Genomic DNA, 72,089 nt, shown 5'->3' with positions numbered 1-72,089 from the left:
AAAGCGGGTTAGAAGGGCCTGGGGGTTTGGTAGGGTGACGATAGGGTTGGTGAGGGTCAGGAGGGTGAACATGTTGAGTTCTCCTGTATAGGGGATGCCATTGATGTTAGGGTCTGCCCTAAGGGCAATAGCCATCGGTTTGAGGGAAGAATAAAAACAACCAGGGACAGGGGGCATCCTTGCCTCATTTCCCTGGAGATGGGAAAGGAAGAATAAGGGCAATCAGCATAGTGGACTGAGGCAGAGAGGGCTGAATAGAGGGACACCAACCACAACAGGATTGAGTCTCCAAAACCCCAATGCTGTAGCATGTATCGCAAATAGTCCCACGAGAGGGTATCAAAGGCTTTATATTTGTCAAGTGAAAGGAGAAAACCGGGGATTTCACATTGTTCCAGACATTGTCCCCCAGGCTGACAGCCAGGTATGAAACCAATCTGGTCTCTATGAACCAAGGAGCACAAGTACTTGTTAATGTAGGAGCACAAGAATTTCCCTAAAAGTTTCACATCTTCGTTTTAACAGGGAAATTGGGCAAAATGCCTGGGGTTCATAGGCCTTCTCAATAGTCTTGGGAATCATGGAGATGTGAGCCTGTAATGAGTCTGGGAAGGGCAGCTCACCTTGCTTCATGCAATTAAAGTAGGCCGTCAGGTGAAGAAGCAAGAGGGGAGAAAACTTGCTATAATATAGTCCTGTGAAGCCATCTGGGCCTGGAGCCATCGAAACACAAATGCCCTTGATGGCCTGATAACCTCCAATTTGGTGATGTCAGCACTGTGAGTCATGCAGGCTGCTGAAGAAAGAAGAGGAAGATGAAGATCACAGAAGAAGTCGTCCGTGAGATTAAGAGGGAAGGAGGAAGGTTTACTATAAAGTGAGGCCCCCATTGGCGGAACAGAGGCGGGTAGGTTTATGGCCACAAGATGTGGCATTGAGTTGCTTGGCAAGCATTGCGCCTGGTTTATTTTCACAGAAATAAAATTTGTGCTTCCACTTTGTATTGGCAGAGGCCAGAAGATCTGTAAGTTCCTGGATCCGCTTTTCTATGGTGTTTTTGGGAGGACGCTTATTGTATCCAATGGTCTCGCATGGTAGCCTTATGGGCCTACCATAGAGAGATGGATGATGACACGGAACCTACATTTTACCCAAAGAAAGCTTGGAGGCATGTATGGATTTTGAGGAGGGCATCTTTAGATGTAAGGAGTGAGTAATTTAATCGCCACTGAAAAGTGGGGCAGGTCAGACCTGAGAGGGTGAGCAGAAATACGATAGGTTCATGATCCAGTGAAAAAAAGGGGGACGTTGGAGCAGACTTTATAGGTACTAGAAAAGGAATACAAAATATTATTAGAAAAATAATTTATTAAACATAGATAGAAGACATTGACAATATAACATTAAAAACAAATAGTATTGGCTTCCAATAGAATAAACCACGCGTGGTATGTGTATTGATCCCTGTTAGTGCTTGAATATGGCAGGTAGACATTTGGTTTTGCTTCCTCAGGACCTATGTGCCTGACAACAAGCAAAGGGATTCTGCATAAGAAAGGGGAAATAACCATATTTCAAATATGGACAGTGGGCACAGATATACATATCAAAGCTGAAATGTCTGCTAGACAGACATATATAGGTGATGCATAGAGGAAACCACTCACATAGAAAGCAAAGCTCTCATCCATATGGCACGCCCCACTCCATCCCAGGGTGCCTGGATCGTACCAAGAATCACAAGGATACCCAGAAGGATCAATCAAAAATGTACATAATATAAAAAATATGCATAGTATAGATAATCCGAAAAAACGTTGGGAAAGTAAAAGTAATAAACATTTAGAATAAACAACCCCTGAGATTCAGATCATATAGTTAGACTAGTCCCCAAGGGTATAAGTCATAAAGTCCATCAAGGGGTCTCCTTGAGCCAGCCACCCGGCACAAGCACCATCGACCCCGGAGAGTCTGAGTAGACTAATAAAAAATAAAAAAGGGGAGGGTCAGCTGAAACAGCTATAAAAGTTGCTGAGACTAAAAGGGCAGAGAAAGCCTGGTAGTTGAGCGTTAATTATCAGCCTGAAAATGAGTTACAGCAATTAAATGCAACATGAACATTCAACTTGACATTACATTATAACAGTAATAAACCCTTAACATGCAAATCATATAGTCAGACTAACCCCCAGGTAGCAGGAGGTAGGGGAGGGAAAGCAAGGGGAAAGGAGAGGCAGGGAAGGGGGGAATGGAGCGGAGGTGGAGGGAAGGACAGGGAGGCAATGGGAAGGGAGGGGAGGGAAAGGAAGGGAAAGGAGGGGGAGGGGAGGGAAAGGGGGGAGGGGAGAGAAGGGGTATGACGAGGAAAGGGGGGGAAGGGGTAAGGCGAGATCCATGTCCTGTGCACCCTCAGGACCATGCGGTCAAAGGCGGGGGGAACCCCACAATTCAGACCAAACAGAGGGGTTCTTGTTTCTGTGCATCAGCTTAAGAGATCAGTGCTGTTCACTCCACTTGAAAGTCCAGGGTAAGGATCACGAGGGGGTGTCCTGGTGGTGAATGGCAATGAGGGGCAGGTGCCAAACGTATGGGAGTGAACTAATACGTTTGGAAGTCCTGGAGCAGCACGGTTGAATCTGACAGGATACGAAAAGGAATGCAAGGACTCAGTGGTAGTCGTTCAGCACACTTGATGCTGCAGGAGGTAAGTGGTAGTAGAGGACAATCACAAACATGGGCGGGGAGGGGAGGCAGACATGGAAGCCTGCAACAGCAGGCTGGGTCCAGGCAGGCTGGGGGTAGGGGGGAGGACAAACAACATGACTAAAGTAGAGCCATTAGTGGACTTGTGCAAATAGGAAAAAGTCAAATGTCATTATCATTTGCAGTGGAAGGAGGATGTAAAAGGCAAAGAGTCTGATCCAGCCATCGCTCATGGGGGATGGCAAACAAAAACCGGGAAAGTTCGGGGGACCAAAAAAAAGAGGAAAAGGACAGGACTCATAGTTTTAGAGGTCATCCTGGGTCAGAACGCAGTGAGTTGGCCACAGGTAAAGTGGGAGGGGGGCCCCTTTGCCCTTTAACTGTTTCCCACGTGCGACCTGGGAAGCTTGCAGAAGGTTAAGGGCTGAGGTGTAGGGCTTCATCTGCCTTTTCTTCACGATTGTGGTTTGGGGAAGACCTGCAATGATTTGATAGCGGTGCCTCTGAAATGTAAGTTTGGGTTTGTCCTGGGCCACACGCAGGAGGGTTTCCTTGGTGTGGTAGTAGTGATGATGATGTCCCAGGGTGGTCCCTCAGATTTCTTGGAGCCAAGCGCCCAGTGGATGCGGCCGAATTCCCGCCCATCGATGGGGATAGCCGGGACGAGTTCCTGGAACAGAGCCATAGCAGTTGAGGTTAGGTCTACGACCGTCTCAGGGATGCCACGCAGGCGGAGATTACCCCTGCGAGCCCCGTTCTCAAAATCCTCCAGGCATAATAGGGCCACATCCAGCTCTTTTTTTATGCCAGAAAAGTCCTGTTCATGGTTCTCCAGGACAGTAGTGCCATCATCCATCTTGTCCTCCAGGTTATTGATGCAGGAGTCAAGCTCCCTGATTTCCTTAGTGAGGTGGGTGGCCAGCTTGGTTGTCATCGCCGAGAGTTCTGCCTGCAACATGATCTTGAAGCTGGAGAGGAGATCAGCATCCTGCAATGGCAGCTGCTGGAGCGGAGCTGCTATTGAGTCCTCACTCATCGTGGGAGACTGCTCCAGGTCCTCGGATGTGAGCTGGGAGAAGAGGTCCGGACTTGAGGGGCTTCAAAGATGGCATCGGAGAGAGGCCCCAGCCAGTGTGTGGTCTGCGGTTCTCGTGCTGGATGCTCGTGTGAGCATTGCCCTTCTCCCCACGGGGTGCGCAGCATCTGTGGGAGTCAGCAGGGGTGGTGGGGATCGGGGATGCCCTCTTGTTATGTTTGTTGAGAGGCCAATGTGCCTGGGCGGTGAGGAGCAAGGTTAGGATACAGCCGTCTTCGTTCGCTGCTAACGAGTGCCCCGTAAATTATATATTTTTTTAAAGTAATAAACATATTATACTTACCTGTGCTGTGCAATGGTTATGCACAGAACATATAAAGTATGAATTAAGCTTTGGCGCTAAAACCTTTCCTAACAAACACCCTGGTGTCAAAAAGGTGTGTAGTGATCTAATCAGTGTAATTAATAGATGGCCCTATTTGTTGCCCCAGAAAATAATATAAATAAATAATGTGAATTAATGTGAAATGTGTAGTCTCCTGAGGACCACCATATAAGTGGTGTCTGCCAAATACTATATATATACTTCTTATAAATGCGTGTTGTATAAATAAAATTAAAATACAAAAAAGTGCCTGTTGGCGTGCAACTCAAAAAGTGCACATGTGCTATAACCAAAGAATAGTGAAAATATTACATAAAATTGTAAATGAATAAACCATATATGCTAAGTGAGAAAGATCATATGCGAACCACAAGCCACAATATTAGTGGTCTGTAAACTGTGCTCTATATTATGAGTCCCAAGAGTGACAGTCCAAAATAGTCATAAAAATAACAAGAACAACAAAAAAACAAAAGGAATTCTTTCAATGCCCAAACAAATTTTTTCAAAATCGCATCACTCAGTTGCTGGAAAAAACGCATAAAGTCTTTTCAAATAAAAAGGATAGACCAAAGTGACTAGTGCAGAAAGGTTAGGAACATTCTTCTCCGGTGCGCCACTCAGTGTCAGGAAAATAATTGCGCTCACCAGACAGAGAACCCTAAAAGGGTTAGCCGAGCAGTCACAGTATAAGCCACTGTGCAGCTTTCCTTGGGCTCTGCTCCTGCTGTGCTGGGGGAATGTTCGCCCTTTTACTTCCGCAAATAGTCCGTTTAGCAAGTGCATGAGGGAGGAAACAGAAGTACAACCATAGTGCAACACTGTTTTTTAACGATTTATTTACCTAAAATCCAAATTACTCACAATATCCAATAAAACAATTCGCCTTTGTAATAGCTGCGCCGGCGTTGCTGCCTGTATACCAGTATGAGGTGCACGTCCTAGGCCACGCCCTACGCGTTTCGTCAGAGCGACGTCATCTGGAGCGGCCATGTTGGTGCACCTTTTCGCTCCACTCCACTGCGCTTGCGCGATGGGTCCGCGCCATTTTAACTATGGGAATGCCCTTTATAGTTAAAATGGCGCGGACCCATCGCGCAAGCGCAGTGGAGCGCTGCACCCTACATAAGCGAAAAGGTGCACCAACATGGCCGCTCCAGATGATGTCGCTCTGACGAAACGCGTAGGGCCTGGCCTAGGACGTGCACCTTATACTGGTATACAGGCAGCAATGCCGGCGCAGCTATTACAAAGGGGAATTGTTTTATTGGATATTGTGAGTAATTTGGATTTTAGGTAAATAAATCGTTAAAAAACAGTGTTGCACTATGGTTGTACTTCTGTTTCCTCCCTCATGCACTTGCTAAACGGACTATTTGCGGAAGTAAAAGGGCGAACATTCCCCCAGCACAGCAGGAGCAGAGCCCAAGGAAAGCTGCACAGTGGCTTATACTGTGACTGCTCGGCTAACCCTTTTAGGGTTCTCTGTCTGGTGAGCGCAATTATTTTCCTGACACTGAGTGGCGCACCGCAGAAGAATGTTCCTAACCTTTCTGCACTAGTCACTTTGGTCTATCTTTTTTATTTGAAAAGACTTTATGCGTTTTTTCCAGCAACTGAGTGATGCGATTTTGAAAAAATTTGTTTGGGCATTGAAAGAATTCCTTTTGTTTTTTTGTTGTTCTTGTTATTTTTATGACTATTTTGGACTGTCACTCTTGGGACTCATAATATAGAGCACAGTTTACAGACCACTAATATTGTGGCTTGTGGTTCGCATATGATCTTTCTCACTTAGCATATATGGTTTATTCATTTACAATTTTATGTAATATTTTCACTATTCTTTGGTTATAGCACATGTGCACTTTTTGAGTTGCACGCCAACAGGCACTTTTTTGTATTTTAATTTTATTTATACAACACGCATTTATAAGAAGTATATATATATAGTATTTGGCAGACACCACTTATATGGTGGTCCTCAGGAGACTACACATTTCACATTAATTCACATTATTTATTTATATTATTTTCTGGGGCAACAAATAGGGCCATCTATTAATTACACTGATTAGATCACTACACGCCTTTTTGACACCAGGGTGTTTGTTAGGAAAGGTTTTAGCGCCAAAGCTTAATTCATACTTTATATCTCTGGCCTACTCCTTTTATTTTATTTTAAGTGGTAGCTTCTAAGCACAGGCAGCTTCAACCTCTCGAGTCTACTTTTTATTTCACTTGATTTTCCTTTATTCTTGTAGTGAATAGGTATTGTATAATCTGTCCATAGCGCAATCTTATTTACTTATTTCCATTATGCACAGAACAGCCCAAACCTCCTCCTCTGGCGCTCTCAGCTCCTCCTTTTCCCAGTGCACCCTCATAGAAAGCAGCTGCGGGCTCACTCCCAAGCCAATCTGCATGCATCCATAGATAGACACAGCACGGCTTGGCCTCATACCCATCTCCCTCATCACAGGATTTGATTGACAGCAGCAGAAACCAGTGGCTGCTTCTGGGTCCAGTGAGAAGAGAGAGGAGGGCACCTCTGCCCTCTGCAGAGGGCACCTCTGCAGATGAGCAGAGCACTGGATCGAAATAGGACTAGGTAAGTATTAAGGGGGACATTTTTAACCTCAATACAGGGAATGCATTAATGTAAAAAATGTCCTGCCTTTGCAACCATTTTAATACTATCAGCTGTAAGATTTTACCTGAAGTTCTACAGTGTACCACTAGATGGAAGTATTGCATTACAATTGAATGCATATTGTTTCACACACAGTGTAGCTTTTTAAAATGAACATTTTGTTGCAATTTTTCAATATATTTCACAACATGTTATATTTATAGCTTACCTTATTATTTGCTACATTTAGACCTTATGCACACTGAGCATTTGTTCAGCTCCCCTGCCTTTTCTCCTGGCAGGATAAAAGCTGCTTAAAAACCTAAAGTCGCGTTTTGCGCTCATGTTTAGGTATGTCACAAATTTGAGTGTTTATGGATTCCATTGGTCAGAATATTAATTCATTTTGGCCATTGATATGAATAAATGTTCAAGTAATAAATGAGTCTTGACAGCCACACTCCAACGCCACACCTTTTTTGATGTAAAATGTGATCCATACACCAACAGAGGTACAGGTACAAATAGCTGACGTGTTTCGCACCCTTACCCATACAGGATTGGTGTATGGGTCACATTTTACATCAGTAAAGGTGTTGCATTGGAGTGCAACTGTCCAATCTTCTTCATTCTTCATTGACTATGTATGCCGAGCCAGCATCCTTTATTTATCATGCAAGGATGGTGTGAACGTGGGATCATCACCTGGAGCGGTAACTCCTTTCTTTTCCTGATAAATGAGTCTTATGTTTGGGCACATTGAGATGCGTTTCATGTATTTATGCCTCTGAAGCCTCTGTTAAATGCAGAGAATGGAGCAAGGTGTTGGGACCATGGAAATCCAGCTTACGTAATCAGTGGCTGTCCAGTGGTGGATTCAAAAGACTTCAGACCCAGAATAAGGCTGGGAGAAGATGTCAGAGGCTATGGACAAATGATGAGGCTGAGCACACATGCTGAATCCCATGAAAGGGGCCCAATAGAAGGTAAGGCCACTGCTGTAGCATTGAGGGAGAGCACATATTTTGATTCGCTGGAGGAGGCACAGTAGAAGGCAAGAGCGCAACAATGTGCAGATATACTGTGAAAACTTAAATACATAAATGTCAAAGCCCATTCCCACCCTGCAAATGGTAACATTTCACTTTTAAAGTGATTGTAAAAGAAAAACATTTATTTAAAAAAAAAAATAACCAGCATGTCATACTTATCTGCTTTGTGCAGTGAAAAAAATAACAAACATGTCATACTTATCTGCTTTGTGCAGTGGCTCCTCTTCTTGGGCCATCTGCTGGTGCTCTGGGCCCCTCCCCCCTGCCGAGTGCCCTCATAGCAAACCTCTTGCTGTGGGGGCAATTGTGCGTTCTCGCCCCCAAGCCGGCTCTCTGTGTCCATAAGACACAGAGAGCACAGCTCAGCCCTGCCCCACTGGTTGTGATTGACAGCAGTGGGAGTCAATGGCTCCTGCTGCTGTATCTCAGACAATCAGGAGGGAGAGAAAATCTGTCCCCAGAGGAATGGGAGAAATCGTTCTCCCTCACATTTAAATTAACGCTAGACTCTTACTCGCAGGAACGCAATTACAAGATATTAAAAAGATTGTACCGTTGCCTAGTCCTACTAAACAAGATTAACCCGGCTGTATCCTACCAAGGCCGGAGGTGTGGCAAATTGAGAGGCACACTTTTACACCTGTGGTGGTCCTGTCTGGTAATAACACCATATTGGTCAGCTATATTCAAACGTAGTCATTTAGTCACAGGCATAAAATGGCCAGAGACCCCAGAGATAGCGCTTCTCTCTATGATCCCTGAATCAATTAAATCCACTAAAAAGGGATTATTCGGATTCTAGCTGATGGCACGCAGAGCATTAATTCCAAGACACTGGAAATCACACATATCACCAACTCTACGGGAATGGGTAGCCGAGATGAACCACATTATGCAGATGGAGCAGTTAATTGCCCCAGTAAACAAAAATCAACCTAAGTTTAGGGAACTGTGGACCCCATGGATGGAGTTTCTTGAATCTCCCTTATTCATATCCTACATGAGATAGTTAGTCACTATCTCTTCTTTATTTGCACAAACCATATTTGGTCGAGTCACCATTGTTAGACACCATTATATATACCGGTAATTATTGACGTTTTCCAGATGACAGACTTGCATGGTGGTCCCCTTTGCTGGATGCTCCTCTACTGTTTCTTTTTTCTTCCCCACCCTTTTTTGTTCTCCCTCTCTTTCCTTCTCTTCTTCCCTTTCTTGTTTTTTATTTACCCTGACTTATTTCCCTCTGAAAAAGTTGGCATCGATATAACATTTTTCTTCACTGCATACGGATATTTGTGCAATTTTCTGAATTTTGAGTATGATGAAACTCACAATATAGGTGTCTAGAGTACTGCCATTAGGTGCTGTTATTCTCACAATGTCATTTCCTTTTTCCAGGGGGAGAGACTTGGGAGAGGAGAGAGACTTGGGAGAGGATAGGTTCTCGTGCATCACTGAATCAAGATCGGGCTTAGGTAAGTATTGGGGGCTGAGGGGGGAGCTGCACACTGAAAGTTTTTTATCTTCATGCAAAAAATGCATTTAGGTAAAAAAACTTCAGCCTTTAGAACCACTTTAAGCTCATAGATCTATGACAACTCTTGCAAAGTTATTACTCCAATAACAGTTAGAGGCATCTGACAAACAGGGCAGGAGTCACAATACATTTTCAAATCTTTAAGTACCCCTGGCCAGTAAAACCTTTGCAAAACCTGATCTATGGTTTTATCATATCCTCAATGGCCTCCCAAAATTGGGAATGATCCACGTCAAGCACAGTGCATCTGTGGGGCTGTGGAATGACAAGTTGGTCTCCTCTTATCTCATCCACCAGATATAGCAGATCATACTCCGTGGAAAAATATGGAAACACTCAATTAAGCCCTGGCTCTTGGGACACCCCATTACCCTTACCTGAGCTGTTCCAAAGTTATCCCAGGTTAAGGCAAATCTATCTCTAGATTGGCTTTCACTGCTTTCCTTTCCAACACCTCTAGAGGAAAACTTTACCTTTCTAGGAGTTACTGCTACTATTTCCATCTGGGAATTCGCTTTCAGGAGTATTGGGGTTGATCATGGGCATGGGCAAATTCTCCTCACAAGTCCTGTGAACCTTTCCTCACAAGTCTCAAAAAAGGGGAAATCATGTCCCAATGTAATACCATTAATAGGTATCCCCATGGATATAGACAACTCCCATTAAATGAGTTTGTAGTTTCTGAGTATCAACCAGCCTGACCTGCACAAGTGGCTTGCAGGATCCAACAAGACTGTCACCTTACTCGCACATACCTGTCACTACCTGTCTCATACCTGTGAGAGAGAACCGAGGCTTTGGACGGCCGCATCTCTGGATCATGGGAAAGGTGAATATGTGTTTATTAAAAGTCAGCAACTAAACTTTTTGTAGCTGCAGACATTTGATAAACACAGAAATGGTTGGAACTCCACTTTAATATGTCTATCTTGCTTTCTGTGTTCCTATTTTTCCTGACTGTGCTTGTGACCTCCTGTTAGTTAGGCCAGTCAGGTGTAAAATTTTACAATTTCTTAATGTTGCACTGTGCCCTCAGTTTGACCTGTGAGCTGGAGGTAACCAAGCAGGAAGGGTTAACATTGACCTGTAGGTCAAACCATATAGAAGGGGCTCACTAGAAGAGTGCCTCCTGGAATTACGGAAAAAATGTAGCTTGTTACTCTGCTGGATCACAAAATCCCTTTGGGGGAAAGGGGGGGGGGGCGCGGGGGGTAAATACTGATCATGGACTTATTGCATTTATGGTATTGTGCCAATTCATGGACTCTAGAGACTTGCTCTACCTCTTGTGGATTTATTGCCTAAATAGACTTTTGTCTTATAAGGAATGCTTTATGGACTTACCTCCTGCCTAAGGTATGCACACTTAGTGGGGCGCTTAGAAGAGCTCTGTACAGAGATGTATGGAATGGTCTTGTGAACTATACTGCTATCTGCAACTATCTCAGTTTGTCTTTCTTACTTTGCCTGGTCTGAAGTTTCTTAAAGGGGTGCATACACAACATATCAAACAAATAAGGCTTACACTAACATCTAGGGGATGAAGTTAGAGCAATACAGTACATAGAGTCCTGCATGTAGAATGCTGTCTAGTGTAGGCTATATTGTTGTTAGGAACAGCTGTGTTCGTGTCAATTGCTTAGACCAGCCAACCATCCAGGGAATAGGTGACAGGCAAGGGTGATGGCTACTCTGGTAGTGAAGGGGTGTGATGCTGGGCCCCTTCACTAGCAATCAGCTCCCCACTCACTTTTGTTGCCAGTGGTTTAGACATTAATGGCTGTGTGTTATTTTGAGGGGGCAGCAAATGTACACTGTTATACAAGCTGTACACTCACTATCTTACATTGTAGCAAAGTGTAATTTCTTCAATGTTGTTACATGAAAAGATATAATAAAATATTTACAAAAAAGTAAGGGGTGCACTCACTTTTGTGACATATTGTAGCATCCATCATACACTTTAAGGCCTCATGCTCATTGTGTGTTTAACCCCAGTGCCTGATGCTGTAGTATTTAGGTACAAGCAAAAGGCGCCAACCACACCTAAATGCAATAAACTAATCCAATGGGGTTACATGTCCAGTGTGCATGGTGCCTTGCCTACAAGATCACTTATTTTGAGTCACCATGTTGTACTAGGCACAGGTAACACCCACAGGTAGCACCCTCTGATGCTTCCAATAGATTATCTCTAAGCCACCATGCTATTAACTCCTTTACTTTGTGCATGGTTCTCCAACACATAACAAATCACAGCGGTATTTTAGGGCATGCATTACATAGAACAAATTACATGTTAACAACGTCAGTCTTCTCATATGTTATTCAGAGCTCTGCATAAAAATTGGCTAAAATTAGACTTTACCAAAATCTACCTAAAACATACCTACAATTTGTGGCAAAATATTATACAATGCATCCAATTTTTAAACATAGACCACCTGTTGTTAAAAATGTAATATCCTCATCCATCCACCAGGATTCTCATTGGTAGCCTGCCTGTAATTTGCTAAAAAGCACCACACCATCAAAATTCTCTGGTCTGATGTAACAAAGATTGGACTCTTTGGCCTGAATGGCAAGCGTCATGTTTCGAGGAAACCAGGCACCCCTCATCTCCTGGCCAATACCATCCCTACAGTTAAGCATGGTGGTGGCAGCATCATGTTGTGGGGAGGTTTTTCAGTGGCAGAAACTGGGAGACTAGTCAGGATTGAGGGAAAGATGAATGCAGCAATGTACAGAGACATTCTTGATGAAAACCTACTCCAGAGCGCTCTGGACCTCAGACTCGGGCGAAAGTTCATCTTCCAATAGGACAGCGACCCTAAGCCAAGATAGCAAAGGAGTGGCTATGGGACAACTCAGTGAATGTCCTTGAGTGGCCCAGCCAGAGCCCAGATTTGAACCCGATTGAACATATCTGGAGAGATCTAAAAATGGCTATGCACTGACACTCCCCATCCAACCTGATGGAGCTTGAGAGGTTCTGCAAAGAAGAATGGGAGAAACTGTCCAAAAAATAGGTGTGCCAAGCTTGTAGTATCATACTTAAAAAGACTTGAGGCTGTAATTGGTGTCAAAGGTGCTTCAAAAAGTATTAACAAAGGCTGTGAAAACTCATGTACATGTGTTGTTTTTATTTTTAATAAATTTGCAAAGATTTTAAACAAACTTCTTTCATGTTTTAATTATGGGGTTTGGTTTGTAGAATTTTGTGGAAAATAATGAATTTAATCCATTTTGGAATAAGGCTGTAACATAACAAGATGTGGAAAAAGAGAAGCGCTGTGAATTTTTCTGACGCACAGTGGGAAAACTGCACATACTGTATGTGTAAAAATAGGATATATTGTATAATATTTTGATATAGATAAGATGTAGGTGTGTTTTAGGTAGCTTTTGGTAGAGCTCTGCACATTTTGGACCAATTAAGATTTTTATGTGTAAATCAGGATTGGTGTTAGCTGCTTTAGATTAGATCTGATTAGATCTGCTGTGCTAGAATTGTGGTTTGGTAAAATTAGATGTTACTGTACATTTTCTGTCAGCTTTTTATTTCCATCTGTGTTCCGCTCTAATCTTTTCAAAATACGGACTTCTGTCATGTGGAAAAGAAAAAAAAGCATTTTAATGAACATAAGGAAAAATATTTGGGTTTACTACATCTGCTGGTCAATGCAATGCAATTGTCTGGCTTTTGGATGAAAACTCATCTATCATCGTTTAAACTACCTCTACCTGGTTTACGTGACATTACTAGTTCAGCTCTTTGGGCGTACTACAGACTATGTTCTGTACATCCAAAGAGTGAAAGGTTAAGCACAGGCTGATGGCTGCAGGCCATGGCCATCAGCTTGTGCTCCATTTCTTTAACCCCTAACCCTGCTAGACATCCCCTCCCTGCGTGGTTTCTCACATCAACAGGCTTCAACATGGAGGTTGGGAGGAGAGTGAATACTATCCGGTCTTCAATCTCCTCTGCCCTGAATAAAACTGGAAGTGTCAATAATTTTGTCACTTCCAGTTTCAGAGCCGTCGTTCTCTGACTGTATCAACCAGAGAAGCATGTAACCAAGTACTGTAGATGTCTGCTTGGTTTCATGCTGTGGAGGGGAGGGGAGACATTGGGGTCTATTAGTGTCTCCATAAAGAGTACCTGTCACCTGGCCAATTCTATCACATATAAAATTGCAAAAAAAATGTAAGCATAACCCCCACTGTCCCGCACACACCTGTAAATGCAAACATAGCCCAGGTTGTTCATTTTCGTTTTCTCTTTTTTCTCTTTTTTCCCTTTTCTTTTCCTTCTTTGCTTCCTCTGTGCATGCTGAGCCCTGTAGTTCCACAGCAGTATGCCCTTTCCATCATGGCGGCCGCGTTTGGACGCTCGGCGCTCAGGAAGTGACATTTCCCCTGCCCTCTGCATTTTGCCAGCATCCAAGATTGCGCGGGGCGGCGCGGCCGGCCAGTGCGCATGCGCGGCGGTGACGTCACTCCTCCGGCGACGGCGGTCTATTTAAAAACTGCCTTTTTCATTTTTAAATGCTGCTTGTGTTTTCTACACCACCCGTCATCCTGGTTTCTGCACACAGCCTGCTGCCTTGCAAGACAAGTCCTCCTTGGTCTCTGGTAAGGGTTTTTTCTATCATCTTTATGTTACTTTACCGTTTATTCTATGTCAGCACCTTCTGCCTATACTCTGCATTAGCTCTTACACTGAAAACCTCTGTTCACAGGTGTACTCTATTCTTCCCTATGGAGACCGCTGCCTTAGTAGACCATCCAAGAACTACAAGGTAAGGGGACATATGGATTGGTAAGTAATGAAGAGGAGAAAAGAGAGCACTGCCATTAATACCTTTCATTTTGGTAGCTCTGGCAGGTCATCGGAGTCAAAGGAACAAAGGAACGTTCCCCCTCAAGACACTCTCGCTCTCGGCGTAGGCGGTCAAGGTCTTCCCGTCACCGCAGAGAGGCGTCATTCTCGCACCGAGAGGAGCACCATACCCGTCCTGGGGTTAATACCTGCTGGGTCTGTGGAGTGCAAGCATTACCTAATAAGCTTGTTTGCCAAATCTGTCTGGAGGAAGCAACTCGAGACAAAGAAGCTGACGCAAGAGAAGCTTCCAATATAATAAGAGACTCGGTTAAAGAAACGATTTTGCAGGTGACAGCATATGATCCAATCAGGTCATCTAACTCAGCCTCAACTTCACACACCCCTCAGGATCCAGACGACTCCCCAGAGGAAGAGGAACCCCTGACCCCTACAGTTTTCGACTTTGCATTGATAAACCCATTTGCGAAATCACTTAAGGAGGCGATCGGTTGGGAAGAAGAGAGAGACGTCCCACCTAAGTTACGAAAATATTTCCCTAACCTAAAAAAAAGACCCGGAGGTCTTTCCCTTTATTGAAGAGCTAGAGGAGCTCATAAAAGATGAATGGCAAAAACCAGGAAAAAAAAATCCGGTTTGAATAACAGATTAGCAAAGCTCTATCCCCTAAAAGAGCCAGCAGTGAACCCTCTTATCTCCGCTCCTGTGGTAGACTCCTCACTGATGCGTTTAGCACGCCATGTAACCCTACCAATAGAAGACGCCGTAACATTTAAGGATGTGGTGGATCACAAGATCGACCTCGACCTTAAGAAAGCCTATTCAGCAGCGGGGGGGGGGGGGGGGGCTGTAGGCCAGCAATTGCTCTAGCAGCGGTAGGTAGAGCCATCACCTCCTGGACATCTGGCGTGGAAAAATTTGTACTGGAGGCAGCAGACCAAGACAAGGATATTTCAGCGCTGCAGGAACTCAGCCTAGGGGTGATTTTGTAGCAGAGGCGGCGGTGGACATTATACAATCTTCAGCAAGAGCGATGCTGGCCTCAGTAACTTCCAGGAGAGCGCTCTGGCTGAAACCTTGGGTTGCTGACGCAACTTCCAAATCCAGTTGGTGCAAGATCCCTTTACGACGGCACTAACCTTTTCGGTTCAAAATTAGATTCCGCAATATCAAAGGTCACGGGGGGAAAATCGGGTCTAATACCATCGGACAGAGGATCCAAACAACAGAAAAATCCACCCTTCAGATGACACTTGCCCGAGAGGTACCGGGACGTAAGATCTTAGAGACCCGGGAAAGAATTCAAACAGAATTGGCGAAGCACACAACCCTCTTTTGTGAGAGTCCAAAAATCAAAGACAACCATTCCGGGAGACCAACAAAAATCTTTTTGATGCCACGCATGCCCAGCCCGCAATAGTAGGTGCGAGGCTGAGGCTATTTGCACAAGTATGGATAAACAGAATAAAAGATCCCTGGACGATATCCACCATTCAGCAAGGTCACAAGTGGAAGTTCAAGCAAAAACCACCAAAAAAACACTACAGGCCCACCAAACTACCATTTTCGCGTCTGAAACGGAAGCTTTTAGTCAAATACATCATGGAGTTGCTCCAAAAGCAAGCAATCATGGAATTTCCACAGGAGCAGAGAGGAGAAGGTTTTTACTCTCCCCTTTTCTTGGTGTTAAAGAAAACAGGAGACCTGAGGCCTGTGCTGGATTTAAAAAAGTTGAACCAAATGATTCTAGTAGAATCGTTCAGGATGGAGAGTCTCCAATCAATATTACTAACAGTAGGAGAGAAAGATTGGATGCTCTCGGTCGATTTGTCCGACGCTTATCTACACATTCCAGTGCATCAAACCTTTCAAAAGTACCTGCGCTTTGCGATAGGCAAGCAACACTTTCAATTCAAAAGCCTCCCATTCGGGATATCAACGGCACCCAGGACCTTCACAAAGGTTTTACTTCCAGTTATAGCACTATTGACAGAGAGGGGACTAAGAGTCCTACACTATCTCGACGATATTCTTCTTCTAGCAGACAATCGAGAAACACTTCTACGACATCGGTCAATTCTGATTTCCACACTCCAGCAATTCGGGTGGATAGTGAACTGGAGGAAGAGCCTGGTCCCAGTACAGAAAATGGTCTTCCTGGGAGCCGAATTAGACACCAGATCCAACACAGTAGGGCTTCCCCAGGAAAAACTTTATCCCCTCATCCGCAAAGTAAAAAGGCTCCTGTCAGCAGACCACCTGTCTGCAAGAAAGTGCTTAAGCGTTCTGGGCTCAATGTCATCAACCTTTCTAATGGTTCAGTGGTCCCAATGGAATTCGAGGGTCCTCCAGAATTCGTTCCTAAAACAATGGAATGGGGTATCAATGTCACAACAAATATCGATCACCAGGGCAGTCAAGGAATCTGTACGATGGTGGACTCAAACCAGCAATTTAGCACGCCGTCGTCCTATCGTTCATCCACTCCCAGAAATAGTAACGTCAGACGCCAGTCATCTTGGGTGGGAAGCGTATCATCTAGACCGGGGAGCACAGGGCCGCTGGCCCTTCTGTCCACAAGGGATAGTCTCAAACGTTCTGGAGCTCAGGGCCGCATGGCAAGCACTCCTAACTTTCAGTCCCCTTCTTTCAGGGAAGAGTGTCCTCCTGCGCATGGACAATACAGTGGCTGTGAATTATGTCCACAGGCAAGGGGGCACCAAAAGCAAAGTCCTAATGCAGGAAGTTCGACCTATAATCGAGTGGGCACAAGTCCACCTGACGGATTTGAAGGCAGTATACGTACCCGCGATTCACAACCAACTCGCGGACGACCTAAGTCGAATATTTATATCAAACAACGAGTGGTCTCTCAGTCACAAGGCCTTTACTCTTCTGACACGCAAATGGGGCATTCCCGATATGGATCTGGCAGCAACTCCAGCGAACCGCAAATGTACTCGCTTCTTAGCAAGGACCGCCTATCCAGCAGCAACAGGGATCGACTGTCTCCACCATCCTTGGGAATTTCGCCTAGGTTACATACTCCCTACGGTGCCCCTGATAGCCAGGTTTCTGGCCAGACTGAGGAGTTCGTCTTCCACCGTAATAGCAGTGTTGCCCTTCTGGCCCAGAAGACCATGGTTTCCGACAATCCTGCAATTGAACACAGAGGAGCCTCTCCCACTTCCGCTGTTCCCAGACTTGCTCTCGCAAGGGCAATTCCTACACCCGTCACCAGAGCGATTACACCTGACGGCTTGGAAACTGAAAGGGAAAGGTTGTTAGATCAGGGTTGTTCATTAACCCCCCTGGCGGTGTTCCCGAGTCTGACTCGGGGTGGATTTTTCATACCAAAAGCGGTATCCCCGAGCCAGACTCGGGACAGCGTCGCTGGATCCAGGAGGAGGTTTACTTACCTTCTCCCTCGGATCCAGCGTTGTCTCCCCGCTGTACGAGCGAGCCGTGTCTCGCTCGATGCCTCACATCGCCGATCTCCGTGCCCTGCGAGCGTTGCGACGCACGGGCACGGAGATCGGCGCCAAATTCAAAAAGTGAAACAAACAGTAAACATACAGTATAATGTAATCTTACAGATTACATTGCTGTATGTAAATATTTCACATCCCCGTTGTCCCTAGTGGTCTGCCCAGTGTCCTGCATGCACTTTTATATAATAAAAACTGTTCTTTATGCCTGGAAACTGGAGATTGCCCATAGCAACCAAAACTGTCACTGTACATCAAAAATGATTTTAGACCAGCTAGAAAACAGCGATAATAAATTAGAATCACTCGCAGAATTGAGCGATAGCGATTTGTGGGGAGATCCGTCATCAAATACTGAAAAGTAATGACAGTGACAATTCTGCAACTGAGCAAATTTCAGTGTTTTTGATTTGATTACATTATTGAATAATTTTTATTATTGTTATATTATTATTTGGTACAATTATTTATAATTATTTATTATATTATAATTTATGATTTAATTTTTCAAACTTTATCATACCCGGGATGTCTGCTAGACTCTGGTTTGGACAGATTTAAGAGAGTTATTCCTAAGAATTGCAGGACTACAATATAAAACGCCAAATTTTCATGCAAAATAATGGTACCGCTTTTAGCACCTAAAATCCGAAATAATCGTACCGCCAGGGAGGTTAAGAGTAATATCTACCTTACAACAAGCAAGGAAGAAATCGACAAACAACATATATAATAAGATTTGGGAGAAATTTTCTGCAATAGCCCAACAGCAGTCCTGGAACCCCCTCTCTCCATCAGTCTCTCAGGTGTTAGAATTTCTACAACTAGGCCTAGAGAAAGGATTAAGGTCAAGCACCTTAAAAGTTCACGTCTCTGCCATATCCGCAATGACAGGAATGAAATGGGCTTTAAATCCCCTCATCATTCAGTTTCAGAAGGCATGCCTAAAAATAAGGCCTCCCAGAAAACCATTTTTTTCGACCTGGGACCTGTCAATCGTTCTGGAAGCTTTAACAGAAGAACCTTTCTCGCCGGGGGGATCAATATCCCTATGGGACTTGACACTAAAACTATCATTTCTAGTTGCAATCACATCGGCCAAGAGGGTCTCCGAGCTGCAAGCTCTATTAATCAAAGAACCACACCTAGTTTTTTACCCAGACAGGGTCGTACTCAGACCTTCGGACCAGTTCGTGCCGAAGGTAGCATCTAGCTTCCACTTTAATCCGGAGATCAATCTTCCTGTTTTTCTCAACACAGACGGAAATCCGCATCCTCTGGACGCGAAGTCTGCAATCTCTACCTATCTGGAAGTTACCGCTCTATTCAGAAAGTCAGAAAACCTCCTGGTCATTCCGCATGGCGCCAAAAAAGGTCAAGCGGCTTCTTCAAGGACAATAGCTTCATGGTTGATTAAAATTATCAAGAAAGCATTCTAGTTCAACATCTTCCAATACCGGAAAACCTGAAAGCGCATTCAACGAGGGCGATGGCGGGCCTCATGGGCAGCGTACTGTAGAGTATCACCAGAGACTATATGCAAGGCAGCAACTTGGATGTCAAAAACCACATTCATGTCGCACTACAGAATAGACCCGGCTCAATTAACTACGGTTGAGTTTGGGATTTCAATTATTCAATCAAATTCATCCATACCTTGTACTTGAGTAAATAAAAACTTCTGAAAGGCACCCTCCCATGTAGCGAGTTATTTCCCAGTGTGTGTGCTGCCATGATGCGTCAGAAAAACTGAAAATTGTATACTCACCTTTCCGTAATTTTCCTTTCCTGACGCATCCCATGGCAGCACACAGGATCCCACCCCTCTAAGGTGATAGTTACTGAGAATGCAGCGGTGGACTCCTCTTCAAATCTTATAGCTAACCAGTCCTATCAGGTCGTGGAGGCGGAGTCACAACCCAGTGTGTGTGCTGCCATGGGATGCGTCAGCAAAGGAAAATTACGGAAAGGTGAGTATACAATTTTCCGTTATATTGTTACCTATGAAGGTTTTTGGGTACTGTTGTTTTTTTCTATATCACTGGTGCACACGTGCCATGCAACCTTATCATTTTTTTGTGTTAATAAATTTGTATTATTTTTTAGATTACAAATACAGAGAATATAACATACACAGATGCTCAGGAGCTTAGGCTCCATGTTATAGTACATGGTAAAAGGAAAAGGAAAAATAAACAGAAACAATGTTACACAGCCAGTTTGGATCAGCAAATAATATCAGATCAATAATATCATATCACTAAGACCAAGAGACATTCCAAACACTAAATCTATGCATCCTGAAGAGAACTCCACTCTGTTCAAGGTTGCCAAGCCTTCAAGAAGGCAAGGTATGAGTTGCAACTCAGGACTTTTTCATAAGAGAAATTGGTTCTCACCAAGGAGAGGGCCTTGGATGGATTAGGTGTCAACTGGGGTTTCCAGTGTCAAACTTTTGTAGTTCTGGTCGCCAAGATAATAATGGTGTGATAGGCTTTTGGCCACTTCTCTACTTCTAAATGTAGTAGTGCTAAAGCAGGATTGAAGAGCATTAATATCATCGTAATAACAGAGATGGTGCCAAAAGCTGGTTAAACATTTACATGCCTAGAGCATATGAAACAGAATTCCTACCTGTCCACTATCCCGTCAACACACAGGGGAGTTAATGGAGGAAAATTTATATAAACAAAGTTGTGTGTAGTACAACTGGGGCACTGTTTTCTGAGTCTTTGTAGCCTTATCTTTCATAGTTTACTAAAAACCTGGGTATTATATTGTGAGTGTTTGCACAAAAATAATTTTTATTTATATATTCCTACCCTTTGAAATTTTCTACATTTTGTCATGTTACAACCTAAAACATAAATTTATTTTATTGGGATTTTATGTGATAGACCAACACAAAGTGGCACATAATTGTGAAGTGGAAGAAAAATTATAAATGGTTTTCAAATTTTTTTACAAATAAATTTGCTGAAAAGTGTGGCGTGCATTTTTATTCAATGGAATGGTTTAGATCAAAGCATGTTCATGTGTTAGAATGGCCCAGTCAAAGTCAAGACCTAAATCCAATTGAGAATCTGTTTCAATATCTGAAAATTGCTGAAAATGCTCTCCATCCAATCTGACAGAGCTTGAGCTATTTTGCAACAAAGGTGCAAAGCTGGTAGAAACATCTCCAAAAAGACTTGCAGCTGTAAATTGCAGTGGAAGGTGGTTCTACACTTTTTAGACCTTTTATTTGTAAAAAAAATGGAAAACCATTTATCATTTTCCTTCCACTTCAAAATTCCATGCCAGTTTGTGTTGGTTTATCCCATAAAATCCCAATAAAATACATTTAAGTTTTTAGTTGTAACATAACAAAATGTGGAAAATTTGTGGAAAATAATGAATTTAATCCATGTGTTTTATAAACAGTTGCTCGAATATCGTGCATAATAAAACATTGCAACAACTATCTTTTTATTCTATAGGTCCTCTGCTTTCAGAAAATAAATAATATTCTTTGAGTTTACGAAAATTTTATAGCTCAATATGCAGATTTTTACCTGTGTGCAGAAAAAAAATGTTCTAAAGACAAAGTGACTACAAGAATACGTATTTTGAGGTGCTGCTGCATGTTAGCAAAGCTAATTATTGAAAAAAAGAATTCAGTTCCACAGTCATATACATTGCTCACCTGTGCTGTAGTGTAACACCACACACAAGACATCCCAAATCTGTTTTTTTAAATGTTTATGTATTTTTTGTTCTACCCTCGAAGCCATATAAATGGAGACCCCCCTACTTGTTATTCTGTAGCAAAAGTTTTCTACATCTATAGGGTCTTTCCATAGCATTTGGGTGACTAGCTTGTCTTGCAGCTCTCCAAGGGGTCATAAGTGATCATTAAAATGGCCCTTATTGACTTCAATGTGTTTCAGATTTGGCCAATTTTTGTTTTTTTTACACATTCATTCATCAAAAGATGAACTTTGCCTCTGCAGCATGCACTCCTTTTATACCTTTTAAAGTTCCTGAACAAGGATATATTTGGGTAAACATATGTCTCTAAACATTTTTCTGCTGTCACTCTTCTATATTTCTAACACAGATTTAAAAATAAAGTAGAGCCCCTTTTCGAATTTACATGGAATCAGCAAAAGAAATGAAAGTGATCAGCTTATGTATATATACAATTCTTACTTCTATACAGTATGTACATTGGGCAGCAAGATTTGTTTCTTACAGATACACGCTCTACCAGTCCGTTTCTCTCTCAATGCAAGTTTACAAGATGGGTTTGATCGATTGGAATACATGTTTATGCAGCTATGAATCTCCTCTGGACACTAGAGGGTTTTTAGAAAAATTGATTCAGCCACAAAGTATCAATGTTGCCTTTAGTAAAATAATTTCATCATATTTTTCATTTAAATCTGTTTGAAAAAAAAGTACCCCAAAGAAAATGCCTGCCTTTTTATGTTGCTTTGAAAACTGCTTTTGGTTTTTCTTTATCTTTTATATTTTATTGTTTATTGATTTTTTTTTTATTATTTTTTTTTACAGAAAGGCAGGTTCATGTGCAGCTCTTAAAGTGGACCTTCTGTCATTTTTTCATCTTCCCATCTATTAAATCTTCTGTCCTTGTTGTTTTAACCTTGTATAGTAAAACATTTTTTTTCTGCCATTTTTTTTTTTTCAGGAAAATGACCAGACAAGAAAGTGGTAGTGAGCTGTATAAGGATACAGCTCACTTCCTCTTTGTTGTCTGGTCATTTGCCTAGGCTAATGACTTCCTGTTCAGCTCTCACTCTCACTCTGGTGAGAGTTTGCCAGCAAGGGGAGTGTGAAGGAGGGATGAGTCACAGGAAGGCTGCAGGGCTGGAGGGGGCTGGATGAGGCAGGGGATAGAAGGAGACTGCAGAGATCCATGTGCATTCAACAAGAGAGGAGAAGTGTGCAGGCAAGCAGTGATGTGTTTGTGTGTATATGTCTGTGTATTTGCCTGTCTGTATATGTGTCCAGACATCCCAACCTGCAAAAACTCATTTTAGGGAAGTGGCAAGCTCATTTCGACTGGAATGGTACCAACTGATTGGAGAAAATCCAGTATAGCACCAATATTAAAAAAGGGCCCAAAATACAGCCCTGGGAATTACAGACCAGTTAGCCTAACATCAATAGTATGTAAACTCCTGGAGGGGATGATAAGGGGCTATATACACGATTTTAGTAATGAGAAGGTATTATTAGTATTAATCAGCATGGATTTATGAAGAATCCTTCTTGCCAAACCAATCTATTAACCTTCTATGAGGAGGTGAGTTGCCATCTAGATAAAGGAAGGCCCTTGGATGTGGTGTATCTGAATTTTGAAAAAGCATTTGACACAGTTCCCCATAAATGTTTACTGTACAAAATAAGGTCCGTTGGCATGGATCATAGGGTAAGTACATGGATTGAAAACTGGTCACGCTCTGTGCCGATAACCCCCCCCACCCAATTCATATTAAAATACTTTAAAGATAATTAATAATATAATGCCATAATAAAATAATACTTGAAAAGATAATGTTGTGTCACAATCACCAACAATGCACCCTCACTGTGCCCATTTGTTGCCTCATCGGTGCCAACAATGCAGCCTCACTGTGCCAAACTGTACCCTCACTGTGCCCATCTGCAGCCTCATCAGTGCCCATCAATGCAGCCTCACTGTGCCCATCTGCAGCCTTACTGTGCCAATCTGCAGCCTCACTGTGCCAATCTGCAGCCTCACTGTGCCCATCTGCAGCCTCACTGAGCCATCAATGCAGCCTCACTTTGGCCATCTGCAGCCTCATCAGTGCCAACAATGCAGCCTCACTGTGCCCATTTGCAGCCTTATCAGTGCCAACACTGCAGCCTCATTGTGCCAACAGTGCAGCCTCGTCAGTGCCCATCAATCCAGCCTTACTGAGCCATCAATGCAGCCTCACTGTGCCCATCTGCAGCTTCATTAGTGTCAACAACACAGCCTCACCGTGCCAACAATGCAGCCTCACTTTGCCCATCTGTATCCTCATCAGTGCCCGTCTGCAGCCTCACTGTGCACATATGCAGCCTCACTGTGCCCATCTGCAGCCTCACTGTGCCAGCAATTCAGCCTCACTGTGCCCATCTGTATCCTCATCAGTGCCCATCTGCAGCCTCACTGTGCCCATCTGCAGCCTCACTTTTCCCATCTGCAGCCTCACTGTGCCAACAATGCAGCCTCACTGTGCCCATCTGTATCCTCATCAGTGCCAATCTGCAACCTTGATATTGATAGTATCTTGATTACACACAGCGGGTGTCTCCCGCTGTGTCATGCAGCTGCAGTCTTAACTGTTCAGTGGCTACACTGTAACAAAGCCCTGCCTCCTCATCCATGATAGACAGTCAACTGAACATTGATACAATGCTGGGAAATTGAATCAGTGTTCTGTCTATCATAGATGAGGAGGCAGGGCTTTGTTACAGTGGACGGCCGCCAAACAGTTAACACTGCTGCTGCATGACACAGCAGGAGACATCCGCTGTTTGTGATTACTCCAGGCTGAGTGGCAGTGCATCCATGAGCCCACCGTCAAATGCGGGAATATCTTGCGAGTCGCGGGAGACTTGAGATGGATTTGAACAGGCAGCAGCTTCAGCTGCCCACAGTTAAAATGTCTGCAGCCAGACTTAGACCCCATACACACTATTAGATTTTCTGCAAATTTTTTTCTTCAGATTTACCAAAACTATGTAGTACAAAGGCCTGCCTAATTACATACAAACTGAAACTCTTAAGGTTTGACCTTATATTATATGGTTTTGGTAAATCTAAAGACAAAAATCTGCAGATGATCAAATAGTGTGTATGGGGCTTTAAGCTGGACACACACTATATCATTTTCTGTAGATTTTTTCCTTCAGATTTACCAAAACCATATAATATGAGGTCAAACCTTAATGCTGCGTACACATGAGCGGAATGTCCGACAGAAAAAGTCAGACGGAATCTTTTCATCATATATTCCAATGCTCAAAAATAGCCGACTCACCGCTTGCATCATGCTCTGAAGCAAGTACGAGATGGAAGCTATTGGCTACTGGCTATTGAACTTTCTTTTTCTAATCCCGTCATACGTGTTGTACATCACTGCATTCTTAACGATCGGACTTTGGTGTGATCGTGTGTATGCAAGACAGTTTCAGCGGAACTCTGTCGGAACTCCGTTGGAAAAACCTTCAGTTTTTATTCCGATGGGAAATCCGGTTGTGTGTATGTGGCATAAGAGTTTCAATTTGTATGCAATCAGGCAGGCCCTTGCACTACATGTTTTTTTTGGTAAATCTAAAGGAAATCAGACAACAAAAGTATGTTGTCTGTTTTGTTCCTAATTTTTACTGACAGTCTACCGACTGGAATGGTACCAACTGATTGGAGAAAATCCAGTATAGCACCAATATTAAAAAAGGGCCCAAAATACAGCCCTGGGAATTACAGACCAGTTAGCCTAACATCAATAGTATGTAAACTCCTGGAGGGGATGATAAGGGGCTATATACACGATTTTAGTAATGAGAAGGTATTATTAGTATTAATCAGCATGGATTTATGAAGAATCCTTCTTGCCAAACCAATCTATTAACCTTCTATGAGGAGGTGAGTTGCCATCTAGATAAAGGAAGGCCCTTGGATGTGGTGTATCTGAATTTTGAAAAAGCATTTGACACAGTTCCCCATAAATGTTTACTGTACAAAATAAGGTCCGTTGGCATGGATCATAGGGTAAGTACATGGATTGAAAACTGGCTACAAAGGCAAGTTCAGAGGGTGGTGATAAATGGGGAGTACTTGGAATGGTCAGGGGTGGGTAGATGGGTCCCCCAGGGTTCTGTGCTGGGGCCAATCCTGTTTAATTTGTTCATAAACAACATGGAGAATGGGGTAAACAGTTCAATCTCTGTATTTGCGCACAGTACTAAACTAAGCAGGGCAATAACTTCTCCGCAGGATGTGGAAACCTTGCAAAAAGAGCTGAACAAATTAATGGGGTGGGTAACTACATGGCAAATGAGGTTCAATGTAGAAAAATGTAAAATAATTTGGGTGGCAAAAATATGAATGCAATCTATACACTGAGGGGAGAATCTCTGGGGGAATCTAGGATGGAAAAGGACCTGGGGGTCCTAGTAGATGATAGGACTGCAAGCAACACAGGGTGCCGTGATGTGTCCAGCGTGCTCCTGTTCCTTTAAGGGGGCTTGGGCAGTCTCCAGGCTCACCTGTCCCACATCTATCCATTCCATGCATGTGCTTCCACTGTGGAGACACTTATAAATTTGTAGTGTTAGGACTGTAAGCAACACAGGGTGCCATGACGAGGCCTTGCAGCTTTCACATGCATTTGCAAATGTGTGCTAACTAAACCCCTGCTTTTAACAGACAGTTACACAGGTTAATTTGGTTGGTCAGCAGACTGGTTGGTAAGTTGAGCTATGGAATTGTTTTTTTCTTACATGTATATGCCCTCCATGTGCTTCTTACTGTGAAGGCCAGTTATACAGTGACTACAAGTAGTATTCAACCCCCTGCAGATTTAGCAGGTTTGATAAGAGGCAAATAAGTTAGAGCCTTCAAACTTTAAACAAGAGCAGGATTTATTAACAGATGCATAAATCTTACAAACCAAAAAGTTATGTTGCTCAGTTAAATTTTAATACATTTTAAACATAAAAGTGTGGGTCAATTATTATTCAACCCCTAGGTTTAATATTTTGTGGAATAACCCTTGTTTGCAATTACAGCTAATAATTGTCTTTTATAAGACCTGATCAGGCCGGCACAGGTCTCTGGAGTTATCTTGGCCCACTCCTCCATGCAGATCTTCTCCAAGTTATCTAGGTTCTTTGGGTGTCTCATGTGGACTTTAATCTTGAGCTCCTTCCACAAGTTTTCAATTGGGTTAAGGTCAGGAGACTGACTAGGCCACTGCAACACCTTGATTTTTTCCCTCTTGAACCAGGCCTTGGTTTTCTTGGCTGTGTGCTTTGGGTCGTTGTCTTGTTGGAAGATGAAATGACGACCCATCTTAAGGTCCTTGATGGAGGAGCGGAGGTTCTTGGCCAAAATCTCCAGGTAGGCCGTGCTATCCATCTTCCCACGGATGCGGACCAGATGGCCAGGCCCCTTGGCTGAGAAGAAGCCCCACAGCATGATGCTGCCACCACCATGCTTGACTGTAGGGATGGTATTCTTTGGGTCGTATGCAGTGCCATCCAGTCTCCAAACGTCACGTGTGTGGTTGGCACCAAAGATCTCGATCTTGGTCTCATCAGACCAGAGAACCTTGAACCAGTCTGTCTCAGAGTCCTCCAAGTGATCATGAGCAAACTGTAGACGAGCCTTGACGCTTTGAAAGTAAAGGTACCTTACAGGCTCATCTGGAACGGAGACCATTGCGGTGGAGTACGTTACTTATGGTATTGACTGAAACCAATGTCCCCACTGCCATGAGATCTTCCCGGAGCTCCTTCTTTGTTGTCCTTGGGTTAGCCTTGACTCTTCGGACAAGCCTGGCCTCGGCATGGGAGGAAACTTTCAAAGGCTGTCCAGCCCGTGGAAGGCTAACAGTAGTTCCATAAGCCTTCCACTTCCGGATGATGCTCCCAACAGTGGAGACAGGTAGGCCCAACTCCTTGGAAAGGGTTTTGTACCCCTTGCCAGCCTTGTGACCCTCCACGATCTTGTCTCTGATGGCCTTGGAATGCTCCTTTGTCTTTCCCATGTTGACCATGTATGAGTGCTGTTCACAAGTTTGGGGAGGGTCTTAAATAGTCAGAAAAGGCTGGAAAAACAGATAATTAATCCAAACATGTGAAGCTCATTGTTCTTTGTGCCTGAACTACTTCTTAATACTTTAGGGGAACCAAACAGAATTCTGTTGAATTGAGGGGGTTGAATAATAATTGACCCTCTGAATAAACTTTTCACTATTTAAAAAAAAAATTAAACAAAGAAATAACATTCTTTTTTGCTGCAGTGCATTTCACACTTCCAGGCTGATCTACAGTCCAAATGTCACAATGCCAAGTTAATTCCGAATGTGTAAACCTGCTAAATCTGCAGGGGGTTGAATACTACTTGTAGGCACTGTAGGTGTGGGCAGTGGCCAGTTTTTTGTTACTGTTTGTATATATGGTCCGGGGAAACACTGGGCACCTTCACTGCCATTGTGCTCTTTCTGAGTGTCCAGTGTGCTCCTGTTCCTTTAAGGGGGCTTGGACAGCCTTCAGGCTCACCTGTCCCACATCTATCCATTCCATGCATGTGCTTCCACTATGGAGACACTTATAAATGTGTAGCGTTAGGACTGCAAGCAACACAGAGTGCCGTGACGAGGCCTTGCAGCTTTCACATTTGTTTGCAAATGTGTGCTAACTAAACCCCTGCTTTTAACAGATGGTTAGACAGGTTAATTTGATTGGTCAGCAGACTGGTTGGTGAGTTGAGCTATGGAATTGTTTTTGTCTTACATATATGATAGGCTCAGCAATGGCATGCAATACCAAGCTGCTGCTAACAAAGTAAACAGAATAATTCCAGAGCAGGGGCGGACTGACCCATCGGTCATTCGGTCGCCGCCCGAGGGCCCGGAGCAATTAGGGGCCCGTGGCCGTCCCAACGAGAGGCCCCTTGAAGCGGCTGTAATAATACTGCTAACAGCGCGCTGCTCCCCGTCGGCTCCTCCTTCCCTCCCGTCCGTCGCCGATGCTTGCACTGTACACTACATCACCTAGGACGGACGAGAAGGGAGGAGGGGCCGGCGGGGAGCAGCACGCAGTTAGCGGTATTGATTACAGGCATGACCGGGGTGAGTGAAACTTTTTTTTACTGGAGGGCCGCCATCGGAGGGAGGGGGTGACCAGTACAGATGTGTGGAGCCCGAGCCAGTCTTCAGTGTGCTCTCTCCCCTCTCCACACTAACCCCCTGTATGCTATCCCCCCACAGTGTTGCCCTGTGTGTCCCCCTCCCCAGTGTCCAAATGTGTCCCCATGTGTGTGCCCCCCCTGTGTGTGTCCCAGTGTGTGTGTCCCCTGTGTGTGTCCCCCTGTGTGTCCCCTCCCCAGTTTTCCACTGTGTGTGTCCCCCTGTGTGTCCCCTCCCAAGTGTCCCCCTGGGTGTCCCCTCCCCAGTGTCCCCCTGTGTGTCCCCTCCCCAGTATTCCCCTGTGTGTCCCCCCGTGTACTCTCCCCCCCAGTATTCCCCTGTGTGCTCCCCCGCAGTATTCCCCTGTGTGCTCCCCCGCAGTATTCCCCTGTGTGCTCCCCCCGGTGTTCCCTGTGTGCTTTCCCCCGGTGTTCCCTGTGTGCTTCCCCCCCGGTGTTCCCTGTGTGCTTTCCCCCGGTGTTCCCTGTGGGCTTCCCCCCCGGTGTTCCATGTGTGCTTCCCCCCCGGTGTTCCCTGTGTGCTTCCCCCCCGGTGTTCCCTGTGTGCTTCCCCCCCCGGCGTTCCCCTGTGTGCTTCCCCCCGGAGTTCCCCTGTGTGCTTCCCCCCAGTGTTCCCCTGTGTGCTTCCCCCCCGGTGTTCCCCTGTGTGCTTCCCCCCCCCGGTGTTCCCCTGTGTGCTTCCCCCCGGTGTTCCCCTGTGTGCTTCCCCCCCGGTGTTCCCCTGTGTGCTTTCCCCCGGTGTTCCCCTGTGTGCTTCCCCCCGTTGTTCCCCTGTGTGCTTCCCCCCGGTGTTCCCCTGTGTGCTTCCCCCCGGTGTTCCCCTGTGTGCTTCCCCCCCGGTGTTCCCCTGTGTGCTTCCCCCCGGGGTTCCTCTGTGTGCTCTCCCCCCCAAAGTGTCCCCCCGTGCTCTCCCCCCCAAAGTGTTCCCCCGTGCGCTCCCCACACGGTGTCCCCCCGTGCGCTCCCCCCACGGTGTCCCCCCGTGCGCTCCCCCCACGGTGTCCCCCCGTGCGCTCCCCCCACGGTGTCCCCCCGTGCGCTCCCCCCACGGTGTCCCCCTGTGTGCTCCCCCCAAATGTCCCCCTGTCCAGGTGTGGCTTGGGACGCAGGGGGCCCCATGATCTTCTATTGCCCGGGAGCCCCATCAGTTGTCAGTCCGCCCCTGTTCCAGAGATAAAACGATAATTATCCCGCTCTACAAGACTCGCCCACACCTAGAGTATGCTGTCCAGTACTGGGCACCAGTCCTCAGGAAGGATGTACTAGAAATGGAGCGAGTACAAAGAAGGGCAACAAAGCTAATAAAGGGTCTGGAGGATATTAATTATGAGAAAGTGAAGTAGTGAATCTCTAGTAGTAGCGAATCATGTAAATTGTAAAATAAGGAGGGTGTGTGATCCTTATTTTACCATTTACACGATGAGAGGCTTCTCCTTTTCTCCTTAATATATGTGCTATCGATGTCTCTACTGGCCTTCGCTGTTATTGCCGTTTTTTCCGCGGACCATCACTGGAGCCACCGATCGGTTTGAGGGCTGACCAGATGGTCGTCTCTGGGTATCTGGACGTCCGGGAGTTTTCTTTATGCTTATTTCAGCTGCCGATGAGGTAAGCGCTCTGTGAGCTCATTATTTAAGGAGGATCTTATAAGGAGCACTTTGCAAGAAGCACTTGCAAGAAGCACTTTATTTTATTTATGAACTGCAATTTTTTATCGTTCATCCAGGATTTATATGTCTGGACTTGAATTCTTTTATTTGGATCTTAGTACCTTATTTATTTGGATTAGCTATCATGTGTTATACTTATCACATCAGAAGAAAAGAGGTTTAACCTTAAACTGCATAGAGGGTTCTTTACCGTAAGAGTGGCAAGGATGTGGAATTCCCTTCCACAGGTGGTGGTCTTAGCGGGGGGCATTGATAGTTTCAAGAAACTATTAGATAAGCACCTGAACGACCGCAACATACAGGGATATACAATGTAATATTGGCATATAATCACACACATAGGTTGGACTTGTGTCTTTTTTCGACCTCACCTACTATGTAGCTATGTAACTATGTATGGTTTGTATGGGGTCTTAATGAAGTAAGATTTTTACAGCATATTTGGCAAGTACAGAATCACAGTATATAGAAAATGTGCAAAGCGGTTGCAGGGAAGCTTCAGAATGGCAAAGACAAATTATGTGAGCAGACTGTAGTTCCTCATTAACCACCTCAATACAGGGCACTTTCACCCCCTTCCTCCCCAGGTCATTTTTCAGCTTTCAGCATTGTCGCACTTTGAAGGACAATTGCGCGGTCATGCTACACTGTACCCAAATACAATTAATCATTTTCTTCACACAAACAGAGCTTTCTTTTGGTTGTATTTAATCACCACTGGGTTTTTTATTTTTTACTAAAAAAAGAAAAAAGTTCTAAAATAATAATAATTTAGTTTCTGTCAGTAAATTTTCTAAATTTGTAATTTTTCTCCTTAACTGATGTGCGCTGATGAGGCTACACTCATGGCTACTGATAGGCGGCACTGGTGGGCATTGATAGGCAGCACTGATAGGCGGCACTTATGTGTGGCACTCATGGGCACTAATGGGAGGCACTGATGAGAATTGATCGGCAGCACTGATGAGCAGGCACTGATGGGCAGTAAAAGGCAGCACTTATTGGCAGCAGTAATGGGCACTGATTTGTGCCACTGATGGGCACTGATTTGTGTCACTGATGGGCACTCATGGGCATTGATTGGTGGCACTCATGGGCACTGATTGGTGGCACTTCTGGGGCTTTACTGTAATCAGGGCACTAATGATCAGCGCCCTGATAACATGCCTTGTTCTCTCTTGCAAGGAGATGCTGCTGATCGGCTCTCCTCACCGCACACTCTGTCAGTGTGAGGTGAGGAGAACGGATTGGCGGCACTTCCTGTAAAGACATGTGACCAGCTGTGATTGGATACATGGTTAAAGAGCCGTGTCAGCCTCCACGGGCACGTGGGAGCGGGCGTTCTGGTTCGCCGTCATATGAGATCCACCCAGAAGGAGAGCCGCACCGTCCCTCTGTCATTTGACAGTGGGCGGGAAGCAAGTGGTTAAGATGGGTACACACAGGCCAAAAACCAGCCAGTTCAGCAGTAACATACAGACTTTGTCGGTGTGTCTAACAACATGCTTTTGATGAAGGGACATGCTGGAAAACCAGCATATGATCAGCAATTGCAGCCAATTGCTGCGAGTGGCACGTGGGGGGGGGGGGGGTCATCACTACTGTCAGAATTCAATAGAACAGCAGGGGAGATTGCCGCACCAACATCACTTAAGTTGGTACGGCGACCTGTCAGCTTTTTTCTGTTCAACTTTAAATCAGTGTGTACCCAGCTTTACTCTTTAGTCTATAAATTTGTCTCTTGAGATGTACCTTTTACTGTATATTTTAATATTTTATATATGTTGTCCTAAATTATGTCTTATAGGCAGGGCTTTTTTTCTCAGAAAATAATTGCAGAAACTCAACCACGACCCCTCAAACCCCCCCCCCCCCCCACACACACACACACACACACACACCCCCCTCAAACCGCATCAAATAGTAGGTGTGGTCAAACTTCACTAACAGTGGGAGGGTCTTAAAGGGTATTAAATACTAGAAGTGCATCCAGTGGAACTGTCGGCATCTGCACTGCACCCCGGGCACCTGGATCTCCCTTGTCCCCATCCTGGTGGGAGTCACTCAGGAGATCAGATCTACAGGAGTCATTGGAAGACAAGCTGTCACCTTTAAACACAAAAGCTTTGTTTACAAGTGATAGTGGTAAGCAGGGAGCAGTGGGCCTGAGCCAGAAGTGGTGGAGGTAGTTTCATCAAATTCCAGCTGAAAAAAAGTCCTGCTTATATGTACATGAAGTTAAAACCGTTAATCTTACCTGATATTTCTTCTGAATATTGTATTTTTCTAAATAACCACTTGCAGATTGCAAGTCTGGGGCGCACACACAGCGAGAGTGTGATTTAATCGTTTTTTTATTGGATATGTTATAATGCAGAAAGTAATACATTTTGTTTTTTGTTTCAAAATTGTCGATTTTTTTTTGCTTATAGTGCAAACAATTAAAACCACAGAGGTGGTCAAATACCACCAAAAGAAAGCTCTATTTGTGGTAAAAAAAGGCAAACATTTTATTTGGGTACAGTGTCGCACAACCGCGCAATTGTCAGTTAAAGTAATGCAGTGCTGTATCACAAAAAATGGCCTGGTCATGAAGGGGGGGGGGTAATTCTTCCGGAGGTCAAATTTCTGAACTCTGTTAAAACTCTGTTAAAAAGTGGGAGCCATAAAACACAGATACAAAAACACATTTTATGCTGACACGTAGTCATCATACTCAATTTACATTAATATTAAATATTACGCTTTTAACTTATTTCTTACTTTATGTAATATGTATATGTATAAGCTATGTATTATATAAGTATCATTAAAAACACAGTTGCATGCCAAGTAAAAAGCACATTTATTACATTGCTCAATTAAACTGCAGTTATATGAATCATAGAGTTAGATGCAATCCAATCATTTCCTATTCTTCTATGTTTTATTGAGGGTATATATTCACTTGGCAAGATGAAAAATGTTTATCATGGGAGGACATACTAAAGGAGCAGCAAATCCTCACTTAGGAAAGTAAAGCTCATATGCAAACAAATTTTGAAAAACTGAATATTGACTTGCATGTGATTGGATGATTCAAATGAACATTGTTTTATTTTGCTAATTGAATATTCTGCACTCCTAAAAAAAAAAAAAATTAACTAAAAGAAATACTTGGTTTGTGCTTTATGCATGTACAGTTGCAGTATAAATAAATTATCTATTATCTTCTATTGGCTATCATGACGTATCTTGACTTTATTTACAGTAATCAAAAACATTATAAAAAAAAAACAAAAAAGAACATGTAAAAGGAGAACATGCAGCAATTCACTAGTTAAATAGTAGATTACTAAAAAATCTGTCCGATTCATGCTCCAATATAATACAGCATAAACTCTGTGTGCAACCATCTAGAATAATAATTTGCAGTGTTCAGGCACAGAGCAATGTTGAGAACTCCCAGCTTTCTGTGAGTTGACATTCAAAAAATATGTCACAATGGCTGTTTTTTCAGTGCTGTTTACTCTTCAATGGTAAATTAATTTGAAAGTAAAGACAAAGATATAATAAATATGTATTTACTATTTTAAATAGTTATGAGGTCAAATTATTGGTAAGTCCTGGGGAATAGTAAGGTAAAAGTTTTTCACTCCATCATTGGGTGGACCTATTGCAAGATATGGATCCCGCAGTCAAGTTCATTTTGGTTATTAGCGTTGCATTAAATCTTTAATAAAATTAATAAATGCTCAGTCTGGAAAGCAATTTCTAATTGTATGTGTATACCACAAAATTTAGAAGTGTCTTTGAAAAACAGTCTTTGCTTTTTTTTTCTTTCTTCATAGTGAGGGAGGGGTCACAGACGCCCATGATGGTGCTAGCCTGTCATGTCCTGTGACATCAAATGGGTTGTCTTCAATGTCTGTGTTTCCGCCTTCATATAAAGGAGATCCCAAAGAAGGTGAGGGAACAATCTGATTGTATGGGGTATAATGGGCAGTAGAACTTCTCAGGTACTGAGATCCGGGGCCTCCAGCAATTCCTCCTGCTTGTGATATTGGTGCAATGGTACTGTTACTCACAGACCATAAACTTGGGTATTGACTGCAAAATATAATGCAAACATATTATGTTAATAATTTAGGAATTTGCTAAAATAATCAGTTATCTATAAATCAATTTAACATTCCATATATAGGGTTCTAAGTTTTAGAAGATATAAATGGAGATATAGTCAATAGCCACACATCAGGTTTAAGGTACAGAGATATATAAAATTAACATCAGCACTTGATTGGCTAGCATTGAAACTGCATGTTTCACCTTTTTGTAAAAAAAAGATATACAAAACAAAAATGAGTAGGATGGTCAGGGCAGGGCTGTATTTAGGCATGCTGCACTAGACACACACGAATGATGATGCATTCAGGCCTTCCTAGAGAATGCTGATACATTTAGGTAAATTGCCACCCTTTATGCCAAACAATTATTTTAGTAAAAATGATTCCCCAAATGTGCTATTATATTAGCATGCCCCCTAAATTATGTATAGCTTTTTTTTCAGCTGCACAGTCCCCCAGAGGAAAATATGGGCAAATCATTCCTGAAATTAAAGATATTTCTGATTTCCCTAAACATCCTCTACACCCCTTCCCCTGCAGCCAGTTTTGATGAATTTAGCTACAATGGCCCAGAGGTTGCCAGAAAAGGAAAAGGAAATAAAAAAAAAGTTTAAACTGTTTGTACATTTTTGAGCTTTGGTGCTGCCCATTCTATCCCGATGCTCTAAATCAGGATTAGGCAACCTCGGGTCTCCAGCTGTGGTGAAGCTATAATTCCCTGACAATCACAGGCAGGACTCATAAAGCCAGAGGCACGATAGGATTTGTAGTTTCACCACAGCTGGAGTGCTGAGGTTGCCTATCCCTGCCCTAAATATTGGCCCAAGACATCTATTCTGGTAAATGTTGCCATTGCTCAGAGATATAACAGCAAATCACATTATGTTGTTTTAATCAGACATCCGTTATCAATATTACAGTGCATATGCATACTGTAGGGTTGATTTACTAAAACTGGAAACCAATTAACTTCAAGTTTTGTTTTGTTAAAGCTTAATTTAACAAGCTGAGGTTAGAAGCTGATACCATGCATAGTTGCTCCAGATTTTGCACTCTTCAGTTTTAGTAAATCAACCCCTATGAATCATACACAAGTATAAGTAAATCAGTCATAAGTAAAAAATACATACCAAGAACTGGATGGAATAGCACTTGCGTGATTTATTGATGACATTCCACTGTGTGTTTGCATCTGTAAACCAGGCCAAGGTTCATTTGACTGGAATACGGGAAGGCATGCAGAGGAATTCTCTGTGTAACTTGCTGTAAGAAAATTATAAATTGACATATGATTAGAAAGGAGCTTCTCTGAAGTGTTTTTTTTATTTAGAAAGGGAACATTTAGGTTGGATATTTGTAAAAACTGCTGTGGAAAACATTTGGACACATTCTCTCCATGGCTTCTGCACAGAGTCTCAAAGTGGTAGAGTCTTTGTTAAAAACAAGCCAAACTAGTGAACAGGATAGGTAAAATAACGGCATTGGTATTAAAACATTTTATGAAGCAAAAACTTTTTTTTCAAGTGTATATAGAGTGGGGAGATTGATACCCCTGTAAAGTTCAATTGCTGCGTACCTGCTGGGAAAATGTACCTTTCTATTTGTCCTAATGACCAATGTCAGTGGCACAGAAAATAAAAGGAAACCCACAATTTTAGTCGTTAGCACTGCAACAGAAATAAAAAATCCTCCTACGAGGATGCTGTTTTGGTGAAAGCTATCTAAAAAAAACAATACTGATAGAGGCTTTCTGTTCCCTACTCAAAAAAAATAAGTTTTTGCTTTCTATATTAAAAAAACAAAGAAACTGTGATTCGGAGTCATAGTGCTATTTTTATCTCTCATAAAATAATTTTCCTGGCAGCTGTCAGGATAAGGAGTTCAAAATTGCGTTGAAAAAAAGTGTTATTTAATATAAATCCTTCTCCCTGCCTATGCTTTCCTTTCTTTTCCAAAAAAGTACGTAAAATAGAGGAGAGACTGATCAAATACCCTAACTTTTCTTGGAAAAGTCTTTTTAAAATGTATACAACAAGGGAAAGTTATGACATCAATCTACAGTTCACCCAAATCAGCACTTTTTTCAACCTCTGAGACTGGTCTTGTAATCGGTATATGTCTACAATTCTAATGTATTCTTCATAACTAATGTTCATCAAAATTTAGTTCTAAGACTTAATTTTCTTATTACAGCATTTTAAATTATTAATTTTTTTGGATTACTTACGTGGAGAATGGTTTCTGTGGGCATATGGGTTTGGATAGGGTGAAGCTCTGTGATTTTTTAATGTTGTAAATTTTTCATAGCCATGAGAAGAAGGAAGTGATATAGGTGTCCCAAATGAAGGATGGTGAGTAGCAGGAGAACACAATGAACTGGACCCAGGAATCAGCCAGCTACTTACTAAAAAGGCAAAAAAAAAAAAAAACATAATAATAATTAACATGCGTGTTGGCTTTGACAGATTTTCTTTAAAAGAATATCTTCAATAAATTTTAAAATTGTCTTAACTTCGATTCTAAAAGGTATCAGGTATTGCCTTTGTTTGCCAGATACCCCTCCTTATGTGAGGTAGCAAGCCTTACACGACTAGCAGTTTGGTGGCTAGTTATAGCCTAAGGATGGATAGTGTACTAATGTGTAGGCAGGCAGGTAGAACTTAGGCCCCTACAAATAAAGCCAAATGTAACCATAGAGAAGGGGATTTCTGGCTAACAACGGTAATAGCAAAAAACCTTTCAATGCCCAATTTCTTGCAGGACACTTTCTTTTAAAGTGCAAGTCTACTTTTGTTGAGAAATACTGTGCTCTCAATGTTAATTGTATGCATTGCAAGGATCTTAGAAAATGTGTTGCAGATTTTTACCGCCCACTGTTGAAACTCAAACATTCATTTGAGAGTCTGTGTGCTATAATCACATGACTGGCACTAGTGTTGTGCTACAAAAATAACTACTGGGGTCCGTTGCCATGGTTTTAATTAAGCAGCATTTGAATGATTGGGCAGTTTTAGGCATTTTTTTTTTTAAACAAAAGTGAAGTGTTCTTTAAAAACATAACATTTCTGATATATTTAATTTAAATCTCTAATACTATAGCAAAGTTGTATATAGGGAGAATCCCTCACACTGTTCTGAACCCTTTACAACTATATACAGTTCAGTAATCAAAGTGAACACAGCTCCATTGCATTTAATACATTTATTGAACATTCATTTTGTAACATGAAAATCTTTAGTAAATCAATCCGAATCGGGTTTAAAGTGACTCTGTTACTACAGGGTCCAAATTGTGTAAAGGTATCCCATAAATGGAGATGCTCTATACCTACCTTTACAGTGACCTGTGTCTTAAAAATCCAACACGTAGCAGATCCCTAAGCCTCTGTAGGTTTCACACATCCAGGTGTGTCCTCCTCCCCCTCTGCAGGATATAGTTTCTGTGGCTGGAATGTATACCTTGTAATGACGTAAAAGCCGAAAGGAGGAATCACAGCTTGTGGCAGGGGTATCAGATATTTAACATACCCAGGAAACAGGCAGGTAAGTAAACTGCATTTTTTACAGGGTGGTGTTAGTATAATTTGGACCCAGTAGTGACAGCTAGAAAGATTTGTGTTTCTACCACCAATAATGTACAATAATATTGTCTAAAGGAAACAAGATTCAAATGACCACACAGATGGTAATAGTAATAGCACTCAACAATACCAATGATCTTCATTTGAATATGGATTGCTTTTCCTGTATATCACCTATATCAATGCCACTACTCCACACAAATTATTAGATGTGTTTTTTTTTTTTTATGTACAATTTCTTATGAATGAAATTGTTAAGAAATTCAAAAAAATATTTTCTTCCACATTGTAACCACTTACATTGTGAGAAACCAGTTTGCTGATGATTTTCCACTTCATCCATAAAATCCTTATGGTCACTCCTGTCAAACACAAAATATATTATTGTAGCATGGAGCTGAAACTATGCAAAATAGAATAAACAGAATAAAGAGAAAGGAAAAATGAGCATGAAAATCGGTGACAGTACAGTTGCTGATTTTTATGCCTATTTTTTTTCTCTTTATTTTTGAATTAGGGATTTCTAGATTTTTTTTTAACTTAAGTAAATAAAACACACTTATACTTAGACTGAAAAATAAAAATGTTTTTATATTTTACCTTTCTTTTGCATCAAGGAAGGCTTTCGCAAAAGGATTGTGCTTAATTTTGAGAGCGGTGATCTGAAAAATGTAAAAGAAAACAAACAAGTTCCTTTTAGCAAAATACCCAAAGTCAATATTTTTACATATGTTAGACCATTATATATACAGCACACTGTATATAAGTTATTCACGTACCATACATAGTATATCTTACAACATTTGAAAATGAAAAACACAACTATGAAAATAACAAGAAAAGATTCTAATGCCCTGTACACATGGTCGGGCTTTCCGACGACAAAATCCGTTGGATTTTTTCCGATGGATTTTGGCCTCAACTTGTCTAGCATACACAAGGTCACACAAAGTTGTCGGAAAATCCAATCATTCTGAACGCGGTGACGTAGAATACGTACGACGGGACTATAAACGGGCCAGTAGCCAATAGCTTTCGTCTCGTAATTTATTCTAAGCATGCGTGGCACTTTGTCTGTCGGAAATTGTCTACACATAATCGGAATTTGAACGATTGGATTTTGTTGTCGGAAATTCCGATGGAAAAAGTCTGATGGAACCCACACACGATCAAATTTTCCATCAACATGATCTGATCGCACATTTTCCGTTGATAAGTCCGACTGTGTGAACAGGGCATTAGCATTTATAATTCTGCTACTGTGCCTAAGCAGTCCACATTGCTTTTGTTTATTCATCAAAACATAAAAGTTTTAATTGTTTATGGTATTTTTCAGTACTGCTGTACACTTCATAAAACAATCATTCACTTACAACCTTAGGGTTTTGAAAGAAAGCTAGGAATGAGAAAGAGCTATAATAAATGTTTCTCCTGTCTGGAAAATATTGTTATGGAGAAATTTCTGTTTTGCCTTGTGTACCAAGTGGCCAGCACATACATGTGAATTTTCAAGGGTATGTGAGGATTGGAGGCATAGCTTCTCATAAACTATTACGTCAAAATGAAAACTAGCTGAGTAATGACATACCCGACAGTTTCCCAAAAGTGAAAACATACAATTACAAAAGTGTTTAGAAACTATCAAGTGGGCCATTTATGAAAAATTAATGGAAAGCACTAAGGTTTCTAAAAATCTTAATCCCACTAAAGATACATACAAGTCTTTTCATTCCATGCTGAAGGTGAGGAAACAACACCCTGTTCTTTATTCCCTATTCCTAGAACTCTCTTCATTATCCTCCATCTGATTTTATATTCCTAATGTGTTTGCTCTTTGTTATGTTGTTGTCCCCATGCCCTTTCCTGCATTCTTTTTCTTAGATATCAGCCAGAGGTTATCTTGAAAAATATCAACTTTGTTGATGTCATTTCTGGTCAGGGAACACAGGTATGCCATGGCCAGGTACTTTGACTTGTGACATTACCTGGAGTTTGACAGGGCTGCTGACACTTTTAGCCAATGTGCTACCAGGCCAAAGCTCCATGATGTCCTTGTAATGCATAACATAACTAAGGCAGGCCATACATTATGTAATTTTCCACCACGGGCGGAAGGAAAGAAAATTGCTTGATTCCCCTATCAACACAGCTAGTGTTGATGGGGGAATCCCTCCATAGAGCTATTGTGTTTTGTCGGGCAGTTTTCCCAACCAGCCAAAACACGATTAGTGTTTCTGGCTTATAGCCAGCGACCTTTTGGGAATACCGGACAGGCTGGTTGTACACAAGTCAATCGATGGATCGTCTTGTGTACAACCAGAGTGCCCATCAATGAATCAAAATTCGGCCAGGCTCTGCTCATTATGTATGGCTGGTTTAACAAGATGTCCACTTACACCACTAGGATTGGCACACCTTTATTCACCCTGGTACTTAAACAACAACATACACCCACACTAGACTATCATTTTTGACTCCCTCCCAAAATGATTACTATCCACTCTCTACTCTACTCCACTGCATAATCAACCATCCCCCCACAGATGACCACCAGCTCCCCATCCCTGAAAACCTCTTTTATTAACAAGCACACATTTCTACTTTATTTTTTCTGTACAATTAAACTTTTCATAGGCCTTTGGAATCAATTTAGAAAGCAATATTAGTATAATAATATACTTTGATTATTAAACAATATACATTCGATTATTGGATACCCTTAAAGCTTTTTATGAATACACATTACTAAAATATAGGACAATGTGACCCATACCTCTTCATTCTGATAAGCTGTAACAGCTATAAACTGTGTTTCAGGGAACGCATGACTCGTGATCATTTTCTGTGGGCCACCAACACGTACTATATGAATCCTAGGTTCATATTTATGTAAAGAGTTTAACATGATCTAAAAAATAAAAATGGTTACATTTATAACTTACAGAATATTTAAATAAAACAGACTAAGCTCTGAATTGCCATTTTTAATATTGATGGGTAACTCTTTGAAGTATTCATTTGTTGAAGGACAGGGTTAGTGCATGTTAGCCTGTCCCATGCATCTTACCAAAAAGTTGTAACTTCTTATATTGTGTCATATTATGTTTATAAGTTACACAGATGATTAGTTACAGTTTAAGTCTAGATTTTTAAAAGACAATATACTAAAGGAAATCTTTTTTCCCCCCTAAAAGTCCTGAAAAAATATTGTCATCTGAATATTAATTATATTGTTACATTCTGTTAGTATTTAGGGTATATGTTGACATTTTCTTGTATTATAATAATAATAATGATAAAGTGAATATACTTTTTTATTGTCCTTGACCATTAACCTATGTTATGGAAGACATACCAAACACAAAATCCTACAGATTGTTATACATATATTTTTGTATAATCTGTGATATCATCATCCTATCATTAACCCCTACCAGTTAAAAAGCAAATTCATTCATGTGTATTTACACATTTCCTTTAAATTATTTAGATTTGCTTTTTGTCTATACTGGATTAGATGGACTGGGCATTAAAAAATAACAGGAACATGCAAATACATAAAAACATGTAAAATATTACCTGTCCTTCCCCATTCATTTTATTGGTAAGCTTGACCTTGCTGAAGGAAACTGGGGCTTTCATCCAGTGAGCTCCAAAATTAGGTGAGTCTGGGTGAATATAAACACAGCTTGGAACCTGTGGTTCAGGTTTGCCCCCTGGCACCCATTCTCCATTTACATACTTCCATCGATTATTATCTGCAGTTACGAAGTCCATTAAAAATGAATACATAGCATTTGGGTCAAGGCCAGTAATATTTACTTTTATAACTGGAAACATTCTCCTAAAATAAAGAAAAACAGGTTTGGTTATTACATGTGCAAATAAAAGCAGCTTGATAACATCATAAAGAAAATACAAATTACAAAAATAATAGAACTAATGTCTCCATTGAGTTGAAAAGAAGCCGAGTATTGGAAATCCACAAATCTGCTTCATAGTTATGCAGGACAAATATATGAACAGCTAAAAAAGTTTACAACTCATATAGTCATAGCTAAACAATATTACATATGTATTTGTTAAAATAAAGTCAATTGCAGGCATTCTATGTTTTATTCCATGTAAAGATAGTAAATTATAACTGATATCTATGTACATAATAATACACTTGGGGTGAAAAACAGATTGTTTCCTCTCATTAAAAAATAAATATTTTATAATATTTTATTATATATTATATTATGTTAATCATATCGGACCAGTGTATTGAATGCTTCCTTGTGTTTGCAGTGATATTTCATTCACTGTAATAAACTGAATATTTAAAATAAAAAATAAAGCATAATTTTGTATAGACAAAGCAACACATTAGAGATAATTTTTCAATAATCCAACCAAACTGCATAAAGCTGCTCCTTGGTTAGCTGCTTTAGGCTGCTGCTACAGTATTGCACTTAATGCATGATCTTATTAAATAATAATCAATCTTAATTCAGGTACTCTAGATCTTTTATATTTTAAAGTCAATTATTATTATTTTAAAATATAAAAAAAATTGGTTATGTATATTTTTAAAACTTTGTTTTACTCAAAAAGTATGAGTTATGGTATATCATGTTAATTTCCATACGAATTTGTTTAACTCACAAACATAGGTATGAAATTAGAAATACTGTATCTTGCATTAAATCACACATTCTTCACACATTAAATCGTATAAATAATTTCTTCGCTTAGCCAACATGTGAAAAGTAAATTCCTGTTTCCTTTTTTGTTCTGAAGCATGCTATAAGCCCTTGTACACGTGGTTGGACATTCCGACAACAAAATCCGTTGGATTTTTTCTGATGGATTTTGTCCGAAACTGGTGTTGCATACACACGGTCGGACAAAGTTGTCGGAAAATCCAATAGTTCGTAACGTGATGGTGTTATTTAGTTACGACGAGACTACGTTCAGGCTTGTAGCCAATAGCTTTGGTCTAGGAATTTGATCTGAGCATGCGTGGCACTTTTGTCTGATCGGAATTCTCTACAAACTCGATCGGATCATGTTGTCGGAAAATTTTTATATCCAGCTCTCAAACTTTGTTGGTCGGACAATCCGAAGGAAAAAGTCAGATGAAGCCCACACACGGTCGGATTATCCGACAACACGGTCCGATCGGACATTTTCCGTCGGAATGTCTGACTGTGTGTACAAGGGCTTAAACAATTTTGAATTGGTCACATATGGTGCTCTGCAAGTAAGCATAGTAAAACGATTTTGTTAGCAGCATACATTTCAGAATAAACCCTCAGTTTGTAAATTAGAGATATGTTGTAAAGACTTGATTAGCAGAATCTTAGGGTCGAGATTCATGTTTTTGGTAAGTGTAGAAAAGAAAACCTTTGCTGTATTTTTGCTGCCTATGTCCCCATTCAAAAGATTTCTTCCAACTTCCTGTCATCATAACAGCCAGTTTGTATCACAGACAGCACTAAGTGCCCGAACAAGGTTTTATTCTTTCTCCACTCTACTAAAAGGGGTTTTATTGTTGCTAGCATCCCCTTCCCTCAATTTCCTGTTTCAGTAACAAATTGGAGGAAATATTGCCACTGGAGTCAGAGACAATGAAAGTCTGACAGAGGTTTCACCCTATCCAAATGCATCCATTAAAATGGTTGACAGTGATGCACTAAAGGAGTAGAGACAATTTACCTTTTAAAGTAAATGTTCATTTATTTTAGTGTTCCCTTCATTCATATAATCCAGTTTATTTAAATTGTCCCCAGACACGATTTTGTATTCGTTCACCTTGTTAATTAAACAGTCTCTAAAACCTCATACACACGCTTAGATATTCAGATGACCAAACCTCCATTTTTTGTGCCATGCTAGTCTCATGTTGAAAGTAAAGAGGTTACTCACAATACGATAATTTTTGTTTGACAAATACAATGTCAGAAGTGACGGAACGTGTTGAATAGTTTTGTATGTATTCTTTTGTTTCTAAGCATGCGTAGTCTTGCTCTTACGATTTTTTTCGTCTGAAAACCGTACTAATGAAACGAAAATTTGGAAATTGAGTTCACATCCGACAAAAATGTTACACTCTGCAAATCCAGCTTTTGTCTGAAGAAAAAGTGAAATCGGCTGTCAAAAGCACCGTACTAACGATCCGAAAATCATCAGACAGCTTGCCGTATGAATTTTTACATCTGATTTTCGTATTGTCTGTATGGGCCGTAATCCTTTAGTAAATTAACCCCTACATGTGAAACGTCACTGATTCATGAATGACAAGTGAAAGGTTTTAGAAAAGCATCATGGTGTGTCCAATTTAACATTGCATCATCATTTTTGTAAAGAGCATGAAACCGTACGATTGGCTGCCTTTTAAAGAGAAACCTGTGCTGAGAGAAATACATGGGCTGCCGTTGCTCATCATATTGATTCACAGGCTTCAATATCTTATGTATCACTGACCTAGATTAGTAGTCAGTAAAGTCAGAACTCCTGGTCTATGTATTCTAGATTATGTAGAGCCCATTGTTTTCTAACTTTAGGTGGCAGTTGTCATTGGAAGGTTATTCTCAATTCCTGTTCCTGTGACAACTTTAACATTTTTGGATTCCCCATCACTTTCTGTACCGGAGACAGTACTCACCAGAGCAAGGGCAAATCCCCATAGTATGACTTAGTATGCAAAATATAATTGCAACTAAATCTTGAGCAGTGACATATTTGCTGTGCTCCACAAGTTCTCGCTATTTCGAGAAATGCAAAGGATCCCTGTTATTGGAATATATTTAAATTGATCTGGCTGCAGTAGAAGCGTTTTAGGAAACTTGCAGTGAGGACTGTTTATGCTTTAAATCAGTATTAAACCCAAAAGCAAACATTTATTATATTGCAGCTTACCAAGCCTTTGATATGATGGCTGCAATAGTTTTCTTTTTTAAGGCGTCTTTCTTCTTCTTTATTCTCACCTGGGGATCTGGCCAGTAAGTCTGTTGTTTTTCAACAGAACAAGCTGTCCTGCAGATGTAGCAGTTAGAAGGAGACAAGCCATTTACCAGTGGCAGAGGTACTAACAATGATCAGCTTTAAATTATGCAAGCAAAACCATTATCCCAAAAGGAACAAATCTGTTGCTGTAATTGCTTATAAAGTTTTAGCTGGAGTTTGGATTCAATTTATCAGTGTATTCAAATCTGCTAGTACAACTAACACCCCCCCCCCCCCCAGACTGATAATGTTGCTGTTTATACATGACCCCTGTTCTCCTTCCATCTAGAAAGAGAAAATGTTTAAAAAAATAAAACATATTCAGCCACCACATCTAATGATTGATAAATCGCAATATATACAATTTGGGGTTTTCGGTTTAATAACACTTTAAGCTGAAGATGGCATACATTGCTAAAATGATGCTTACCCAGAGAAGGTGTAAACAGGGTACACCCTTTTCTCTCAGGACAGCAGTCTCTTGTCATGAAAAAGGATATTTTCGATATATATCTCTAAAGGCCTGTACATACAATAGTACATACAATACGAAAATTGGAAGTAAAATTTTGTCCAACAAACTATCTGCCAATTTTGGGATCATTAGTACAGTGCTTTCGACAGCCGATTACAGTTTTTCGTCTGTCAAAAGCTGGATTGTTCAGATTAAAACATTTTTGGTGGATGTGAACTCAACATCTGATTTTTGTATAATTAGTACGGGTTTCGTACGAAAAAAATCATAAGAGCAAGACTACGCATACTCAGAAACTAAAGAATACATACAAAACTATTCAACACATTACGTCACTTCTGACGTTGTATTTTGTCAACGAGAATTTTTGTATGGTGAGTAACCTCTTCACTTTCGACATTAGACTAGCATGCAACCAAAAATGGATGAAAGGTTGCCCGAATATCTGATCGTGTATACAAGGTTTTACTTAAGGACAAAGTTGTTGGGTTGTTGGGACAGAGTTGTGGGAATAGACTCATTAGTACTTATACCACTGACCTGGCTGTTCTTTGTGATTTATTCCTGCATTCAAAATTTGGTGACCCTGGAAAGACTTTTCTGGATATAGTTTGGTGCCCTGGTAGTGGTATGCACTTTGCTGGTTGTCATTGTACACACTTTGTACAATGACACTTTGGCATGAAATTATTTTTTTACATACAGAATTTTTGGTACAAAAAAATTAAGTTTAGTATTTTTTTCCATGCAGAATTGCAGTGTAACCTTTTGCATGATGAATTTTGTATGAATAATGTGAAAAATAAGAAGCAATCTGGGAAATTGTACACTTCTAATGCATTTCTTAATAGACTTTAGTCTATTAAGCCTATAGCAATAAGTTTAAGGGTCCTTGGGACACACAGAAGCACTCTTTTAAAAAAAGACATGTATTTGTAGGCAACCTGGAGTGCAATAAAGCACATTAGTACACTTTTTATGGTGATGGGTTACCTTTAAAGTCAAACTCCAGCCAAAACTTTTGTTCTAAGTATTGAATAGAATGGGGAAGGGTTAGGCCTTTTGTCAGGTTTTATTGAAGTCTGTATCACCATTGGGAGACTTTCTTTCACTTTTTATCCCTGTGACACCGGGAGAAGAAATGAGGGGAGTCACTAGGGTAGGAAGATACAGTGCAATAAAAAACTCACAGAGGTACTAGTCTATACCCACTCCATTTTTAAAAACAGTGTCATGTTGTGGCCTCTATCCACATTAGAGGATATTCTTTTTTTTAGGTACTGTAGCTCTGACATCCTCCCACCTGGCCCTGGCATAGTGAGAGGAAATCTCCCTAATGCGGACACAGACAGGAAAAAATACCTGCCAGGGGTTCCAACCCTTTCCCACTCTACCCAAAATAAAAACGGTTTTGGCTGTGGTTTGGCTTTTAATTGGAAAAAAAACATTAAAAGTACACAGCTCTAATTTAACCTACCATTGTATACTACTGTTTACAAGATACATCACAATCAGTAACATTTGAGTTACTGCACACCACATCGATATATTCTAGAGTTTGGCAACTGAGTGTAATGGTCACAATACACTTAATAATCTGATCAAATCATTCTTCACAGAATGGGATATTATGATCGGATCTATAAATACATATACTGTGCCATCCATCAATTTAAATATAAAACTGTTTAATAAAAATGATTCTGAATGGCCTGAATAGAAAATCTGATCATGGGAAAGTAGACAATTCAGTATCATCATTAAGTGTATGACCCATCGAACAAACTTTTCAATCTTCCTATCATTTTTTTCAATCTGACAGAAAATCTATAAAAAATATGATCATATATAAAATTGTTCCATGTATGGCAACCATAAGCCTTAACTTGTGACCAATGAGATGGAATGTAAAAGATATGGTAGTACCCAGCACTTGACAAGATTTTCAAAGAACAGAAAACTTGTACTATATTGTTTGTTCATCTAGGGATAGCATGTCACCTACAGTAAGTACTATAGTGGAAATATGTACATTAGAATGCACAGAAGGGCAAATGTTCAAATCAAGTCAATATGGTTATTAAATTAAATTATATTATTAACTTTAATAAAAAATTTGTATCTTAAAGTTCAATCTGTATTATTCTTCATTATACCTTATTTATATTTTTAAAGAAGTAAAAAAAAGGGCTGTTAAAATAAAGTAAATCAGTACAATATTCTAGATAATAAAGAAAATTAAATATTTTACTATATGTTACAGTTTAAACTCGCTATAAAACAGCAAACAAAACCAGATTGCAACAAGGTTTCCAAGAATTCCAAATTCTCACTCTACTGAAGCACCATATATTGGCAAAATCATTGAAAATAAACTTGATTTATGTCCCATTCTCTTTTATATTCTAGATGTAGATTTCAACTATGTTTTATGTGAAATTATCACAGGAATGAAGACCAAATTAAGTGTGTAAAAAGTACTATGACAAATAACTATATATATATATATATATATATATATATATATATATATATATATTTCCAAATAATAAAAAAAACCTGAATGCATTCTCCAGCCTAAAGGGCTCTAATGCTTATCTCCCATGCACATTGTAATTATTAATTCATTTGCTAGACACATATGAAGAAGACATTTGATGAAAAACTTACCTGCCATTCTTGGTGACTATCATTTCATTTGTGAGTTCTTTGAATCTTAACCATAAATCGGTTTCTTCTAATGCAACTTTAAGTTCCCTCTCTGTAGGGTCTCCCTTGTCACTGCCAGCCTGTAGCTCATTTTTTACAGCAGTGAGAAGATGATCCATCCTGCACCCTGAGTTCTTGCTACAGCTTTCTGTTCCACTGATACTCATGTTTAAGTGCCAACTTAAGTGACAACACTAGTGCCTGCCGTCTTCCAACAATCCACAACCCCCCGAGTCTTCTGCCTTTCTAAATCAAAGCTGATGCCACACAGAAGATCAGATGCTCTTGAGAGTTTCATGATTGGTGGTTAGTTTCTTTTGATCTTCATTACTGTTGCTGCTGATTGGTCAGTGAATGTTCCTTCAGGTTTTCAGAAGCTTCTCAGGTTAATTGCCCTGTAGATTAAGTGAGAGTGTATGTAAATATCTAAATGTTTGCACCTACATGGAAAAGCAGAGGTGCCATAAGGAAGAGGTGTGTCCCAAAGCCCCATAACCTGCTTTAAGTGTAATAGCCTTCATTAGGAATTAACACCTGGCAGAATTAAAATTTCAAATCTAGGGCTTAAAAACAAGAGGTGTCTAGGTAAATGGACTTCCATGTTTTCCTGTCACTTATGGGTGATGTCTTGGAGACAAAACTCTACAGGAAATCATGTTCTTCCTTTTCCCTTAATTCATCAAAAGAAAAAACTTTAGTTAGCCAAGTAAAAGAATTCAATAAATAAAATACCTTAAGCTAGGCATACACAATTTGATTTTTATGTGGATGTTCATAGAAAAATTGTTTGTCAGAATGCTCTTTCTTGTTATCATTTAGTCAACTAATTTAATTCAAAAGCCCCGAACATTTTGCCCAGACCGGCTAATTGAATAAAATTCCAGATGCTTTAGGGTACATGCACACAGCCATGAGATTTTTACTGATCATAAAGGCATACTTTTTCTGGCACCAAAACATGTAGATGCCTATGCATTTAAAAGCATTACTTTTTAGTTCTTTATCGCCCTGCTCTGTTTTTAACCTTAGAATGCACTTTTTGCATCTACGAATATACGCAAAAGCATAAAATGCATGCTTCAGATGCAGGATTTTTTAAATGAAAAATGCATTTTTCTTTTTAAAACAGTGTGCATGTACTCTTAAACAGGTAAAATGCACATTCAATTTGACACCATTAATCATTGGGAAATCAATCGAATGCTCCTTAAATAAAAAAAATTTAACAAAATTCTACATGGGGTATGAGACGCTTTAGTCTTGTTACCTGAATTCTGACAGAGCACAAAGGCTTACCCACTTTAAAGATCCCAAAAATTTAGGAGATCCTAATGCTGTCCAGGTTATTGGAATTATAAATTCTTTACTATTCCCCGACAGCTGAGATCTCTTGTTATCGACTGTTGCTTAGTATTACCTTCCCATGGGAACAAAGGGCTGAAGTAGGAAGGTGAAGATCAGCAGGAAATACTTAATTTCCCCATACACAATAGCATTCTGTTTACACAAGAGCTCAATGTGCTACCCAAAAAATATTCAATATGCAAGGAGAGCAGTGCATTATCTGCAACTGTGTATGAATATGTATCTTATAGGCATGTAAATGCAAGGAATATATCATATTAAAATATATAATATTAATACATGCTGAAATTCCCCCCTAAAATGTCAGAATGTACTGTAATGTGTATTGCATGTGTTCTGCCCACTTAACATATGAATTGAGGCTCTGTCCAGGTACACTTCTCTCTATAGAATGGTCACACTACACAGCCAGCTATATATCTACATATACACCTTTATCCAAGATATTAGCATAGCTGGCTGTCCAGTATCAATAAAACCGTAGCCCCGATTCCATTCTCTAACCTAAAAGATGCAAATGTTTGCTTTTCCTGCTTCAGTATTAGGTGAAATACTCTGAAATGTAACCTTGCATCATTTTATACCCCTAAAAAAAGAGACCTTCAAGAAATATTAGAAGTACATATTACTATAATTATTCAGTACATAAATGTTTATGTATATATTTGTTTACTCCACGTACTATTTTTAACCCCATTCAATCCCTATGATGTATGCATTTATTATCCAAAATACTGTATATTTATATGTCTTTTATTTAATTACAGCTGGGGCTAGCAATTAAAGACATTTTAAGTAACAGTGTATTAATACCATTATTAATGGTTTGGTGGAGCAGGAAGAAGGGAAGCTCATGATGTATGTGGAAGTTATGCCCCGCACACATGATCCGAAATTCCGCCAGCAAAAGTCCGATGAGAGCTTTTGGTCAGAAAATGCGATCGTGTGTATGCTCCATCGGACTTTTGCTGGTGAAATTCCGGCCAGCAAAAGATTGAGAGCATGTTCTCAATTTTTCGGTAGGAAAAAGTTCCGGTCAGAAATTCTGATCGTCTGTACAAATTCCGATGCGCAAAATTCCTACGCATGCTCGGAAACAATTTGACGCATGCTCAGAAGCATTGAACTTAATTTTCTCGGCTCGTCATAGTGTTGTACGTCACCACGTTCTTGACTGTCAAAAGTTCAGAGAACTTTTGTGTGACCATGTGTATGCAAGACAGCTTGAGTGGAATCCCATCCGAATTCCGTCGGAAAAACCATCAGAGCTTTTTCCGACCAATATTCTAATCGTGTGTATGCTGCATTAGTAAATGTTTGATTCTCCTCCTGCTAACTAGACATTTATTTGGTAGTCTTGTGTCCAATACTGTAGTAATAGAAAGGGCTGGGTAACATCTGTACAAATAAGTAAATCATATAATATACAGAGGGTAAGCCTAGGTTTCCACTAATGCTGCTGCATAATCATGTGTTTTTCAATGTGGTTTTCATAGCATGTTTTTGCTTGTTTTTAAAGGCACGTGTTTTTATGCTTCTTGCATTTTTGTATGAGGAGAGTGGTTGTTGATAATGATAAAACTGTGTTAGTCTGTACTCTTTTGAACAGACTAGAATATACTTCAAGGATTTGTGGTAGCATAATATTTCCCAATGCTATATACCTGAGCCCAAGGTTTTTGTAATATTGTCCCTGGCCTCTCTGCTTCAACAAAGCAAACCTGGTTGTTGTGTATGAGCGGTTGAAGGTATGCATGTTGATATACAAAGCCAGTATCTTTGAGAACAGTGGTCAATGTTCAACAAAGACATTATAAACTTATACAGGGAGATTTGTTTCATCTCTGTGTATTATCTGAGGCTATCCACTTTAAAGGAGGCAATATAGACTATATACTATATAGATAGGTGTAGTGTCTGTTGAGAGAAATATTAGCAAATTGTATCATGATTTGTAGTAGCTACTGAAGGCCTAAGAGATTTTTTTTTGTTTTAGCCACACTGCTTACATAGGGCATTTCCAAGAGTTTTCCACATTTATTAAATGATTCATAGAACATAGGGTGGCATTTAGCCTTAGCTTTGCCCAGTAACAGTTCCTTAAGAGAATTCTAGGCAGGGGCGTAACTATAGGGGGTGCAGCAGTCGCGACCGCAACCGGGCCCTGTGATGCAGGGGGCCCATGCAGCCCCCTCTATGTATGGTCGGCAGCAGCATAGGCAGCTAGGGGTACCAGTGCACCATGCACACGGGTGGCTGGAGGTGGAGGGTGACTAGCAGAGCTCCATGCTCGACTATCGCACTGGCTGATCTTTAGTTGTGCATTCCCCGCATGACCTGTGTCCTCAGCCGCCTCCTCAGAGTACCCCTCTCCTGCTCCATGCATTGCCACTCAGTCCGATGTCTGTTCTCCCCAGCCAGAGTCCCGCCCACCCCGAGTCCGGCCCACTCTGCAATGCAAACTTTTCCCGGGTAAACAAACTTTAAGCACACAGATGCAGTGCAGCCCTATGAGAGCCGGCTCCCCGGAGGACACTGCAGGCTTGTCTGCCAGCCCCCCTCCTCCCCCATCATACACAGATGATGAAAGGTCTTTCTGGGAGATATGCTGATCGCCCGTGCAGCACACTGGATGGAGCCTAGGCCAACATGGATGAGTGCGCGGCCTACAGCTTGGTCATGGTGAGTGAGAGGACCCCATCCCCCACACACCATTACATACCCCCTCCATCTCCCCCTGGGGACAGGGACCCTTTCTCCCCTGGGGACAGGGACCCCTTCTCACCTAGGGGCAGTAACTTCATCTGCCCTGGAGAAGGACCTCATCTCTTCTGGGGATGGGGACCCCATCCTGCCTAGGGACAGTCCCCCAATGGGGCACCTAAAAAAAAAAAAAAAAAAAAAAAAAAAAAACTACTGATACCAGTGGTGGAACTACAGGGCTCACAAAGGTCATACCTGGGACCACGCCCTGGAGTTCCACCGCCGGACTCGGAGGGAAGGGCCCTGACTGGGGTTCAGGGGGGCCCTTCATGGTTTCTTGCATCGGGGCCCTGAAGGTTCTAGTTACGCCATTGATTCTAGGCCAGGCTTATCTTGGATTTGGTCTCTGGACCCTGGGTCAATTAAAAGCTAGTTCTAAGGTGGAAATTTTTTTAGCAACAGTTCTTGTCTAGTTAAAAGTAGAATAGTTGCACGCTATTAGGCAGGGAAATAGTTAAACCTGAAATTGCTGCTGCTGTCACTTATGTGCTCCCACAAAAAAAACAGTAAATAAAATAAAAATGAGATAGTTGTATCAGAAGTATAACAGTTAGAGCCCTTTCACACTGAAAGTGCCTGGGTGTCGGCGCTAAAACGGCGCTATTTTAAGTGCCGCCCTTAACCTTCGTTTTTGCGGCGCTATTTGGCCACTAGCAGGGTGGTTTTAACTCCAGCTAGCGGCCGAAAAAGGGTTAAAACTGCCCGCAAAACGCTGCTGCAGTGGCGGTTTTCCAGTTGCACGGTGGTGCTGCTCATTGATTTCAATGGGCAGGAGTGCTATAGGAGCACTGTATTCACCGCTCCTATAGCCCTGCAAAGAAGCTGCTTGCAGGACTTTTTGTGACGCCCTGCCAGCGCAGCGCCCCAGTGTGAAAGCACTCGGGCTTTCACACTGGGTTTGCAGCTGAGGCTTTTTTCAGGCACTTTACAGGTGCTATTTTTAACGCTAAAGCACACCTCCAATGTGAAAGGGGTCTAAAACAAAACGAATGTGCAATATAAGTGTTCAAAACAAAAGTCCAATAATAAAGTGATTCTTTCTTCTGCTGACATGCACAGAAAAATGTGAAATAATTCTTTACTTCAAGCAACCTCCATATCCTCCAGATGAAGCCACGTGTGAGGTGGTGAAACTAGTAGAGGTGGAGCCTGGAGGTGGAACCTTGTCGCAACTGAGTGAGACTTTTTCTGATGTATTACCAATGTTTTTCATTTTTTAATAAATGTGAATTGTATATTAGCTGGGGTGGAGAGATTAATTTTTAATCCCTCGGATACTGCACTATTGGAGGCCCTTTCTGTTTTTTCCATGTATTGTTGAAACTACCGGCAGTTAATGTGGATTATACTGGATCCAAGTCTGAAGTAGCACAGCGGAAGGAACTCTTATCAGATATAGATCATTACTTGTTTCCTGAGAGACCAATAGAGGTTACCAAGGGGGCTTGGGCAGCTTCCAGGCTCACCTGTCCCACATCTATCCATTCCATGCATGTGCTTCCACCTATAAATTTGTAGTGTTAAGACTGTAAGCAACACAGGGTGCCATGACGAGGTCTTGCAGCTTTCACATGCGTTTGCAAATGTGTGCTAACTAAACCCCTGCTTTTAACAGACGGTTAGACAGGTACATTTGGTTGGTTAGCAGACTGGTTGGTGAGTTGAGTTATGGAATTGTTTTTGTTTTATATGTATATGCCCTCCATGTGTTCCTCATTGTGAAAGCCAGTTATAGGTGTGGGCAGTGGCCAATTTTTTGTTACTGTTTGCATATATGGTCTGGGGACACACTGGACACCTTCGCTGCCATTGTGCTCTTGCTGGGTGTCCAATGTGCTCCTGTACCTTTAAGGGGGCTTGGGCAGCTTCCAGGCTCACCCGTCCCACATTTATCCATTTCATGCATGTGCTTGGCACCATGCATGTGCAGGGTGCCGTGACGAGGCCTTGCAGCTTTCACATGCATTTGCAAATGTGTGCTAACTAAACCCCTGCTTTTAACAGACGGTTAGACAGGTACATTTGGATGGTCAGCAGACTGGTTGGTGAGTTGAGCTATGGAATTGTTTTTGTCTTATAGGTTACCAAGGACCAGCAAGGATTTCCTGAAAGGAGAGTTGCACAGAGTGCAAAGCATGTTTGACCCCAGCAGGGTCTTGTAAGCCCTTGTACACATGGTCGGACATTCCGACAACCAAATCCGTCGGATTTTGTCCGACTGATTTTTTTTCCAAAACTGTTGCATACACACAGTCGGACAAAGTTGTCAGAAAATCCGATCGTGCAGAACGTGATGACGTTATTTTGTTACGACGGGACTACGTTCAGGCTAGTAGCCAATAGCTTTGGTGTAGGAATTTGATCTGAGCATGCGTGGCACTTTGTCTGATCGGAATTCTCTACACATGATCGGAGTATGTCCGATTGGAGCATTTTGTCTGAAAATTTTACCAACAAGTTGGAAAACTTGGTCCGTCTGATACTCTGACGGAAACAGTCCGATGGAGACCACACACAGTAGGAATATCCGACAAAATGGTCCGATCAGACACATTCCGTCGGAATCTCCGACCGTGTGTACAAGGGCTAAGGAGGTAAGTGAGCATTGCGTGTGGTAGCGGGAGAACAATGCATATGGAGGTTGCCTGAAGTAAAGAATTATTTCACATTTTCTCCTCATGTCAGCAGAAGAAATCATCACTTTATTATTGGACTTTTGTTTTGAACACTTATATTGCAGATTATTTTTGATTTACTGTTATACTTTTGTGTTTTTCACTGATGCAGCGCTGTCTCATTTATATTTTATTTACAGTTCTTGTCTAGTGTCCTCTCTTTCCTATGTCTTGCACCATGTTTGATGAGGATCCCTCTGACAAGAGGTTTGTGGGTGGACCAGACCAAGCTGAGGTTTGACCCAGGGTCGGCATTGGTTTTAACCACTTCAGCCCTGGGAGATTTGGCTGCTCAATGACCAGGCCATTTTTTTGCGATACAGCACGCCGTTATTTTAACTGACAATTGTGCAGTCATAGAGCTTTCTTTTGGTGGCATTTGATCGCCTCTGTAGTTTTTATTTTTTTCACTATAAACAAAAGAAGACCAACAATTTTGAAAAAAAAAATATATGTTACTTTTTGCTATATTCAATATCCCACATTTTTTATCCAAAGAAATATGTTTTTCCTCAGTTTAGGCCAATATGTATTCTTCTACATATTTTTGGTGAAAAAAATCGCAATAAACGCATATTGATTGATTTGCGCAAAAGTTATAGCGTCTACAAAATAAAGGATAGATTTATGGCATTTTTATTATTTTTTAATAGTAATGGTGGCGATCTGCAATTTTTATCGGGACTGCAATATTGCAGCAGACAAATTGGACACTTTTGACACATTTTTGGGACCACTGACAATTATACAGCTATCAGTGCTATAAAAATGTACTGATTATGGTATAAATGTCACTGGCAGGGAAGGGGTTAACACTAGGTGGTGATCAAGGGGTTAACTGTCCTCCCTATGTGTGGTCTAACTGTAGAGGGGGTGGGCCCAGCCATGCTATTCTACCACAGTATAACTGCGGCGGCTGGTTGGCAAGAGGTTAAAGTACATGCACAGCATAGAAGTTGGATCTTGTATCACTGTATCTCTTTGTAATAAGCTTTCATTAAATAGCTATTGTGTGTTTTGGGAAGGGATATTAGGGTGTAAAGTTGGATTGTGATAGTGGTGTGGTCAGAGAATGTGATTTTGTCCATGAATGTCAAAGTCACTGAGAAAGGCCCTTATGTTTCACTAGGAAGTGGTCGATTCATGAATAAACTTTGTTTACTGGCTGGTAAAAAAGTGTAATCTTCATTGGACGCATGTTAGATGCACTGGATGTCACACAGTTGATATGAATGTAGTAAATGTTTCAGTCTCCTTAGTACTGGACTACGAGAAAACAAAATTCTGTTGGCAGGGAATGTTTTATGAGGGAACACCCCAGCTTGTATTGAAGCAGTTGAAGTGCCAAGCTTGCATTTTGGTGCTGGGTGTGAGGCTGTTTGGGGAACATTTTTTTTATTCTGCTGCAATAACTTGGGGAAGGGAAACCTGGTGTGAGAAAGTTGCTACTGGAGAAAGTGGGTTGGGTGATGATGAGTACAGCTTTTAGTTTCAAGGCTTTGCTCTGGTAAAATGCAAACAGCCTATGACCATAGGATTGTATTGCTTCTGCCATCCCTTTCCCTCTTGTCCATAGAGAAAGAAAAGGCCAATTAACACTGACGGGGGGGTTAAAATAAGTGTTCCATCAAATGTGATGTCTCCACAAAATCCAATTAGGTCCCCATTGCAGTATAATTCTCAGCTGCCAATATTGTTATCCAGAATACATTGCTGTGCCTACCCAAGTTTGCTTGACTTGGATAGGGACAGCCTTGGGAGAGATATAAAATAATACATACATAGTTACATAGTTGGTAAGGTTAAAAAAAGACACCAGTCCATCCAGTTCAACCTGTGGTGTGTGTTCCTGTCAAAAGTAACTTGACATGAAAACTGTTAGAACACACCTAGGGAGCACAGTTAACCCCTTGATCGCCCCTAGTATTAACCCCTTCCCTGCCAGTGACATTTATACCGTAATCAGTAGATTTTTATAGCACTGATTGCTGTACAATTGTCAGTGGTCCCAAAAATGTGTCAAAAGTGTCCAATTTGTCTGCTGCAATATTGCAGTCCCGATAAAAATTGCAGATCGCCGCCATTACTATTAAAAAAATAATAATAATAAAAATGGCATAAATCTATCCTTTATTCTGTAGACGCTATAACTTTTGCGCAAACCAATCAATATGCGTTTATTGTGATTTTTTCACCAAAAATATGTAGAAGAATACATATTGGCCTAAACTGAGGAAAAACATTTTTTTTTGGATAAAAAATGTGGGATATTTAAAAATGTCGTATATCCCTGTATGTTGTGATCGTTAAGGTGCCCATCTGGGTACAACAATAGCTTTTGAAACTATTGACGTTCTCTGCTGATATCACTGCTTGTGAAAGAGAATTCAAGATCCTTACCACTCTGACAGTATAGAACCCTCTATGCAGTTTCTCTTCTGTTCTGTTCCAATTTCAGTGAATGGCCACGTGTCTTTTAACCACTTGACCACTGGGCACTTAAACACCCTTAATAACCAGACCAATTTTCAGCTTTCGGTGCTCTCGCATTTTGAATGACAATTACTCAGTCATGCAACACTGGACCTATATGAAATTTTTGTCCTTTTTTTCACACAAATAGAGCTTTCTTTTGGTGGTATTTAATCACCTCTGGGTTTTTTATTTTTTGTGCTATAAAGGAAAAAATACCGAAAATTCTGTAAAAAAATGAATTTTTCTTTGTTTCTGTTAGAAAATTTAGCAGATTAGTAATTTTTTCTTCATAAATTTTGGCCAAAATTTATACTACTACATATCTTTGCTAAAAATAAGTACAAATTGGTGGATATTATTTGGTCTTTGTGAAAGTTATAGAGTCCACAAGCTATGGTGCCAATATCTGAAAATTGATCACACCTGAAGTACTGACGGCCTATTTCAATTCTTGAGACCCTAACATGCCAGAAAAGTACAAATACCCCCCAAATTACCCCTTTTTGGAAAGAAGACATTCCAAGGTATTTAGTAAGAGGCATGATGAGTTTTTTGAAGTTGTCATTTTTTCCCACAATTCTTTGCAAAATCAAGATTTTTTTTACTTTTTTTTTTTTTTCACAAAATTGTCATATTATCAGGTTATTTCTCACACACAGCATATGCATACCACAAATTACACCCCAAAACACATTCTGCTATTACTCCCGAGTATGGCGATACCACATGTGTGAGACTTTTACACAGTGTGGCCACATACAGAGGCCCAACATGCAGGGAGCGCCATCAGGTGTTCTGGAGCATCCAGGACAATTCTGACATTTCTCTCCTACATGTAAAAATCATCATTTATTTGCTAGAAAATTACATAGAACTCCAAAACATTATATATGTTTTTTTAGCAAACACCCTGGAGAATACAATGGTGGTCTTTGCAACTTTTTATCTCGCACGGTATTTGCGTAGTAATTTTTCGAATGCTTTTTTTTGGAAAAAAAAACAGTTTTGGGCTTAAAAAAAAAAAAAAAAACAGTAAAGTTAGCCCAATTTTTCCATAATGTGAAAGATGAAGTTACGCTGAGTAAATAGATACCTAATATGTCACTCTTCAAAATTGCACACGCTCGTGGAATGGCGCCAAACGTCGCTACTTAAAAATCCTCATAGGCGACAATTAAATTTTTTTTTTACTGGTTATATGTTTTGAGTTACAGAGGAGGTCTAGGGCTAGAATTATTGCTCTCGCTCTAACGTTCGCAGCGATACCTCACATGTGGGCGGGACTTACGTATGCGTTCGCTTCTGCATGCGAGCACATGGGGACAGGGGCGCTTTAAAAAAAAACATTTTTTTTATTGTTCATTTTACTTTATTTATTTTAGTTTGACATTTTTTTCCCCAAAAATAATTTTTTGATCACTTTTATTCCTATTACAAGGAATGTAAACATCCCTTGTAATAGGAATATGGCATGACAGGTCCTCTTTACAGTGAGATGTGGGGTCAATAAGACCCCGCATCTCACCTCTAAGCTGGGAAGCCTGAAAAAAAAAAAAAAAAAAAAAAAAAAAAGATTGTCTTTGATCGTATTAGCGATTCGATAGAAGCACCGGAGGGCGGCGGGAGGGGGGGGGGATGTCTATGGCTGGGTATTGCAGGGTATCACCGACTATGGCTGGGTATCTCAGAGTATGGCGTTGCAGAGTATTGCATTGCAGGGTATTGGCGGGTGTTGCAGAGCATTGCAGAGTGTTGCAGAGTATTAGCGGGTGTTGCAGAGCATTGCAGAGTGTTGCAGGGTATTGGCGGGTGTTGCAGGGTATTGCAGAGTGTTGCAGGGTATTGCAGAGTGTTGCAGGGTATTGCAAAGCGTTGCAGAGTGTTGCAGAGTATTGCAGAGTGTTGCAGGGTATTGCAGAGTGTTGCAGGGCGTTGCGGAGTGTTGCAGGGCGTTGCGGAGTGTTGCAGGGCGTTGCGGAGTGTTGCAGGGCGTTGCGGAGTGCTGCAGGGCGTTGCGGAGTGCTGCAGGGCGTTGCGGAGTGTTGCAGGGCGTTGCGGAGTGTTGCAGGGTATTGCAGAGCGTTGCAGGGTATTGCAAGGTATTGCAGAGTGTTGCAGGGTATTGCAGAGTGTTGCAGGGTATTGCAGAGTGTTGCAGGGTATTGCAGAGTGTTGCAAGGTGTTGCGGAGTGTTGCAGGGTATTGCGGAGTGTTGCAAGGTGTTGCGGAGTGTTGCAGGGTATTGCGGAGTGTTGCAAGGTGTTGCGGAGTGTTGCAGGGTATTGCAGAGTGTTGCAGGGTATTGCAGAGTGTTGCAGGGTATTGCGGAGTGTTGCAAGGTGTTGCGGAGTGTTGCAAGGTGTTGCGGAGCGTTGCAGGGTATTGCGGAGCGTTGCAGGGCATTGCGGAGCGTTGCAGGGCATTGCGGAGTGTTGCAGGGCATTGCGGAGTGTTGCAGGGCAATGCAGGGTAATGCAGAGTGTTGCAGGGTAATGCAGAGTGCTGCAGGGTAATGCAGAGTGTTGCAGGGTAATGCAGAGTAATGGGGGTATTGCAGAGTAATGGGGGTATTGCAGAGTAATGCAGAGTAATGGGGGTATTGCAGAGTAATGGGGGTATTGCAGAGTAATGCAGAGTAATGGGGGTATTGCAGAGTAATGGGGGTATTGCAGAGTAATGCAGAGTAATGGCAGGCTATTGCAGAGTGTTGGCAGGGAATTGAGGGGTTAAATTTCGGTGCGCAGCGATGTGGGCACTGCAGATGCAGCCCACATCGCTGCTGACACCGATCTCTTCCCCCTCTGCTGTACCGATCGGTACAGAGAGGGGGAGGGAGGAACCGGCGTCATAACATGACGCCGGTTTGTTTACAAGTGATCACTCCGTCATTTGAGCGGCCGTTTACCGTGATTCGTGATGCTTAACGGCTTTAGGGCGGTTGTTTAACTCTGAGAGGCCGTTAATTAACGGCCTCCCAGAATTCTGCTCTCGCGCGCCCCCTGGGGCGCGCACTCGAGAGCATCCGTGACCGCCGGGTCCACAGGACCCGGCGGTCATGGATGCTCTCGAGTGCGCGCCCCAGGGGGCGCGCGAGAGCAGAATTCTGGGAGGCCGTTAATTAACGGCCTCTCAGAGTTAAACAACCGCCCTGAAGCCGTTAATCGGCAATGGGCGGTTGTTAAGTGGTTAAACTCATTCCCACTGAAAAGTTTTTTCCTATGCCAGGGTCACCAGTAAGGTATTTGTACATCGCTCTCATATCCTCTCTCAAGTGTCTCTTCTCCAGCATATTCAGTTCCATCATATCCTTCCTGAAGATTTGTGCCTAGAACTGGATGGCATACTCCAGATGCAGCCGGACCGAGTCTTGTAGAGTGGGAGAATACAAAATATTAATACATTTTTTTTTTTATCTGAAAATGCAAAAAAAATGATATGGTGGGTAGAAATTGTACAAATGTTAATGTAGAATCACCCAGAACATGAACTTTAGGAAGGGCGCTGTTTTTACCAGTTCTTCACCATGTATGATTTACACCCACAGAACAGATTATAGGGATCACAATCCTCTGCAAACTCCAAAAGTTTAAGTTTTTCTTATCTTTTATTATATTTAACCACTTAAGGACCCAGCCGGTTGTTGCAATACTTTCTGTCACACCATATTTGCACATCGGTCTTACAAGTGCACTTTTTTTGGAAAAAATACACTTTTTTGAATAAAAAAATAAGACAACAGTAAAGTTAGCCCAATTATTTTTTTTTTATATTGTGAAAGATAATGTTATCCTGAGTAAATTAATACCCAACATGTCATGCTTCAAAATTGCGCCCGCTTGAGGAATGGCGACAAACTTTTACCCTTAAAAATCTCCAGAGGCGACGTTTAAAAAATTGTATAGGTTGCATGTTTTAAGTTACAGAGGAGGGCTAGTGCTAGTGTAAACATCCCTTGCAATAGAAAAAAGCATGACAGGACCTCTTAAATATGAGATCTGAGGTCAAAAAGACCCCAGATCTCATATTTAAACTAAAATGCAATAAAAAACAAAAATTGGCATTTAAAAAAATTATTTTAAAAAATGGCCCTATAAGAGCTGTGGGCGGATGTGACATTTTGACGTTGCTTCCACCCAGCAATTGTATGGAGACGAGTGGGGGCCATCTTCCCCTCACTCATCTCCATACCCAGCAAGTGACAGGATGCGATCGCCTCTCCCGCCACCGATAAAAGTGATCTCACGGTGAACCCGGCGCAGAGATCACTTTTATCTTGTAACAGACTGCCTACTGAAGACAATATTCTCCTTCAAACAGCCTTTCCTTGAACTGTGCTTGAACAGTTTTCTTGAACTGGACACAGATGTCCTTATAAGAAACAAATGAATAAATAAAACAAAACAAAAAATGTATGAGAATATGTAATATGTAAATAATGAAAATAATTTAAAAAGAAAAGTCATGGCACATGGAAATATATTAATGTGGGTCCATCAAAACCAGGAACTTTGCTCTAAATATGATAGGAGTTGCGGTTAATATTTCTTATATATATATATATATATATATATATATATATATATATATATATATATATATATAAAATATATTAGACCACACAGTATGTGCTGTAGTATGAAATGAAGGATTGTGTCACTGGCAGGGAGAAAAAAACAGCTCCCAGAAGCCTCTCTGCATACCTTTATTATGGATGAAGGAGGAGATAGAACAGGAACAGATGAAGGAGGGAGGAGGAGTTGAACGTGGTGGTGGGGGAAGAGGAGGAAGAAGCAAAATAAGAATGAAAGAAGGAGTAGAGCGAGGAGGAGGTGAAGGAGGGGGAGAAGGAAGAAGAGATCACAGTAGCGATAGTCAGCACCTACCACCTTAGTACCTTGACCACTCCTTTAAGCCTTGCCTGTCATTTGTTAGCTTATAATTTTTTTTTAACGATCCATATTTAGGGCAAGTACTACATTCAATTCTTGTTGCTGCCTGCATTTTCCATTGGCTGTAGATCCCCCCTCATTTTCTGCTGCCTCTCCTTCACCTGTTTAATTGTTTGGTAACACAAATTGCTAATCAGCCAATCACATAGCATCAACTCAATGCATTTAGGAATCTAGACGTGGTGAAGATGTGAAATTACTTTGAACATGGTTGTTGGTGCCAGACAGGCTGGTCTGATTTAAAAAACAGCTGATCTACTGGGATTTTCACACACAACTATCTCTAGGGTTTACAGAGAATGGTCCGAAAAAGAGAAAATATCCAGTGAGCGGCCACTGTGTGGAGGAAAATGCCTTGTTGATGTCAAAGTTCAGAGGAGAATGGACAGACTGGTTCCAGGTGATAGCCCAGATAGCAAGCAATTGTGCTGCAAGTTTGAAAATGAAGTGCTAAGCTATTGTAAGACTTGCTGCAAGTCTGCATTGCATGACTCCAAATCAACTGCCATTGCAAACATTCTGCATTTTAAACACATGCTATGTTGGGTGAGGACTGATGAGTGTGTATGACAGAAGCCGGGATATTTATATACCCCAATATGCTGCATCTACAACCATTGGGTGCCAAACCCATTTGAAACAACACTATCCACCCCTACCTTGGGTCCTTGTTTTCCCTGAATTCCATTTTTTTGGGTTGAACTTGATGGACTTGTGTCTTTTTTCAACCGGACTAACTATGTAACTATGAATATATTTAATTCTTGCACTTTGAAGCTGTGATTTACACACTTGACAACGTTTGGGTATTAGGTAGGCCTTGGAGGATTTGGGTTGGTTTACCACGGGCCTAGCAGGCTGTCTATTACCAACACTCCATGTACCCCTTTTACAGTACTTTTTACAGGATCTGAGGCCCTGATGAAGTGGGTTTGCCCATGAAACGCATTGGACAACTAACCCTATCCCAAGGCCAGGATAGACATCACTCTAATTTGTGAATATGTTTTTAAGACCATTCTATTAACATACGTGATACCTAATACAATTGGTATATTTTTCTACATTCTATGAATCCCCACACACAAAACTTTCATTATCATGACTTATGGTGACCCTATGACTGCTGTGGCAGTGATTAGGGACACTGTGACAGATGTGATGGTAATCAGTGACATTGTGACTGGTGTTGCAGTGATTAGGGACACTGGGACTGGTGTGATATTGATCAGGGACATTGGGCTGGTGTGGAGGTGATAAGGAACACTATGACTGGTGTGGCAGCAATTAGGGGCACCATGATTGGTGTGTCAGTGATCAGGGACAATGTGACTGGTGCGGGGCTGAGTGGGGATACTGTGACTGGTGCGACGGATATTAGGGACACTGCGGTAACTGACAGCACTGGTCTTGTAGCATTGTATTGCTATGGCAGTAATCAGAGACAATGGCTGGTGGCACTGACATACAGTGATATCAAAGCAGCCAGCCATTGTAGCCAGGCACTGTACTGTTGGAGGTGATCTTTTTTTTTTTACCCTGAGATTGTCTAAACAGTCATGCTGATTGAATAAGCAATCCATTTCTAAAACGGTTCAGCTGCATTCATTCAACCATTGTTTACTACTACCGCTATTGCTGTGATTGGTCACAGTGATCACATGGTACAGGGCCAATGACAGTTGCCTTATATCCAGATCTGTGATCTGCTGTGTCAGAGGGACACCGCAGGCACAGATTGTGCTGCTGCATGCCCACGAGGGTGTGCATGAGGCGCACAAGTGGGAAGACGTATGGGTATTTAAGCCTGTTTAAGCCTTTATCTAGCCCTGCTTGCTACCATGCAACATTCAAGAGAAGGGCAAAAATAGCTTTGTCCGGCTTTAATTAACAGCCTGGCTTCACCTTCTTTTTGTGAGGCAACATGGTAGCACCCAAAAAGGGATAAAATAACTGAATCTTGGGGGACAGACTGGATCAGCATTTTAGTTCACTATTTTTAGACTAGTGAGTTATAAACTGGCTGAATAGTTCATGCCTGGCAACAGCTTTTCCTGGTGCATCCATATCAGCATACTAGTGATAGGCTACGCACTCAGCGCAGTGAATATCAGTGAATAAAAGGTTAGTGACTCCCCCATCACTCTCCATTTTTTCCTCATATCTCAGTGACATCCCGGTGGTCCTTCCCTCTGCTTTAGGCAGCTTCCATCTGTGTTCAGCCTCTCCCAAATAAAGTCCTCAGTTCTGGGCCGCTAATAGGCATAGAGTCCATTCTGTGGGTCCTTTGGGCAGCTTTTTGCTATTTCTTTTTCTTCCCTTTTTCTTTCCCCTCCTTCTTCCTAATCTCTATCAGAAACCATGAAATCAGACCGAGACAGAAGTACAGTTAAATGACACTTGTTTAATAATAGAAGCAAAAATAACAAACGTAGTCAAAACATAGGCAAAGTTCAGTAACCAGAACGGATCGTCAGCCAAGCCAGGAGTCAGGGATCAAAGTAGTGGAACAGCAAGCCAGATCTGTAACCTGAAGGGATGTCAGCAAAACAAGTCTTTAAAAAGGAACCCAGGAGGTAGTTTCTTGTAATGTGACTACGGTGAAGGCAGAGCTCCTGTGGACTGGACGGCTTAAGTAGGCAGGACTAACGAACAGGATGAACAACAGTTGGGTAACTGTGGAGAGAGATGGGAGCTGGCAATTAGCCGACAGCTGAGCAACCAGCTCAGAGAAGAAAGGGCTGAGCCCAGCCCTGACAATCTCTTCCTGATTTCCAAAGGCTCTATTATACTTTACACTCTGTGGTGTACATGCTGTGTGCATTTCTGGAGGTTCCCCCTGCTCCACTCTTTCCTTATCAGCAGCAGCGTTCATGGTGCACTTTGAGTCGTCTAGGAGCCGACGCGTGTATGAAGCCGGCTTTTGTAGCTTTTCCCCTCTAATCCGCTCTGCACATCCCGGAAGTCGCAGGAACGCAGCATGTCGTGTCGAGTGGAGAGCTCATACTGTGCTTGTACACGTGTGCGGTGCACAAGCGCGATGCGCAGAGAGGCTGCGGTGGCCATCTTGGAAGGGGGCAAAAGCCTGGCCTTGACAGTGGGCGGTATTCAGCTAATCAAGTTGCCCACTCCTGTAATAAAGTCTCGGCAGCAGGCTCATTAGGCAGCCTTCTATCTTCCAGAAAGTTGTAAATTAAGCTCCTGATAGTACTAGGTCCTACCTCTCTGTGGTAGGTTCCTGATTTTGAAAAAAAAAAAGAAGAGAGAATGGGAAAATCTCTGGGGAGATATATAAATAGGGTGGGGGTGGGGGGGCTTCAGGATAGGGTGCTAGAAAAGTAACTTTATCTTCTTTTTGGTTTTCTCTTGTTTCTCTCCCCTATCGATCTAGCTGCTCGCTGTGCCACTAGTCATGAGTCACTCACCACCTGACCAAGACCCTCACACCGTCCTAAGGTAAGAGCCTTAATTTTTCCAAAGAAAAAAGAGTGCATTTACACTGAGACTTTTTATTTTTCCCTAGTCCTGTACGCTCAAGAACGTCCAAGAAGACTTCCAGGCATTGTCCTAGAGACACCAGCCTAGACTGTCATGGCCACTCATCCAGACACCATTCATCTGGCGGACATAGGTCCTCAGGAGACCATCGCTCATCCCATTCAGCTGGTCACGAAGGGTCCAGAAAGTGCTGGGCATGCGGTGCAAACCCAATATCTGCCAAAATTGCTTTAGAGACTATGCCTCACACAGTGAATAAGAAGGCCAGCAAGTGTCCAATTTGCTGAAGAAGGTGGTTAAGGGTTCTTTCACTGAGCTAATGGCTTCTCTACCTTCACAGTAAGTTCCTCAACATACAGAAAATGAAGGGAGAAGCACGTGCTCCCAGGGCCATCTACAAGTGAATCTACTTTACCAGCAGTAGATCCATCCACAAGGACCCCAGTGGATCAAGATCTTTCAGGGGATTCTTCTGATGAAGCAGACAGAACCGGCTTCCGTTTTACCTTAGTACAACCCAACGTACAGGTGGTTAAACTGGCAAACGGTTGGGAGGATCCTGCGGAACCCCCTAAAAAAAGCCAGAAGCTATTTAAAATTTTTAAGAAAATGCTTGTCTTTCTTTCCTCTGATGGATGAAGTGAAAGATCTTATTCAGGAGGAGTGGAAGAAGACAGAGAAGAGGGTCCCTGTGAATTGGCTCAGTAAATTATACCCCTTGGCAGAAGAGGATGCAGGGTTGATTGATCACCTTCCAGTTGTGGATGCTGCTGTGATACGACTGGCTAAAAATGTAACTTTACCCATGGGCGATTCTACCTCCTTTAAGGATCCATTAGATAGGCGTATAGACACCTATCTAAAGAAGGCTTATCAGACAGCAGGGAGAAGAATGTAGACCTGCAATTGCCCTGACGTCAGTGTCTAATGCAATCTGAGTGTGAACAGACAATGTGGAAAGGGCAATCCAACAAGAGGTCTCCAAGTAGTATATACCTAGATAGATAGTAAATGCCTTAGAAGAGCTCAAACTTTCCACAGATTTTGTCGGAGAAGCCTCCATCGCATCATAAGATGTGCAGCCAGACCTATGCTTCATACAGTCGTGGCTTAACAAGCTCTGTGGCTGAAACCATGGTCAGCGGATGCTACGTCCAAGCAGAATTTGTGTAGGATCCCATTCGAAGGAAAAGCGCTCTTTGGGGAGAAACTTGAAAAGGCCATTATATGCGTAACTGGCGGGAAGACAGGAATTCTGGCACAAGATATAAGAATGAGGAGATCTAGAATCTTTACGTCTAGGGCCCAACCTTCAAGAAACAGGTTTCAGACAGGTCAGACAAGATAGGGATCCCAAGAAAATTTGGAGGAGCACGCAAGCATGCTTTTTAAAGTCAAACGGGTCCTTCTTAACCCCCAGGACGCCTCTAAGTCCTTTTGACTCTGAGCCATCCCAGGAGCTCCAGGTCGGCGCCAGACTTCAACTATTCTCCAAGATTTGGCAACGCCGATGCATGGACCCCTGGGTGGTCTCCACAGTGCACGTTTGCCACTTCTGGACCTTCACAGACCACCCTCCTTAAGACTTCTTCACTCCAACCAGAATACCAAATTCTCATCTAAAGGCAGAAGCTCTGTGCAATTTCCTAGACTCCCTGCAGGCTCAGAAGGCGGTGATCCCAGTTGCCCCGTTAAAAAGGTTTTCCTGTTTTTACTCCACTCTCTTCTTTGTCCCCAAAAAAGTAGGGGGCTGGAGACCAGTAATAGACCTGAAAAGACTAAACCGGTATATACCTCTGGATTCCTTCGAAGATGGAATCACTCCAGACGATCATACAGGCCGTTCAACCAGGAGATTGGATGATATCCATAGATCTCAAGGACACATACTTACATATTCCAATTCTTCCAGCTTTTCAGAAATATCTAAGGTTTGCAGTGGGACAACTGCACCTTCAGTTCCGGAGCATGCCTTTTCGGGCTCTGCACCTCCCCGAGAGTGCTTTCAAATGTACTATCTTGATAATTGCTCCCTTAAGAGAAAAAGGTCTCAGAGTCTTCCACTATTTAGACAACATCTTTCTACTAGCAAAGAACCCAGCCCAGCTGTTGTCTCACAGGCAGATCCTCATATCGACCTTCTCGGACTTTGGCATGGTTAATGAGCAACAAGAAGAGCCAGCTTATGCCCACCCAGAAGATGTCTATCTCAGAGCATTTTTCAATACGGCGCAAGGGATAGTTGCCTTACCTCGCCACAAAATAACATCAATTACCTGGAAGATGAGATCCCTCAGGTCAACCCATAATCTTTCAGCTCCTAGATATCTGAGCTTGATAGAAACTATGGCAGCCTGCATCCCGATGGTACCATGGGCGCATTGGCACCTGAGGCCCTTTAGCAAGGCTTCCTGTCTTAATGGAGGAAACGGTCTATGTTGCAAATTATATTACTCACAGGCCATATGCAGAGAAGTCTCCAGTGGTGGTCCAAACTGGATGTGTTATCAAAACCATGCCAGTTGGGTTACACCTCAAAGACCATAATTACAACAGATGCCAGTATGAAATGCTGGGGAACACATTGCAGTCAGACATCAGTACAAGCGAGATGTTTTTTTCCCACCAGTGGGATTGTATCAAACATTCTGGAGATGGTTCCCATTAGCCATGCATCTATCCATTCAACGGCCAATTAAGATTCCGATCATGCCTCACTTACTCACTCAGGGGAACCTCACACATCCCAATCCTCTCAGGTTGAATCTGCAGGTCTGGATACTGAAAGGCGGAGGTTCCAGGCATTAGGTTGCTCATCAAGGGTAATTTCCACACTCATGAAAGCCAGAAAACCATCAACAAATAACATGTACGCAAAGGTTTGGGACAAGTTCAAAAACCTTCTTTTCCATCTAACTTTTTTCTTTTGGACTTTCTCCAAACAGGCCTCAATTTAGGCCTACGGCTGAGCACTCTTAAAATGCAGGTTGCAGTGTTCTCGGCAGCCACACACAAAAGATGGGCGGAAGACCCTCATATAGTATAATTCTTCAAAGTAGTAAGGAGAATACGCCCCCCCAAAAAAGCAATCTTTTCCCAAGTGGGATCTGTCCCTTGTGTTGGAAGTATTATCAGAACAACTCTTTGCTCCATCTGAAGAGGCCTCTTTGTGGAATTCAACTCTGAAACTAGCCTTCCTAATGGCAATAGCGTCAGGGATCTCAAGGCTACAGGCCCTGGGTGCTGAGGAGGAGCATATTGTCTTCCACCCTGATAAAGTGGAATTATGTACCATATGTGGTTTTGTATCAAGGGTTTCTACTCCTGCTTCCCTGGTGGTTCCATTTATTTTATTTTAGGTACTGATATATTGTTGTCAATTTATCCAGTGCTTTATGTATACATTGTACATTCATGCCAGTCCCTACCCTCGAGGAGCTAGCAGCCTAGGGTCCCTAGCTCATATTCATACATATACTAGTGCAAATTCAGACAGGATTTGATTGGCCTGCCTGCATGTCTTTTGGGGTGTGTGTGTGTGGGGGGGGGGGGGCTGGGGTGCCTGGGGGGGCCTGCGCAGGCACAGGAAGAACATACAAGCTTCAGGCAGATGATGTGTTCAGGATTTGAACCAGCAGCCCTTTTTGCTGCTAGGTGAGGGTGCTAACCACTACACCACTGTACTGCCCCATGGGCTTTACTGTTTTTCCAGATTCTGCCTCAAATCCACTACATGAATTAGATGTTGCTCATGTGCTCAAGTGTTATATCAACCTCACTTGCTCCTATCGAAGATCTTTAAACCTATTTGTACTCCCAGGAGGCAAGAACAGGGGCAAGGAAGCCTCAGCCAGGACAATCGCATCATGGATAGGGAAGTTAATCCAAAAAGCGTACAGGACCAAAGGACTGGATCCTCCATCCTTGGTCAGGGCCCAATCAACCAGGGTGGTCTCATCATCTTGGGCCGCTAGGGCGAATGTCTCGCTGGATAAAATTTGCAAATCAGCAAAGTGGTCTTCACAGAACACATTCATGAGGCATTATGTAGGATAGACCCAGGAGCTCTAACCTCTGTAGATTTCAACAAAAGGACAATTTAATCTGCTTTTGTTTTGTCAAAATAAATCTCTTTTCTAAGCATTACCCACCCATCTCAGCTAGTTATTTATCCCTAGTATGCTGCCATGGATTCATCAGGAAAATTGAAAATTGTCCCATACGTACCATAATTTTCCTTTCCTGGTGCATATCCATGGTAGCATACATTCCCTCTGGATTCTATATTATAGAGAATGATGGGGGAGTCACTAACATTTTCTTTTATGATATTCACTGTCCTGAGGGCAGAGCCTATCACTAGTATGCTGCAATGAATATGCACCAGGAAAGGAAAATTACAGTAAGTATGAGACACTTTTCCGTTTTCTAAGCATTGCCAGTGGAAAGGGTTGTGTTATGCCACGTACACATGATCGGACTTTCCTGCAGACTAGGTCCGACGGAATCAGTCCATCGGATAATCCGATCATTTGTGGGCTAATCCGATCGTTTTTCGTTTAAAAAATCAGACGGACCTAGAAATAGAACATGTTTCAAATCTGTCCGACGGACTCAATTCCTATCGGGAAAACCATTCGTCTGTATGCTGGTCCAACAGACTAAATACGACGCAAGGGAAGCTATTAGCTACTGGCTATTGAACTTTCTTTTTTAGTCCTGCCTTACGTCATCACGTTCAAAACTAACGGATTTCGAACGGACTTAGTCCGTTCGTCTGTGGCCAAGTCTGTTGGTTCAGAAAGTCCGTCGGAACTCCGCCAAAAGTCCATCGGGAAGAAAGTCGGACCTAGTCTGATGGAAAGTCCGGTCGTGTGTAGGCAGCATAAGAGCTAGACAGTGAGGAACATAAATAGAGGCAACCTATGGCAAGGAGAACGAAGTGGAGAAAGATGAGTTTGGCATAGGAAGCACATTATTCATTTGGTTACTGATATTTGATTATTGTGTGATATTAAGAGATATCTTGCTCCGCTGCTTGAGCCCTTATTGACATGGGAAACGTGTTTTTTTGTGTGGGTCTGCACTGGAGACTCCCGCACAATGCCTCGTTTTAGTATTTTCTGAGTAACTGATCTGAAGCTAGCAAACAATTAGAAATCCAAAATTGATTCAGAACTCTGGAACTCTGGATCTGAAAACCTGTTCTAGTTCAGTATGACAGCCAAGAAACTTGCTTCTTCAGACAACAAAGTCAGCAATGGCAATCCCTGTATTCTCTCAATATAGGTTTCCCATAAAGAAACATACTCAAAATACAAATTTAATGGGACATTTTCAGGTACCTTTGATATAAGCTTGTCACTTTATTTACATCACATACGACCATTAATCCTTAAACCCTCACATTGGGCCTAGTAATTCAAATTCATATCCACAATTTTTAGAAAGAATATATTTAAATATTAAAAAATCTGAACACTTTAAGTTAATCATGGTTTCAACACTTAGCATCTTTGTTTTACAGACTGATATTTTACAGAAGTTCACACAGTCCATAGACTGTAAACAAAGGACAAGAAAGAAGCAGCTGGCAAAAAACAATCAAAGTGTATTGTAAACAAAGAAATAAAATTTTTGCCATGCTAAAAAAATATGCAATAAATCATTGTGGAAATAATGAAAAAGTGAACCAAAATTAACTTATGTGATAAGTCCCAAAATAAGTCCAATAATGTGAAGATAAAGACGGATGTATGGAAATCAAATAAAAAGAGTGTCAGAATCCCAATTTCATCCAGGTTGGTGAGAAAATGCTAACTTAGAGTGTGGCTCACCAAGGTGTACCACCACCTGAAGACAAAATGGACTCTTGATCAGAACACATGGACCCTTTGGTTAAGTAGAATCAAAAAAGCTGTATCAACTAATGTGTCATCTGTGATGGGAACCTTTCTCTCCTCCTCATTATCAATGGTCACTGCAGGCTCCCAATCAACAACATAGAGTGCTCCATCATGACATATAAAAGAACAAAACTGGGTGCACCCACAGAGTGTAAAACTGAATACATTTTTATGAAATAAAACAGAAGCTAGCCACTCGATTGAATGAAATATACCGGTCCTGGTTTCAAAGCCAAAAGTATCCTGGTTCAGGCATGCATGGTGACGTCACAACTCTACACAAATGTTTTATTCATT

At 41.8% G+C, this 72,089-nt stretch overlaps 1 protein-coding gene across 1 annotated transcript; it reads right to left on the bottom strand.

The window, feature by feature from the left end:
* Positions 1-32,633: 32,633 nt before the first annotated feature.
* Positions 32,634-48,502, bottom strand: LOC143987695 (T-box transcription factor T-like). Its single transcript, XM_077486631.1, has 8 exons — positions 48,123-48,502; positions 41,564-41,828; positions 40,758-40,892; positions 38,585-38,646; positions 38,285-38,346; positions 36,631-36,807; positions 35,534-35,666; positions 32,634-34,386 (listed from the first exon to the last, which is right to left on the bottom strand). Exons 1-8 carry the CDS (start codon positions 48,326-48,328, stop codon positions 34,122-34,124), a joined length of 1,305 nt encoding a protein of 434 aa, XP_077342757.1. The 5' UTR covers positions 48,329-48,502; the 3' UTR covers positions 32,634-34,121.
* Between the last annotated feature and the right edge of the window lie 23,587 nt (positions 48,503-72,089).

Source organism: Lithobates pipiens, unplaced genomic scaffold (genome assembly GCF_037356315.1).
Source record: "Lithobates pipiens isolate NorthernLeopardFrog02 unplaced genomic scaffold, aLitPip1_a1.2 Scaffold_18, whole genome shotgun sequence".
NCBI classification, from domain to species: domain Eukaryota; kingdom Metazoa; phylum Chordata; class Amphibia; order Anura; family Ranidae; genus Lithobates; species Lithobates pipiens.
This window is presented reverse-complemented; position numbering and strand designations above follow the sequence as displayed.

Excerpts from the sequence above, each read along its gene's own strand:
- LOC143987695 (XM_077486631.1), bottom strand. The coding sequence starts at position 48,328 with ATGAGTATCAGTGGAACAGAAAGCTGTAGCAAGAACTCAGGGTGCAGG. Across the intron at positions 40,893-41,563 it reads AAATGAATGGGGAAGGACAG|ATCATGTTAAACTCTTTACA; the intron begins GTAATATTTTAC and ends TTTATTTTTTAG. Across the intron at positions 38,347-38,584 it reads TTCCTTGATGCAAAAGAAAG|GAGTGACCATAAGGATTTTA; the intron begins GTAAAATATAAA and ends TGTGTTTGACAG.